The 62,037-nt window shown below is 39.7% G+C and overlaps 2 protein-coding genes across 3 annotated transcripts; both read right to left on the reverse strand.

Moving 5' to 3' along the window:
• Positions 1-15,299: 15,299 nt before the first annotated feature.
• cyld (cylindromatosis (turban tumor syndrome)) lies at positions 15,300-38,636 on the reverse strand. Of its 2 annotated transcripts, XM_030721200.1 has the most exons (17): positions 38,497-38,636; positions 36,850-37,392; positions 34,162-34,473; positions 30,848-30,953; positions 29,842-29,943; positions 28,590-28,706; positions 24,663-25,051; positions 23,960-24,125; positions 23,724-23,865; positions 22,877-22,999; positions 22,449-22,540; positions 22,065-22,131; positions 19,566-19,698; positions 18,771-18,879; positions 18,438-18,556; positions 17,889-18,105; positions 15,300-17,443 (listed from the first exon to the last, which is right to left on the reverse strand). In XM_030721200.1, exons 2-17 carry the CDS (start codon positions 37,339-37,341, stop codon positions 17,259-17,261), a joined length of 2,871 nt encoding a protein of 956 aa, XP_030577060.1. In that variant the 5' UTR covers positions 37,342-37,392; positions 38,497-38,636; the 3' UTR covers positions 15,300-17,258. The 2 variants fall into 2 exon arrangements, with proteins under 2 accessions (XP_030577060.1, XP_030577066.1); XM_030721206.1 differs by lacking the exon at positions 28,590-28,706.
• Positions 38,637-41,203: 2,567 nt separating this feature from the next.
• nod2 (nucleotide-binding oligomerization domain containing 2) lies at positions 41,204-49,717 on the reverse strand. The gene is made up of 11 exons (XM_030723036.1): positions 49,638-49,717; positions 48,778-49,338; positions 48,241-48,367; positions 44,155-45,934; positions 43,493-43,576; positions 43,317-43,400; positions 43,159-43,242; positions 42,997-43,080; positions 42,781-42,864; positions 42,584-42,667; positions 41,204-42,345 (listed from the first exon to the last, which is right to left on the reverse strand). Exons 2-11 carry the CDS (start codon positions 49,261-49,263, stop codon positions 42,273-42,275), a joined length of 2,970 nt encoding a protein of 989 aa, XP_030578896.1. The 5' UTR covers positions 49,264-49,338; positions 49,638-49,717; the 3' UTR covers positions 41,204-42,272.
• Between the last annotated feature and the right edge of the window lie 12,320 nt (positions 49,718-62,037).

A 62,037-nucleotide genomic window follows, 5' to 3' on the forward strand; every position in this document is an offset into this window, starting at 1 on the left:
CTTTAACAACTAGTCAAACTAGTTACCTTATGCAGTTACAAAAAAATTAACATTAGCAGCTAAGCAAACCAGTGATTAAAGAACAAAATGCTCCAATTATTTTGGGTCTTAATCATGCAAAATAGTGAATCATTTAAATTTTTTTAAAAAGCTGCTTTCTTCCCCACATATTTTTGTTATGTCAAAACTGAATACTTCAAGACAAATTCAGCCACATGAAGCTGTCCTTTTGTTCTTGGGGATGGGTTTTTTTCCCCCTTACCTTTTAGGAGCTATTTGAATAATTTAATAATCAAATATTAATAAAGTAACAACTACCATGACTTCTGCATGCTTTTCTAATTAGCCCCAACTTCAAGGCACATCTGAGGCCGCTATTCATTCTGCTGCTATTAGATCATAAACCAATGTGGACCAAATTAGGTTTTGACCTGATAATGAACTCTTACTCCAATCACAATTTCACAAAAAAAAATAAATTGAAAAAAATGAAACCCTCATGATGGTTCTAGAAGAATGATAAACCATCCCTAGAAACAAATGACAAATCAACAAATCTATTAAGCTTCTGTCAACTTTAATTGATCAGACATTAATTTTTGATGAACATATTCTTTAGTATCGTGTAGGACTGGTACTACCACTATTAGACCTCATGGTATCAAATGCAGTTCTGGAAACAATGGCATAATACTTTGCAAAGGGAGAAAAATGACATCATCCTGGACACCACAGGCTTCCTGTTTTTGTTTTTTCTTCTTACAAAAAACATAAAGGCAGTTTTTCTCTAGTGTTTAGTTTTGGATCACTCCTCAGGAAAAGAAAATCTATGCTGTAGGCAAACCGTGACACTCCAAAATCATTGAAAGCTTGAATCCTGTGCGGTGAATTTTTTTTTTTTTTTTTAATTAAGACAAAATTTAACTTGGCTATTAAAGCTGACATAACACAGATACATTAATGAATTATTGTTTAGCTATGATGGTATATTAAATAGAGAAAACAATGTTGCTGAGATCAAGTGTATTTTCTTGCTGCGTGTACGATGTGTCGTCCTAAATGAATCATCAATTGTCTCCTGTCTCTGTCATCATCTAAATTGTATTATAAAGTCAAAATGCAGCACAATACATCTTCAGCACAGCTATTGTGGCAAGTAATTGAACATATCAGTTCACAGAAGCTAATAAGAGCTAGTTTTGTAATGTAGGAGTTGTACATTGACAAACGGATTGCATTTACTTCTTTCTGCCCTGCTTATTATCAGTAACTTGTAATATAAATATGCAAATCTGCTGCTTGAACTTTACAATCCTCAGTTGAGGCTATTCATCTCCTTTAAAGTGTTCATTTACATGTCGAGAGCCCCCATGCATCAAGCCGTGTCATTTTGAAAGCAAATATTAATCAATTTTGCATTGTGGATTGCCCCGGAGCGGTGTGTAATACATGCAGTGTCTCAGCTGGGATGGATGCACACAAACGGTTCTCCATTCAAACTTCTGATAACTGTGAAGAGGCTGCACCATTAAGTGCTATCACTAAGCTTTATCATATTAGGTGCACACATGCTCTGCCATTCCCAAGTCGGGCCTTTTTTGAAATAGCTTTGTTTACAGATAAAACAGGTTTGAATATAATGCTAATTCCCTTTATCCCACCTGGATGCATCAAAACGCAGCTACTGTATTCAGCCTGTATTTCTTTGACAGACGTTTCTGAGCTAACATTAGAGATGTTTCCTTGCTCGTTTTGGACATGCAAAAGGAAATACTGCACTTGTTCCAAAGGTGCAGACACAACCCGTCTAATGGATAATTATAAAGAATCCTCAGAGCCAGCTGGCATGTTGGCTTATTGGCAATGGCACATGTGTTAACTGACACTGAATCATCCATATTGTCCGGCTAAGACTGGCATTGCCTACTTGGTTCATAACACCTCGTGAGCCACCTGCGATAATCTTTCAGGCTGAAGTTTGTCTGAGTCATGCAAACTGCTCTGTTTCAGCTGACACGGTCTGTTACTGTTGATGCCCTTCAGAACTTATTAATCTCATTCCACTGGGTCGCAGCAGGACTATTCAGTTTCATAGGAAGCCACATCAGTTTCACTTTAGTGTAATGTATTGGAATAATACTATGATTTCCTGTACTCACTCATAGTCCATGTAATTTGGTTGTCGGCATCATAATGCTGCACTAATGAGCTCTCGGTGTTGTGTCATGTTTTCATATGGCAGGCACTGCTTATATCATCTGCTGGTGATGGTGAGAGACTGTCTTTGGCCTTGTTACAGAGCTTTATAAGCCGTGATGGATTCGTGTCATGTTTATCCATCTGCTCACATGCCCTGAGCTCCTCTCTTCATGGTTGCCTTAGTAGGAAAGTACGAGTCTGTTTGGGGTTTTTCTGTTGTGTTTAAAAACTTCTAAAATGTGGTTATATTCAGTTTGTCAGCACACCACTAAATTTGTATATTTTACAGATACTGTTTTCCAGACAAATTATTTTAAATGTTTTGCGTGATCACTCTGTTTTTTTTTTTGTTTTTTGTTTTTTCCCTCCAGCAACAACACGAGATTGTGGTTTTTAGTGAAATGGATCAATTATTAAAAATATTACCATAAAGTTTAGTACACATGCTCCATATTCCCCAATTATCAATTACACTTCCGTTCAAAACAAAATATCTGAACATGTTAAATAGTGGATTGCCCCACTGTACAGTGAGAAGGGGAAGAAAGAAAGCTTGCACAGTAATCTACTGTACAGTATCGGTACTGTATATGTGCAAAATGGCATATCAGTGAAAGTCATGAGCACAGCTGCACGGCACCTTTGAGCAGTGCAGTACAATCAGATTTTCTGGTTTGTTTTCTGGCTTTGCTGAGCAGCTTTGTTCTACCATCACTGTAGCCTCAACGAGCCATCATACTGAGTAATACCACTTTTGGCAAGGCCGCTGGCTTTTTTGCAGGCCGTGTAACCAACCTTACCAGGCAATTTGACAGGCTGCAACAACAGTCCTGATAAAGCCAAGCTAGCAACTAAGTAAAAACTGAGCATACAGCAAATACAGCAGCCTGCCCCCATTTCCCTAAGGGCTCCTTCCTACTCAATAGCGTCAGACACAGCAGACAAACGATGATAAAGTGATCCTCTCATGACTTTGACAGGCCCGACAGACAGCAGCAGGGTTGGCCCACGCAATAACGCCAGTCAGCCAGGCTCAAAGAAGAGCAATGAGACACACGTTTCATCTGCAACTGAGCAGTCAAAGTGAACACCTACGCTCACAGTCATGTCCCTAATTATTACAAACTACTTGTTGATAAATGAAGAATATTGCTGCTGTCAGTCACACAGGTCTTTAATTTCGCTTTTAGAATTTCTAGATGACAGAAATCCTTTTTAGTGGGTTTGTCAGGAGCATACGGGTTATTTTAAATATAGCATACAAACATGTTATTTACTTTATATATATATACACTGATTCTATTCCCACTAAAACCTAGAAAAATATACTAATGTTACAAGAATGGATGTTTATTGGTTGAGGTTTGGTTGATGGTTTTAGTTCCCTAAGAAAAATAAATAAATGTTTGTATGGGTTAAATTCTAGAATAAGCAGCCTGAAGCTAAGCAGACATTTAAAGATAATTTAGCTGTGGAGTCATTGCCTCAGAATCCAGCATTAACACGAGAGGCAAAAAATTCAGTTCTTTCTTTACATGCACATGTTCACATTGCTGCTACGCCTCTCCTACACAATCTGGGTTGATTTGTTTTCATTACTGATCACCTCTACAAACAAATAGCCACATATGAACATGCAGACTCTGTAGGTAAGGAGGTTTTTTGGTTTCTGTTTGTCATCCACCTTTAGTCCAGATTCTGTTGACTAATCACCTTTGAGTAGACTTTGCAAGTAAACTGTCCATGTGGAGATCAGAAGAGGGAAATGCAAATCTCACTAACCATTGAGCATGATCATGAGTTTGCTTTTCATTATCTTTTTTTTTTTTTTTAGATATATCTAAATTTGAGTTCATAAGCACATAGTTATGAGCACAAGTCTTGAGCCTGACAACAGTGATTTAACCGGCTGCAACAGAAGCCCTCCAAATTTGCCTGTTAGCCAGACCTGGTGTTAGATGAGGCTTGAAGCACTGCACAGTGTCTTTGAACCTTCCCACCATGGTCCTAAAATAGCAAAAATGTATCTCATCATTGAATGTTTGTATCAGTAGTACTAACTTGTACTGGAGCTGAGTGGCAGCATAATCTTCCACTTTCCCTTTCTTCTTTTGACTTTGCTGAGCCATGAATGCATTTACAGCCGCTGCAAATGCAGCAGACCAACGCACTCTGTTCTTTGTCCAGTAAACTTCTGTCTCTGCTGATAGAGGCAAAGGACAAACAACAACACAAACACAAGCAAGCCTAGCCCACATTTCTGACTGTACCACAGATTTTTCACATCTGACAACAGATGCTCTTTGCAGGTATCTGTGCATATAGCCTAAGCACAGGACCATGCTGGTCACTTAGAGTGAGCAGATTAGCCTATGGGCTCTCTCATTGGCCACTGATCAGAATAAATGATTACACACCTCCTGGACTAGGTGCGTGTGGGCACCTACTAGAAATATCTATGGTACTGATGATTGCAATACAATGGACGGATAGCATTAAAGCGGATCTAAAAGTAAATGAATAAATAGTACATTTTCCTCTCTACATATATGCGTTTGATCAATGCCTTGCTTGGTCTTCCAGGTAATTTTAAACAACCTGAAAGGACCATAATTGCTTTAAAGAAGCAACAAGGCCACAAGGAGAATGGCTGAGCCAAAGGTCAAGCATGTAATATCAAGGAGACAGCACAGGCTGTCTGCTGTGCACAATAGCTTCCAGGAACAGACAGCCTCTTGCCATTTCAGCATAAGCCATCCATTTCTCTGTTAATTATAGTCATATTGCTGTATTGAAGTCCACTGTTCCTTAACATATTCTTTGTTTTGGGTCCTTTTTGTCTCAGGTAATGGAATGTCAACTCAATGTGATTCCCGTGTACTGCAGAGTGTTGATCAAAGTGACCTCTGCACCTCTCTGCTCCTGCAAATCAATACACACAGTCAACAGGAGCTGACAGAAGCAGGCGCAACATATAATAAATGACAATTCACCATCACAATGGCAAGAGCATATCTGACAACTGCTGCTCATGGCAGTCATTTTCATGTGATGCCAAGCTGTTATGTTCAAAGTGGGATTCATTTGCCAGGACTGTCTCACACAGATGCTGATATTACAAGGCTGACTTGTAAGCACCTCATCCCCCAGTCATATGTTCCCGCTGAAGCTGTCCCAGCCAAGTGCTGACAGAGGCAGCGGTATTACAGTTGTATCTTTTTATTGTTGTTGTCTTTCAAAGGGAGCTTATATTGAAAGCAATTTTCCTCTTAAGGGAGCAAATTGTTCACAGAAAATTGTAACTGCCATCGCTTGGAGATGATTGGCTGCATCTTTTGGTGTTGGCAGTCAAGAATGGAAGGATTTCATATGCGGGAGTGGAGAGGAAGGGGGAAAAAAAAAAGAGCAGCGCATATTAAAAGATGTGTTGTGAAAAATGAGTGTGAATTTTCGCACACTCCGGATGATGGAAAAGGCTGCTGTTTTGTCAGGTGGAGAGAAAACAGAAATCTGTGTGTATTTTGTTGTTCTGCAAAGAGGTAGAGGCAATGTGTTGTGCTGATGGGAGTTGCAGTTATCATAAACTACTCTGTGAACCTATCAGAAAAACTGGCCATTTCCCTTCATGTTTTGTAGCTTTGTAGGGATCAAGAGGATTTGTTTCTGCTGGCAGCTTGCCCGACATCTAAAACAGAAGCAAAGGGACTCCTTGGTTGTGCTGTGGCCTCGGCAGCTAAAACATATGTCAAATGTCTGGTACTTGAAAAGTCTAAAACAGTGAGAAGAATGAGATATGCATGGATCCCTGTATAAGCAACTTTTTTATTTTACCTACCTATATTGTGTTTGTCTAATAACCATGTCAGTTCACATATCATATAGTTTCTTCATAAGCACATAGTTCTGACCAAAAATCAGTGAATGACTATTTTTAGCAAAAATAAATTTGTATTTGTAGAAAAAAAAAAAGAAAAGAAAAGAACTGTAAGTTTGCCAAACTAAAAACAGTGTCAACAAGTACAAAATAATAAAATGCAAATATGGCTAAAAACAGTGGCAGGCTACAGTATGTCATTCCAGGGAATGCCATCTGGAATATACCATGAAGACAAACAGTGGTACCAATAACATGGCTACATCTGGAGCATGGAGAAAGCTGATCTGTACTATTGGGCAAGCAGTTAAGCCTATCCAGATATTCCCACAGTTTTCATTAAAAAAAAAAAAAAAAAAAAGGTATGCCCTGGGTAACAGGCATGTTCAAACAAACTGACCTGCTAAACTAAAAGCCACACTGAGCCCTGCTGATGTTGTGTTTACCGTTTCATTTATGTCTTTCAGCACAATGGTTTAAAAGTTACAATCAGATGGGATATTAAAAAAAAATACTCAGGGCACAGCTGATTCCAAAGTCTCATATTAAAGTGAGGGCAGATTGAACGCTAGCAGTCACTCACTGTCACTACTAAAGGTACAAAGTGGTATTACAAGTGCAGGGTTAGCTGGTGAATAACGCTAACTTCTATAGATAGCTCTACAAATCAATATATAGATGTTAAAATTCATTTTCATCCTGATGATAATTTGAGTTAATTTCTTTATATTTTGAACTATTATCAGAAATTGCACCTTTAATACTTCTATACACACACCTGTGTACTTGACCAGCTCTCCTGCAGACTTGCTGTGCTTAACTTTCCTCTTGCATGCTAAATTGCGGCTTTTATGCCAAGGGGATTAATTGGGGACCAAAGATATACAGTAAAATCAGTGCTAGATTGAATTAGAGACTTGCTGTTGCAGTACAGTTAAATTGCAGAATTTTTATTGCTTATTTTTTTCCCCACTTTGTCTTAAATACTCTATAGTTTGTAGCTCTTTTGATTTCTGCCACTGTAATTTAAACAAAAACATGAAATTTATACAGCTCCAGAGCTTGATATAAAGGATGAATTCAAAAATAGTTTTACTTCCTCTTAGTGTCAGTGATAATGACCATCAGATGAATACTTAAGCTGTTGCTTGCTGTATGCAGTTAAAAATTGGGAGAAATCACATAGTGGTCCTCATGTTTTCATTTAACTGTCAAAATACAGAAAAGCCTAAACACTGGTGTGGTTTTCAGCCTCCCTAAAACAAGATGTGAAGTACAAATCAAATATGCATGTCTGAAACAGTTTGAAAAAACTAAAAACAATAAACGGCATTCTAAAGGACAGCTGTGTGCTTCCTTCCTGTTTTCAGTGTGTGTTGCAACAATGATCAACCACTGCATCTGGTTGCAAATACTGGTTAACCATGTAACCAGCACTCTCTGACCTAAAGGTTCATGACACCATATACGCAGTTTAGAATCACAACTGTTGCATGAAGAAGCTCCAAGATCTACCAAAAGATTTAAAAAAAAACAACATCTAGGCACTAAAAGAACATCTTTCAGCTAAACTGAGCATTGAGCTCATCTATGAATGCTTGTCTTCTGAAATTTGCATACTACAATAAAGAACCCATCTATCCATCTCCTTCCACTTAACACATTCAGGGTTGCGGGAGGGCTGGAATCTAAACCCAGTTGTCATGGATCGAGGGGTGGGGTACACCCTGGTCAGGTCAGCAGTCTGTCACAGGGCTAAAACAGAGAGACAGACAACCATTCATGCTCATATTCACACCTACGGCCAATTTAATACCCAGAGAGAAACCACACAGGTGCAGGGAAAACATGCGAACATGCAAACTCTGCACAGAAGGGCCACAGCTGTCCTGGGGATTCGAAGGGGATTTGACGTTCTTGCTGTGAAGCAACAGTGCTTACTACCACACCACCATGCTACCCATAATATAGTATAAAATAGAATTTAATTTGGAGCATCAAACTGTAAGGCTGTTGTTTCCACTTTTGAATCAAAGTTGAGTGTTAATTTACAACAAAAAAAGAAAGTGTGACTTCATTTATAGCTGTAGTTCAGTCATTTGTGTCTATTCTCCTGTGAGCCGCCCCCCTACACCCCTTCTCTCCTCCAACAGGTTGCTGTAGCTACTGCTAATTACCCAGATACTGACATTTCTCTAACTATGGACATAATGAATTATGAAAGTGGCAGACCAAGACCAGACTCACTGTGCAAACACCTCCCACTGAACCTGTTTGTTTTGGGCGAGCTTGCCTCATCCATTAGTTGTTATTGTTTTTTCTAAACATGACATTGATTCAATTTACCACCAATCAATTTCAAATTGTTCTGACATTTCAGATATGACCTTAAAGCTAGGCAGTCCAAGAACTATGATTAGGATTAAACTTTTGTTAATGAGGTGATTTCTCTTCACACGGGGCTGTGTGACACGATGGAACAGGAATGGTCAGTAAAAATTAGATCAATTATTGTGAACGGAACCGCTTTAACTTGATTACCTTTGCACTCGCTAATTTGTGTAATTAATAACCTCCCCTCAGCTGCAGAGAGCAGTTTATTAATAACAATCTATATCTGTGCTCCTTAATGAAATGGCAGGGGCCAGGCCATCCGTTCTGCAGGTAATGTCATAATCAATGGTGCCCAACACACATGTTAATTACCGTAGTTATTAATTGTTACAGTTGGACTTGAATGCTACATGCTGTCAGCCCCTTTGTCCTGCTATGTATAGCAATCAGTGGATTGAAAATGGCAAATCTAATTAGCCATTCAGCGAGCAGGCTGGGAATCCAAATGAGACGGTATCAGCCCTGACAGCTGGCAACCGAGGCGCCGTTCACACTGGGCCGTGAACAAAACCAGCATTATCCACTGCCCCGGGAACAACAGGAAAAGGCATGTATCGCAAACTAATAAATACATTCACAGCAGCAGCCTGCCATATCACACAATGGTCTAATGAAATGCCTGCTTGATGCCTTTGTTTGGGTACAAGGAGTGTTTATGCGTTTATCTGTACAGAGTGCACCTCGTCCATCCTGCAGGCAGCAGAGTCATTTTTAGGCAGGACAGAGATTCTGTGCAAAGTTCTGGTAACAATTTTATGTAACTAATTAGGAAATGTGGTGTTTGGGAAAGTTTTAATGATTAAACAAATTATAGGAAACAATTTACAAAGTTGATAATTGCAAAAAGTAAAGTTTAAGTTTATGGATGGATGGATGGATGGATGGATGGCCACTTCAGATAACTATTTGTCTCTTTAAAATAAATTTGCCTAATCCGGTCATTGTTGCTAAGGTTATGAGGGGAAACCATTAAGGAGATTATAAAATGTTATAAAATGTTTTCTTAACATTCATATTCTTACACAATAAAGTGGATGACATGTAGTTCACAATGAAGCAATACGCCTTGTATGTGTCTATGGCCAGTCTCCATATGTACTTATATAATTACAGGTCATTAATATGTAATCATAGCTAGTAAGTAGTAGATGCTATCGCATTGATTAAGGTTAACATTAAGAACATCAAATGGTGGGAGGAGTTGACAAGTTAAAGGTTGCAGGTTAAATTTCCAAAATACACAAAAGAGCATAATTGTGCATGCTCTATGAAAACCATTTAACTTCAACTTTACATGAATCAACAAAAAAGTGTGTTTTCAGCACTGTGATAGAGCAATCCCATTTGAAATATTTTTTGTTGATAAGAATCTTACAAAACTCTAAACATTAAGGAACACGTAACATTTATTTTTAGAGAAAACAAGTCATCACTGTCATCACCAGCTGTTGGCTTTGCGTGCGTGCGTGCGTGCATGTGTGTGTGTTCCAGAAACTTGTGATTGCTAACCAACAGGATACAGTAGTGGTGGACAAGCAGAGAAAGAAGACTGTAGTGATAGATTTAACAATACCAAGTGATAGTAACGTCAGGAAGAAGGAACGCGAGAAGCTCAATAAATACCAAGAGCTGAGAGAAGAGCTGGGGAAGATGTGGAAAGCGAAGGTAACAGTGGTCCCTAGGGTAATCAAAATACTCGGGGCAGTTCCTGGAATCTGCTGGAGCCACTCTCCCAGTTTGGGGGGTCACTGCCCAGAGTCTTCTAATCTATCACTACGGACTTCTTCCTCTACTTGTCCATCACTACTAGTGGTTCTGACACTCACATATCCTCAGACTCTTTCCTTCCGCTTAGCATACAGTCTCAGGGTGCTGGATTTGGGGTGAACCCTCCATGCATTGTAAAGAGCTTTCTTGTCTTGATGTCAGTGGCTTCTATCTCCTCCTTTGACCAGCTTATTATCCCAACAGGGTATCTAATGACTGGCAGGGCATAGCCTACAGAAAGTGAGGCAAGTCCTGAAGAGTCAGCTGAATAGGAAGAACAAGGTGTGGGCAATCAACAGCTATGCCCTGCCAGTTGTCAGATACCCCGCTGGGATACTAAGCTAGCCAAAGAAAGAGACAGAAGCCACTGACATCAAGACAAGAAAGCTCCTTACAATGCATGGAGGGTTCACCCCAAATCTAGCACCCTGAGACCAAGCAGAAGGAAGGAGGCCAAGGACTATTGTCACGACCACTATCCTGGATGAAACAACAAAGATCCATGAGTACATCAGGAAGATGACCACAAAGGATCACGTGCTTATTGAGTACCTCAGGCAGCAAAAACCTGAGAAAGAAGAGGAGAAAGAATAGGAACCAACATGGAAGGACAGACTCCTGCATGGCATGTACCACTGGCAGATAGAAGAAGTGGCTGATATAGAAAAATCCTACCAATGGCTGGACAAAGCTGGAGTGAAAGACAGCACAGAGGCACTAATCATGGTAGCACAGGAACAAGCTCTAAGCACAAGATCAATAGCGGCTGGGGTCTACCACACAAGGCAAGACCCCAGGTGCAGGCTGTACAGAGATACCCCTGAGACAATCCAGCACATAACAGGAGGGCGCAAGATGCTAGCGGGCAGGGCATACATGGAACACCATAACCAAGTGACTGGATTAGTATACAGGAACATCTGTGCCGAGTGTGATCTGGAAGTCCCAAGGTCAAAATGGGATACTCCCCCAAGGGTGGTCAAGAATGATAGATCTAAGATCCTGTGGGACTTCCAGATACAGTCAGACAAACTTGTGATGGCTAAGCAACTACACATAGCAGTGGTGGACAAGCAGAGGAAGAAAGCCATAGCAATAGCAAGTGATAGCAACATCAAGAAGAAGGAACACTAGAAGCTTGATAAATGCCAAGGGCTGAGAGAAGAGCTAGAGAGGATGTGGAAGGTGAAGGTAACAGTGGTCCCCGTGTTAGTCGGGACACTCGGGGTAGTCCTTGCAATCTGCTGGAGCCTCTCCCAGTTGGGGGCGTCACTGCTCAGAGTCTTCTCTGCTTGTCCACCACTACTATCTCTTCGAGAGTGGCTCCAGCAAATTCTAGGAACGACATCCGAGATCTCTGTCCAGAAGAGCACAGTCCTAGGAACAGGACCCTCAAGCTCCCAGGCCTCTGGCAGAGGACCCGAGCTTGGAGGACAAAGACCGCCCGCAGGGCAAGATTTTATATATGCCTCTAAATAAAGCTTTAAAAATAAATTCACCAGTGAATTTGCTTCTTTTCACTCTTTTGCAAGAAGTCATACACATACAGTGTGTACACATTCATTGTTTACACTTACACACACACACACACACACACACACACACACACACACACACACACACACATCCATATTTAAAGCAGGCAGCAGCTTGTGTCTCCATCCAGAGAGCACCTGTAAATAATGCAGTGTTAAAGGTGGCAGCCAGGAGCGAATTAGAGGGTGAACAGGTGGAGGGCTCCCCACCCCCACAGCCTCCACCCGCACACCCTTCCTTGCACTAACTCCACCATAACACAAAGCCATGCCAAGTCTCACTCTCAGCTTCACCAGCCGTATTCTTAACACCACACGTGCTGAGCTCCAGTGCGGTGGGCCCAGGGGGGCCACCGGCCTTTCCTCCCGCCATACTCAAAGCAGTGATGGGCAATAAAAACACTTCACACCTTAAGTGAAAGATACGACTTTAAATATTTTACACACATTCTGCATATGCAATTTATCCACACCTGGCTCTTAGGACCAACAACATCTGGTAGCTGTTGCTTTAGAGGCAATTAATTCTTCATCCAAGCGACCAGGTCCTTTCTGAAAATGAGAGAGAACAACTTGCGTGTTACTTAGATGAAAATAAATGTTAAGATTACAATACAGAACAGAACAGCAGTTTAGAAGTAGCAATGATATACATTTTACAGCAAAGACATCAAAAGGTGAAATGTAGTATTTGGCTTTACCTTTAGTTTTATCCTTTTAAGAAAGACGACTGTTGTATGTAATGTACTGTACTTATGAATGCTGTCACTGAAAGTGATTATTGAAAAGGTCAAATCCAAATTTCTTTAAGCCCAGTGGGATTTTTAAACAAAATGCTGATAAAACATAGAAGGCTGCAATTGATGATAAAAAAAAAAAAAAAAAAAAGACCGCAGAAATGCTAATTCTGTGTCCTGACAACAATCAAGCCAGAGGCACTTGTATCCCTCTGCTGATGAATTGACTCGATAGATCTCCTAAATGTCTGAGTGTAATTTTAGAGGGGGCACGTGTCCATGGAAAAGAAAAAAAAAACCTGGGTAATGGTGAAAAATAACTGTCTTCTAAGGCCTGAAGAAAAGTTGGGGGAAAAAAAAAAACTAAAGGAAAGATTTTAAGATAGCTTAAAGTGACTGAGTAACTGCTGAGTTAATACTTCTGGCAATAAACATTTAGGTTGATTACACTACTTTGACTTAATCAGAAACTGACCTTTGAAGACACTAAATAAAACCGGTTACCGTGATAGAGTTAAAACAACACTGAAGTGGTATATTGAGTTAGGACTGATTGGCTTAAAACCATTCATGCTCCACTCTTTTTCATCTTTAGTGCCGGAAATCACTGCTTTCCTGTTGTCTGAATGGCCGCAAACATTTACCTTCCTTCTGCACTGATAGGATTCCTTTGTTTATAGCTGTTTTTTCCCATGGGAATGAAAGTAGATTTGAACTTCAGTGCTAAGTGAGAACTCTTCTGCACTTCCATGCACTCTATAACAACAGGGCACACCAGATTACCTTATGAGATGGTGTTTAACATGTCCATTCTGCCACCAAGGCCTGCATCCATGGCATGGATGTGAGAACCACAGCAATGAAATCTTGGCAAGGTTATAAAAGAACAAAAACAGTCTTCTGTCACTGAGAAAGAACAGACTAGTGAGACTGTTCTAATCCAGCACCAAAATAAGAGTTTCTGTTTTGAGAGAATTTTAAAGCTTAAGGTCAAGTGGGTAAAGAACAACTTGTGGTGTATGGAAATTGTTGAAACTCTCCACAGGATGTGGTAAGTCATAATTTAGCTTCTTCCTAACCCTTCTATTTGTTTGGGTTTGGCTGCTGTTTTGGTGAAATAAAGAGTTTAAGCCCAAAGCAGGTGAGGTTAAACTACTGTAATCCTGTTTGCTGTTAGTTTGTGTGGAGGGTGGGGTTAAGGTGTGAGGTGGACACTGGCTCTACTGACTGTTTATCATAAACACAGCCTAGCCCAGAGAGGTCCATCTGCTTTGATTTTATTTAGTGATTCCCCCCAGGGGCCCTGAGCTGGAGCGAGAATAACAATACTTGAGCCCATCTGTTCCCGTAGAACCAGCCCCGGCTAAATTACCACACGCTACGAGCGGCTGGCATATGCTGTGGCATAAAGCTACAAGAGGGCATTGTGCGCCAGCTGTTCTGTTGACAAATACTTATCTGGCACTTCTGAAGTCAGCTTGCTAAGCTGGTTTCAAGTTTGACTAAAAACTAAACAGGGTAAGGTGTGGAATGGGGCTCCTGTGAAGGGGGGGAGATGCATGTATAATGCATGTTGATTTATCCCGGGGTATCGTTTTGTCAGAGGTCGTCTGGGGAATTGGGTCACTGATGTAGACTTAATTTGAACATACAGGGCAGCTAGAAGACTGCAACCAACCAAGCGGTCAAAACAGACTACAACTAATCTTTCACATTCTCCTGTAACAATAACAGGCTGTAATCATACTGTTAAATGTTTACATGTCAGTGGATGATCACTGTTTCAAAGGCTTAAATTGGGCTTGATCACAGTAATCCTATCGGTAAAGAAACAGATCTTTCTATGGGGGATAATACACACTTTAAACAGTGAAAAATACACAGGGTTTTGTAGGGATTCACACCTATAGCTCTAAAAAATTCACAGGAATAACAAAATAATACTGGACAAGAAAATACAAAACTGTTCCTTAATGGTACATGAGATGTCAGCTACAGGTACTATAATCAGTCTTCACATGTTTTTGCTTTGCTAATCTGACATCAGTGTATTTTTTCACTATCTATAGAAAGTACTGTCATCAGCTTATACCTGGCACCATTCTTATTTCATATGCAGTCCAGAAATAAAAGTCTATAATTAAGCTAGCTGGCAGCTTCTCAAAGTTGCTTTAAATACACTCATAAAAAGACTGAATATCTAGTTGGAAGCAGTGTTTTGGAACTATTTTAGCATCATCTGATTTTCCTTTACTACTGTAGCACCCAGTGCAAAAATGACATGAAAGATCATTTTAAAAATACCCATTTCTTTCCGATTTATTAGGCAAAGCAAATTTAATATGTTAAAAAAAACAAAAAAACAACCATACTTTTGTACTAACTGCATGGAATTAAAGGTTTTACAGTAACCTGCACTCCCAGGTTGGCACGCTGTAATCAAACAACTTGCAGCGCATCAACATTAACCTCAGTTACTGTTAATGTTGACATAAAATATTTGTAACTGAGCAACTCTAGATTCACATATAAAAATAGGTTTACTTAAGTTTTATTTGTAACTTTTTTAAATCACCTATGTCCCGTTTTATTGCCTCTTCAGTGTGTCAAGGTAAAAACGTGTGAAAAAAGTTTTGACAGTTTTAACACTGTGCCGAGATCCCATGGCTGAGATGCCAACCTGAAAACACAAATTCCCTCTGACACGCCATTCCAAAGCATCTGCAGAAAGAAAAAAAAAAAAAATCCTTGATGCTCTCAAGGACACCGGCATAAAATATACAAGACTTGACATTTCACCCTTCAAAATGGGCTTTATTTTTAACATTTACAGGAACATCACTGACATTAATTTTCCACCCGTTACATATGTCTACACTGTACAGATGAAAGAGGGGGGGCAAAAAAAAAAAATCTAAATCTCTGCTCTGAGACTTCTCTCATAGAGAACAAGGCTCCAATCAGTGATAAGCTCCAGCAGTGCAGAAAAAGTTCGCACAGGTGTCAGAATACCTGCAACAGTGGAAATGACCACAGACCAAAAATGGAAGTTGTCAGGTGAGAGGTACTTTGAAATCTGGATAAAAAAACAACTACTTTATAGTTAGACTGGTATGCCTTGGGGAATTTGGAATATAATGGAATCGACGATCATTTTTCCATTCTTTTTTTTCTTTAAATGCGTCAAGGTTACCAGCTTTGTGCCTCTTCATTTCCCATCATCTGTTATCTGTTCAATGCATCATTGTGAACATTCAGTAGTTGCTACTGTTACTGGATCTAGTGAAAGAGGACAAGGAGTACCTAAAGTTTTTTTTTTTTTTAACCCTGTGTCATCTTCTTAGAAAGGGAGAAGAGTTTATAATATGATTTAAGTACAATAAATAATAATATTTTGATCACAACTGTTTAGTTATCTTGTGCCTGGATGGAAGTCACACTTTCATTAAAGGCAGCGAGAATCAATACTTGCTTCACTTTGCTCGTAGGAAATCCAATCTGCCATGATGGGCAGAGAAAAGGCTTTGTAAACATAAAATATAATTTAGATTTACTCATCAACACAATGAGCGACAGACTTAAAGACACTGCATATGAAATTCTTCACATCACACACGCTTACCTTAAAGAAAACAGTCAGACTTTTCCAGTATTTCACCTCATTGACCCTATGAATGCATGGAGTGCTCCACCAACCAGCTTTACAACAGCAGCCATTGTACAAGTCTCCCTTCATGAATGTATCTGGCATCTACCCTGCATTAGCAATGCAGACCATTCTTTACAGCTACAGCAGAGGAGCAAATTTGTATTCTGTAACACAAAACTCATGTCTCCCGACCAACAAATTAGCACTCACTGTGACTTCAAATGGGAGGCAGAAGAAAATAAAATGCAAAACCTAAATGTTTCCTGATAGGTCCACTTTGGGGATGAAGCAAAAGGTGCAGCATTAGTTACACAAATATGCAGAAAACATGAGACTTTTACAATGGCTACATCTACTTCTGCAAAACATATACTGTAAAGACACAAACACAGTTTGATGGGGAATTATGCAAACCTGTTGACAAAGAGCAAAGAGTCTGGTCTTGATGCGGCTGCACTGAAGATTGACGTCTATATTGTTGATGTTACTACCATGACTATGCTATTAAGATATTTTACACAGAAGCGTACGTATGGGATGAGGATTTGCACTCTGCATTGCTTCCTTAATGTGCATTATGGAAGGCTCCCATCATTTTCAGTGATTAAGAATAGCAGGACTCCTCTTTTCTTAAGGTAAATGAGGTGAGAAAGGTCTTCCCACTAGTTCATTGTGTTTTTGTTGCGCATGTTTTGTCAGTCACTGCGACACAACATGCCCTCCCGCCCATCATCTCTTTCCTCCCATAACAGGGAGTGAATCCTCATAATGCCTACATTTGCTTCGTCATCCACTACCAATGCTCAGCTGTGAGACACAGGGAAGCTACATAGGACTACATGAAGAACACAACACTTCAACTAATGCACAGTGCAAATAGGCTTCTCCCCCATTCTTCCCTCTCCAACTTCCAGAAATGAGCAGGCATTGTGGAGAGTAAGGGAGGTGGGGGTAAGGGTTAATTCTGGACAGCGCCCCTGCTGGCAGGCAGCCGCTCTTTTAGTTTAATTTTTGGTCTTTCTGGAAATCTTCCGCCCTGGGAAAGGGGAAGGTGGAGTGACTAAGGAGCAGGGGTGGGAGAGTAGGGGTCTTGAGAGAGGATTCTACTTGTACAGACTCATGGTCGGGCTCTGGTACATGCACATATACGCATCACACAGCAGGCGTCGCGCCTGGCCCTGGATGCTTTTGGGATCAAGGGTGTGCAGCTCCTCTGGGGTCATTTTCAGGTAGGCTTCCACCTCCGGACAGGGAGAAACTTGTGGGATGTTGAAACCATTCTGCCCTCCTGAAAAGTCACAAGCAAAGTCATTAGAGACAGCCCAACGGACACAGCAAGCTAGGTATTTTACTCATGACCAGTTCTTTGTGTTTGAAAAGCTAGATGATTTCAAATAAAGGCAATCATTGTTGGCTTATATGACTTTTACAACTCTGCCCTTAAAAAAGCTGAAATTATGAAGCTGATGCAAAGAATCGATAATAGACTAATGAAATTAAGAAAAATGACCAAAAAAGGGGGGGGGGGGGACACGCAGTAGCTTATGCACTAGCTCTCAGCTTCATTTTGACTGTCAAGCAACTGTTTGCTTAAATGTAGAAATAGTTTTAAACTAGGTTTGACATCAAAGAAAGAAGAGTTCCAGTACTTTTCAATATGCAGTAACTTTATAACTTCAGTTAAAATAGCAGTTTTGTTACAAACACAACATCAAAAAGACCGTGACACGCACCGTCACGGTCGGCCATGCTGTCGAAGAAGAGCCAGGCTGAATCCGCGGTGCCGTACTTGACAAAGGCCACGTAGTGACTGGTTTCAATGCACAGCACGGCGAACAGCTCCATCCTCTGGCGGGGAAAACTGCCCTGACGGCCCATACTTTCTTGTAGCTCCTTGGGGACGGACAGTTTGCCATGTCGATGGGCTTTTCTCCTTGGGTGGAGGTGAACCTAATTCAGTACAAGCACATATACCATTTGTTACCATGGCCTGTCAGACACAAACAAAAGATGCTTAACATGTTACTGTAGACATATTTCATAGTTATACGAGACATACATATTAGAGATGAGAGGAATTAAAAGCCCTCCAGGAATCCTACTGCCATACAATATTATTTTAAAAAAAGCACAGACTTTGGGGCCATGTGTTAAACTCAACTCCTACACTGAGCCGCTAGGATTCCTTTGGATTTGGCGCCACCAAATGGATGATCCTGACACAGACTTTAAAACCTGTTTTTGGTTGAAGTAATGCTGCAATAATGCCTCGTGTTGTTCACCTGTGTATTGCACTTTTCACAGAACTGTTTAATTTTGCCAGCAGTGATGTCCCCATCCTCATAACAGTCTCGGCACTCGTAGAGAGCCAGGCCTCCGCAGATACGACATTCCCTTGGAGCTGGAAAACAAAACGCAAACCTCTATCACTGCTGACACACTGTACCAAAGTGAAATTCTTTAGGCTGGAAAGCAAGAAAAATTGGTTCCTTCATCTCAACTGAGCTGAAGTGACAACAGAGTGGAAATTCATTACCAGAAGCCACACACAGCTTTGAATCACCACTGACCAGCACATCGCACACACAGACTGAAAATAAATATTAGCTACTCACTGTCCTCCAGAAGATCTGTGATGTCCAGCTCCAAGGAGGGGAAAATCTTATTGAACATTTTGAAGTCTTTGCCAAAGCGGGGCATCTGGATAATTAGGCAGGAGGGCGCCTGACAGAGAAAGAGAACCTATAGGTTAGTCATCTATAAAGCGCCGAGGTCGAGTCAAAACAGGAACTGAGACTATCCTGCTACAGACAAATAGGAATTATGTCTTTTGAACAAAACAGATGACAATTTTGTTTAAAGGAAGGAGAATAAGGATATGAAATGCATAATATACAGTGCAAACTGCCTCATACTTAGGATCTGAAAAATTTATGTTGTGTTTCTTATTTAAAAAAATGAAGAACACGCATATTCTATAGCATCCACTGGAGTAAAACTGAAAAAGGTTTCAGATGAAGTAAACTAAGCACTGCAAAAAAAATTTTTTTTTTCCTCTTCTTGTCAACTGAATGAGGAAATGTCAGTGTAATATTTCTCTTAGAACAATACAAATCCTTTTTAATTTATTTGAATCTTATTAAACTATTATATTTGTACAACTGAAAACCTTTGATGTAAAAATTATTAGTTCTTTAAACTTGCAAAATGAGAAAAAAAGGTTGGCCAGTGTGTAGATTTTGGTAGATCTTTGAACCAAAATGTGTGTTTATACCAAAGATTTATAAGATGTGGTTATCTATAACTCAACCCAACTGGCACCTACCAGACCAGTCAAGGCACACAATATTATCAAACCTTCTTCTTAAGAAAACATTTTTAAAATAAAGATGAAAATAATTCAAATGAACCTCTGCAAACTTTAGGTCGCTGTTGATGAACGACCATTCCAGGAGCTGCTGGATGGTGGGAACTCCGACCTTGTCCTTCTTATCCATGAAGATCTGGTAAAAATAGCAGTCTTGGACCTTTTGACCTGCTGACCTAGAAAACAACAGCAAAGTCTTTGTTCATTTATCTTCCTTCCTCAGGGTGAAACTAAATATGTACAGATCTTAGAAACTCTTTTAGTAGCAGGTGGGGGTTTTTTTCTGTAAAATTAACACCACAGAGCACAATTTGTATTTATGTTAACTGACAAAAAACCAATTCATCTATCAATATCTGAAATATATGCAGCAATTCATCAAATAAATAAAAGCAGCCTCTCTCTCAATTTGTGAAATATGAGCAGATAGTAAAAGAACAACTCAAATTTTCAGCATTTTTAAATAAAGTAGTTTAACATTAGACATTTAACAAATCCACAAATCAAAAATATTACAGGATCTTTGTTTTATTACAGCTACATGTCTCTGATAAACAATAAAAATCAGATTTAAGATTTTTTAAGTGGAGTAATCATTCCAAGAAAGGTAGCTCTTTCAGTCACCTTATAATGACACAGCTTTACGACTCAGAGTCTGTCGTATAACAGTTTGTCAGAAATGATGACATCCAACTCTCACAGCTCATCTCACGTTCAAAGATTTGTAAATGAGATCACATCATTAGTTTTCAGTCTGACAAAAAAACTCACATTTTAAATCACTTTGCCCACGCTGTAAGTCATACAGTTTCCAGTGCTCACACTGCGGTACATGTGAAACTCTGTTTAAATCTACACTTCACAGATTTAGACATCTGGTTTAGTGTTTGTTTTAAGACTATATTTGCATAGTCTGGTTATGCTGATAATCAGGGGCACGCTCATTATGCCACGTCATAACGCTAACCCTCAATATGGTTTCTGTATGAAAAGTAATGCAATTCAGTTTTATTTATATAGCGCCAAATCACAACAACAGTAACCTCAAAGCATTTTACACTGGAAGGTAAAGCCCCTACAATAATACAGAAAAACCCTTAACAATCAGATGACCCTGTATGAGCAAGCACTTGGCAACAGTGGGAAGGAAAAACTCCCCTTTAACAGGAAGAAAGCCCCAGCAGAACCAGGAGCAGGGAGGGGCAGCTGTCTGCCATAACCGGTGGGGGTGATGGGAGTTGAACTGTTCTAGGCATTTCTTTTATTAACCTCACCAACTAAACCTTTACAACAAGAAACCTGTTGGCCTATAGAGCTCTGCTGTCAAATGTTTTACTTGTACAATATGTGATATATATTAATATTTGGTAGTGCAAATTTGTGGTTTCTTTGAATCATTACACTTTAATCTATCCCACTATGTGTCCCACTGGTCTCATCAGTCATCATATACACTCACTGGCCACTTCATTAGGTGTACCTGTTCGACTGCTCGTTAATGCAAATATCTAATCTACCACACACAGCAGCAACTCAGTGCACTGAAGCATGTATAAACTGCAATTAGGTAATTAGACACAGACGAGACGACCTGCTGAAGTTCAAACCAAGGATCAGAATGGAGAAGAAAGGTAAGTTAAGTGACTTTGAACACGTCACGGTTGTTGGTGCCAGATGGGCTGGTCGGATTATTTCAGAAACTTCTGATCTACTGGGATTTTCCCACACAGCCATCTCTGGGGTTTATAGAGAACAGTCCGAAAAAGAGAAAATATCCAGTGAGCGTCAATTCTCTGGGTGAAAATACCTTGTTGATGTCAGAGGATAATGGCCAAAGTGAGGTATGCAGAAGAGTATACCTTGGCATCTACTGCTGTAGATGGGCTGCAGGTGGCACTCCTATCACTAAAAGCAGGAACCTGATGCTACAGTTCACATGGGCTCACCAAAACTAGTCAACAGAAGACTGGATAAATGTGGCCAACTGTGCATCGTTTAAATAACACAGCCTTGTTGTTGACCACGTCCATCCCTTTATGACCACAGTGTACCCATCTTCTGAAGGCTGCGTCCAGCAGGATAATCCACCATGTCACAAAGCTCAAATCAGATCTCAACCTAATAAAGCACCTTTGGGATGGAAGATTCACATCATGGACGTGCAGCCAACAAATCCGCAGTGACTATGTGATGCTATCATGTCAATATGGACCAAAATCTCTGGGGAATGTTTTCAGAACCTTGTTGTATCTACCCACAAACAATTACAGCAGGTCTGAAGGCAAAATGGGATCCAACCCAGTGATAGTAAGGTGTAACTCATTAAGTGGCCAGTGAGTGTATGTTTTAATTGTTTTAATTGCCTGGATCAGTTTCAGTTTGGGCATTTTCTTTTGGTTTTGTTAAAAAAAAAAATCTTGAAGAAAATTAAATTAAATAAACCTATACATATCTGATTTATCACCTCAGCCCCTGACAGAGTAAATACAGAAATTTATTTTACAGATTTTCAAATTTCTTTAAAATGTTAAATGACCTTTACCTTAGCTTGAGCAACGGATCCACCCTCAGTATGTGATGGAAAAGGATATTGAGGAACTCCTCAGGATCTGCAGTGCAAAATGTACTAAAATGAGTTTGGAGGTAATATTTCTGTGCAAATGCCACCATAAACTGTTCAAACTATGAATGAACATTTTGTTTTTGACCTTGACTTGCAGAGGTATCATATTTTACAGTTTTTAAAGAATTGGTATGATCTTTTTTTTATCATTATAGAAGTAATTTTTAAATTAGTCACAAAGTTACATCTTTAAGCAGACAAAAAAGCAATACTAGTACATGTAAGTAAGACAACCACCAATATCAATTCCCAAACACACATTAATGGGTACAAGGAAAACAACATGAAATCTCACTGTCATACCTTTTTCTTCAGAGGTAAAACCAGAGGCAGCTTCTACTTTCTCCAAGATCCTTCTCAGCTTCATCACTTTAGTGGCACAAACATACCCATGTCTAGAAGACGTAGACAAAGTTAGTTACAAGCTACCTAAACAGCCACATACAGTTCAGTAACTACAACTATAGTTAAACTTTTCAGGAGCAGTTTGCACTTCATGTAAATTCCAGTTTTGATGGATGACAAAAAAAAAAACTGCTTTCTGTGCCGTATTTTTTGTTTAAATGTAAAAGCTCTTATTTAAAGTTGTTCAGCATTTTAACTTAAAACAGAAGTCTTTATTCTTTTGTCAAAAACAGCAGAAACAAGAAGAACTGGTGATAACAACACAATTCTGATCTACAATACTGCAAGAGACAAACACCTGCAGCTAAGTATCTGTCAAGACTTACATGCGGAGAGGATTGACTATCTCTGTACGCAACAGCTCTTGAGTCTCTCTGTAATACTCTACATCAGTCTTTGATCGTGGCCTCAGCAGAACAGTGTCCAGTACAGAACTGAAGGAAAACAAACTGCAGAGCAAAACATAAAACAAAGGTGTTAAAATTAAAAATAATCTGTCTATTATCTCATTGCCATACGATGATTAGCCAGTATTGCTTGTCTGTGTTTATCTGATATTTAAAAACCAGATGACTCAAAAGTATCAGAGCTGGAAATATGGCCAGCCTGCTGGCAGTTTATCAGCAAACAAGAAGACATTTTTTTCATAGTAGAGAGAGATGTTAATATGTTGTTTCACAAACCAGAAAAGAATTATTCACTAAAAGCTACTGGTGCTAGTTGCAAACCCTCATAGGATTAATATAATGCAGTTTTTTCAGTTGCATTAATGTCTATTTTGTTAATTATTAAAACAATAAATATAAGAGATAAGAAGTGAGAAGCCAATGACATCTTACTGTTCAAAGCCCTTAGACTGAATTTAAAGCTAGAGTTCATAAATCCAAAAACAGTACAAAAACAGTTAAAGGGATTTCTACCAGTCTGGACTGAGTGCTTCACTCAAAACACATTTATCAGTGTTGAAAGAAACTGTTACACCACTATCCCCCAGTCAGCTCACAGCTGGAGCACATCCTGTTCAAAAAAAAAACAAAAAAAAAAACCCTTCTGGTTTAAGAAACGGGCTGGTGAGACTCTGCGATCGATAATTAAAATACACGTCAATAAAAATAATTTCATATTTTGTAGCTGATAATGTATTTACTATTACACCTAGTAAAGAGTACTAACCAGAAGAGGGTTGAATCCAGGTAGCATGAGTTGTAGTGACCTTGAATGCCTTTCTTCTTTCCCACCATGACATCCAGGCCATCATTTTCCGTACGTGGAGGTGTGTTCTCATGTACAACCTCACTCAGGTAACCCCCAAATGCTGCAAAAACACACATGGTACAAATGTAAACACAAAATTTGTGAGAACATTAGCTAAACTGATCATTTTAATCATGTACCTCCTAGTGACTCACCAATGGAGTTGCAGCGTTCAATAGGGTTGGAGGAGTGGTGAAGGGACGGGAAGCGGGAGTCAGGTCGGCAGCACTTGAGCTTCACAAACAGGGCTTTTTTAGGTGGACAGGTGAAGTAACGTGTGCCTTTAAATGTGCCATCAGTGCAGCCAGGGCACTCTTCTTCCTGGAAGAACAAGGTCATGGATTAAATTACCGCAAGGTATTTTTCATTAATTCTGTTTTTCCAAATGCCTAGATACTCAGGACTGTCTGATCATGTACTTGTTGACAACAGTGTGGTTGCTCAGCATCTGACATATTGAATTTTATACACCTGCCAACAGACTTTCCACAGAGAAATGCACTGAGTACACGTACTCAGCACTGTGACTTCCTTGACTACAATAAACCTTTGTACAAATTAAAGAAAGCCAGTAGGAAGCATTTATCGTGGCATGTTACACAACTGGATTTAGCAATAAATTAATTTCTATGTGCTGAATAATTTCCTATTCAGCTCAACAGGCAGGATGATCAAGGAAACATGTAGAGGTCAGTCAGTATGCATTAACAGCAGTATTGGGAGTGTCTACTAGTGTTATTTACCAAGGCAATGTTTGTTTGTGTTTATAATACATCAACCAATATACTGTTTGTCCAGTCAGAATTACATACTCTCTCTAATTCCTGCCCCTAAATTTACATTGTTGTGTTTTCTCACCAGCTCCAGACCAGCCAGAGGCTCCAGCAGGCCAGGAGGCAGACCCACCCAACGGATGACCCCACACAGAGGAGGGTTCTCCTTCACCTCCACCAGCGAGCCCACTTCCAAACCTGGTTGTCCTCGAGGAGGTGTTGAAGGCCGCGGCGAAGAAGGGGCAGCAGATGAAGGGGACTCTGATTGCTCGCCCATCACTGACTGAACAGACAGTGACAGGGGCCCATGGGTCATGCTGTCAGTAGGCCCGGGCTTGCGGTTGAGACTGAAGGGCAGCGAGTGAAATTTGTTGTCGCTGGACAACGAGGCAGAGGGAGGGGCCCTGGAGGGTGGGGAGGACTGGTTGAAGTCAGGGGGTGTGTCAGTAAGTGACTTAGCAGGGTCCTCCCCAACTGCAGGAAAGAAAACAAAACCCAAAACTTAGCATCTTCTTACATTATCTAGGCTGCTTTTATGAATGTAGTAAGGTCTTTGAGGACTACTGAAAATTTTTGTTTTATTTATCTCATTTATTTATCTCATCTGGTTGAAACAATGTAACAGTGTGAGAATTTTAACCACTGGACATCAGCGGGTTCAGATGGTGATGAGTTGCGATTTGTTAAACACCATTTTAACAAGTACAGCATCTTTGGGCATTTTCACACACGTGGTATTAAAGCCATCACATGTCAGGGATACATTAACAACATCTGGAAAATGTAGAAGTCAACCCATTAGGGTTTTTTCATCACCATGACTGATTTTTACTGTTATTTACTGATCAATAATTCATACATTTGCAGTAAAAAAGGAAATCTTTTTCTAAAAACTTAAGTGCAGGGAACTTAGAGAGGCACGCATGCCGAAGTAGTGCTATACATTCATTTATTTTATTGAAATGAAGTATACCATAAAACACTGAACAGTAAATTCAAAGTCATGCATTTATGGAAGGGGATTTTTCAGATAAATTCCTTGTGTCAATGTGTAATAGCTCAATGGAAAATGTGTAAAAGTCAGTGGAATTTACACAACTACTCTAAAAATAATGTTTCATGCAAATTCTTGAACAAATGACTTAAAAGCTGAAACCTGGAACTTTACACACCAGCTTTTACAGAAGTGAGAAGTCACTGAATTTATGTTCCATTACCCTTTACAATGTTTAAAGTGCATATTCCTGTCAGAGAACTATGATTCTTTCTCTGTTCTTGAAATTCAATATCAAAAACTATGTACTATAAAGAGCATATTACAATATAAAGCCTCTCACTTGTTAGTCATTTTAGTTATTAAAATGCTATAGTTCAGCAGTTACAGATTTTATTGCCGTTGTCACCTAGGGTGCACGCTACACAACAGCCTCACACACTCCGTAATAATGTGACTTTATAAACCACTCTCACAGTTTCGCTGCTTCAGAAACAAGTACTGTGAATTCCTGAACTAACCTTCAAACTTGTGTATCCCCGACTGAACTTTTTGTGCAACGAAAGAACCACAGCAATGCGTAACCTTGTCTGCTGACTTTGATACAAATGAAAACACCAGGGCCATAAAAAAAAATAAAAAATCCAAAATATGCAGTGAACCAGAGGAAGATGAAAATGATTACACATTCACAGGATGAGTAAGCAGTTCTGAAAATGGCAAGTCAGCCATTTATGGCTGTCCTAATTTCAAACAGCATGTGAAAAATACACAAATAGAATGCATTATTGAAATAATATGGAAGGTTCTTAAATGTTTCTTTGCAGTGACACATGGCAAAATTACAAAACAACTGTAGAGAATTAGTTTTGATTATGGTTAGTCCAAATTTCAAGGTTTAAACATGGCACATTAGCCATATATTAAGGTACATATTCACTTTTTCCATGCATGTCTCTTTAGCTCATTTATATTTTCTGTTACTTTATGATTCTGTCACTGGATGTAAAGAGAATAAATATTCTTAAAAAGTTTCTTCACAACTGTTGGTGACAACTGGTGATGAAACGAGCAGTGGAACAAGAACAAAAAGTACCGACTTGTTTTTTCCCTACACCAACAGTAACACAGTAACAAGACAATGTGCTGACTAAATCCACCAATCCTCGCCCCACAAACCAAGTCTTTTACTAATGCTCTTGGCCTGCAAATTGTATCACATCAAAGTCTGAATCTTCTAACTGCATCAGAAGCAAAAAAAGAAAAACAACAGTGAGATAAAGAGTCATTTGCGGCACTAAGCATCAATAAAAGCCTTTAGTAACACTGAATACCCCATGCAGGTGGAATGCCACAAAGAAACACAGAAATGGTGATGAGGGACAAGACTAGTGGAAAGGTACTCACAGCAAGCTACAGTAACAAACTACTGCTGGTGTTTCTCTGTATACTTTTACTTAAATCTGGTTGCAATTAACTACTTTTTTTTGCTATCAGAACCTTGAAGTGAACTGAACTGACTTAGTCATCCTTATTTTGCAAAATCAGTCACAAAACATTTCCAAACGTTTATGACTCATAATTTGAAGACACTTGTGCAAATCCACTCTGGCACTGTTTTCTAAAGGTTTCTAAAGTTTATCTTCTCTTTGTAATTTTTTAAGTCTTTCTTACACACAAAACCAGGAGACAGAGCAGGGGAATTTCATGCAGGATCTGGCCAGCAAGGAATCAAACTGAGCACCCAGTGCTCACAGGTTGGGTGTCCACTAATCTCTTAATGTATTTTGTGAGCTTATTGTCAAATGCATCTAAAGTAACTGTTTAAGACAGCTGGTTTTAAAGTTTCATATATGAACATTTTAATATGAGCCAAATTTTTAAAACATAAAAGATGAGTAATTCCTTCTTTCCCTCAAAACATTTTCACAAAATAAAAATCTAGGTCTTCCAAGCTAATGAAAACTATTTTTATTCATGGATATGATCAGCTGTGTTGGTGGCATTTCTTATATTAGCCAGCAGGGTGAAGGCAGCAGACTACCTCTGTTTGAACACTGCAGCTCAATTTAGGGATAAAAGGAATCAATCCATATGTAACAATATGCTGGGGAGTAATCTGGATTAATAGTCTTGTGCATAGTGCCTGGCTAAGAATAGTGACTGCTAACACAAAATAAAATTTATAAAAAAAAAAAAAAAAAAAAAAAAAAAAACTTACCCTAACTATTATTTTTAAAGCAGTATGACAAATAACGGCACACTGCACTACATTTATTACTTTATCATTATGATAATGTTTCTTACAACTGAATACAAACACTGAGAATTTTAGATTCATGAGTAAAGATTAAAAAGCTCATATGATAATTAGAAAACACAATTTATGTGCTTCTTAAGAACAAACGTGTTTCTAGAAAAGTTGGGACAATTTGTAGAATTTAAGTAAAAGTCAGAGCGCAATTATCTGCAAATCATTTAAATCTATACTATATTAAAGATAATATTAAAATCAACATATCAACACAATGAACTAAATCGCAGGTCTCAACCTGTTTTCAAAATTAGTTCCTTCAGATCCCAAACATTTAGGAGTGATATTAAAAGCAACAGCAGTAACCGTGCTGCTTTATCAAGTTTTTTTAAACGTGTCCAAGCTCCAAATAAACATAATTGTTGTACTATTTTCAGTTAATATGGGGTTTAAATGATTAGAAAACAATTGCTTTTTGTTTATTTACATTGTACAACAAATTCTACAACTTGTCACATCCTATTCTATGCTACCCATACCCTACTGCATGTATTTGATGGACTCACAGTACCAGAGTGTGGATGTCTTTTAGTACAGAAGTACTGTGGGAATGGAAAACCTTATTTTGTCATTGTAAGTGCATTAAAGCTATACAGCACCTGTTAAGGTTGCTTTTATGAAGCAGATTCAAATGTAGCTTGTAAACAGTAGCTTGCCTTTAAGATGGTTGACATTCCATGAGTACTCTTTTTCTTTTCTTTTACCTTCATCAATGTACCATGTGCTTTTGGATTTGGGCTGGGCTGGGGGGTCAAGAGAGCTGCCATTTAAAGTATAGTAAAATTCAGACTTGCTTCTACTGCCACACTGATGACCTAATCCTGTAAATAAAGCAAGTACATGAAAAGAGAAAGTACAGAGAGATGAGCATAATGTGCATGAGCGCACTGTACCAGTGTGCGTGCCTGCTTCTGTCTCAACAATGAGCAAAGGAAACCTAAAAAAAACCCATCGTGAACAGCAACAAAAACTTAAAGAGCCACTAGAAAAAAAAAACGGGTCACTGCATCCACATCAAAGCAACGTATCTGCAAGAGGAATTTCTTACAATTATTTTCTTTTATGTGGGACTTTCAACCAAAACCGATGTATCACTTCATTTTACTTATCTAAAATACTACACGCTTCAACAATAATTATCTGTAGCAAAGAAAAGCCAGCTGTAACTAATCTATACAGTTTATGTAAAGTCTAAATGTTTTGGACAAGGAAAATACTGATGATTTTTTTTTTTTTTTATACTTTAGAAATGCTATCAGGCATTTTGAAGGAATGCTTCTTTAACGTGAACCTACTCTGATATTCCCAGAAAAGTGAAAGTAGCCACAGTGACGTCATCCATTGGTTTGTGAAGTCCTGTTTGAAATGAGCATTGTTGCTGTTACCATCTCGGTGTTTTGAAACCAGACGTGACCAGTGAAAGGTGGATCTAACTGCGAAACCACACGTTAACATCTTTGAACCAGTAATTGCCATTGTGCATTAATAAAATTAGAAAAATGCATTTATCTAACTAATATTTTTGGCACTGATTAGCAAATGCAGCAATATTTAAACATCTAGTTGACTCGCTGCATGTATCCCAAATTTATACTGTCACACCATTTGAAGCTCAAGCTTTCAACTGCCTTAAACACTCAGTTTCAGACAGCTTTTTCTATTCTTTCATCTCTTCTCTAGTCTAATATGGTCATCTCAGGCAAAAGGTGCTGGCTGAGCAAGCCTTCTGTTTGAAAGAGGCAGCTGTTTAAAAGAAAGATGGATTGAAGGGAGAAGGAGCTTAGTGTAAGATTAAAAGAAAAAAAGATTATTCAAACTTTAAATCATGCAAAGCTACTCTAGGAGAGTCCAAGAATAAAAGGAGCTGGAAACAAGCATAAGTCCACTTTAGAAATTTTCAGCACACCAAACTGTGGGTATGTCAGTTAGCTGTGTATCGTAACAGTGGTGCAGTACCTTTGCTCTTTGGTTTGCTTTGGCCAGAGGACGACTTGTCACTGTTGGGGCCTCTGGGGGCAAAACTGTGCTTTTGGAGCCTTTGGTCCTGCATGGAATATTCTGTACATACCAAAAATACATCCACATTAGAGGAAACTCACATTGTTGACCAGTGCAACTTGTTAACCACACTAAAATACAATATGTGAATGTGAATACTTCATTCCAGATTACTTAGCTATAGGAAGCATCATTTTTATGTATGACACTAGGTTATTATGCCAGGCTATTAAGAAGAAGAAAGAAACAGCCTTTATTGTCCCACAGAGGGGAAATTTGTAATACAAATGTAATGTAATACATTTGTAATGTAATACAAATTACTTTGTAGCTAGTGCATAACTTGGCCTATATGGTGTGCTGCTTAAAGAACGTTCCACGTTCCACGCTATTCTAATTAACTGCAAGTAAGTAACCACAAGTTCTCTTGCCCCTCACATTATAAGCAGGCTAGAAGTTACAAAGGACAATTTTCACTGTCTAGTATCAAAACAAGAGAAATTAAGAACCAATAAAAAACACATTTTGTTTAGGAAACTAATTTAAAGTACTTCTACTTAGAGACAACATATTCCTGTTTAGAGAGCACTAAAGGAATTGTTTAAAAGAAAGGGGACAAATTTGATAATTTAACAATGTCAATCTTAATTTCCTGGATACAAGTTTGAATATTCAGAGAGGTAAACAGAAGCACACATAAGCAAATCAATATGCCACTGTGTGGAACAAAGAGCCAGAGCATCTCACTTGACTTTCAAAAACAAGTGAGCCATCAACACAAAAGGCTCTCTGTTCCTGCTGCAAGCAAAACACAAACTCGGAATGCTCGGAAGCAGCTTAGTACTGGTCCAAGTGAGAGACAGCTGAATGTTAGCCGAAAAGGGAAAAAAAAAATAAAAACAACACACTAATGCTGGATAAGACAAACAGAGTAAAAACCAGGAACAAATACTTGATAACTCACCTGGCATTACGTCACAGATGGGGACGAGTCGAGTGTGTTCCAAACTGGCAAAATTACACAGCAGCTTCCCATCAAACACACCATCCCAGTCCCCGATAGGATTGTCCTGAAAGAGTTGGAGACATGACAACCTTGTAACCCTCAACACTTGAACACTGAATAAGTTGGTGCCACACGTGCTGTTTCTCCTCGTATCTTTTTGATGATCAACAAGGTCTGCTGTATCTCACTCTATCTAAAGATTATGCTTAAACTGGACCCTCTGTGTTGTGATAATCCATACTGCTCATCTCATCTTCTCCACGTTAACCACAGATCTTCCACCTTAGGTCCTCCCCCTGAAAGCTCCACTTTCTCTGCAAGTACAACCACGCTATTCTTCTTCTTCTTCAGTTTGCAATCCAGTATTATGCTTCAGAGGGACAACCTAAGATAAGCTTGAGGCCAGTGCCACTAGCTAGAGAAGGCAGGGCGAGGCTGGACGCAGAGTAAGGCAGAGCAGTGGGCTCTCCTCAGCTGCCTGCTGGCCCCTTGCCATGCTGTTGGGTCATACAGCACTAAGTCTTTACCTCACTCCCCGCGTGACTGTCTTGCCTTTGTGTGGGAGGCTCAGATGCACTGAGTGGGCTGCTGCTGCTGCTGCAGCTGCTGGTGGTGGTGCTGATAACGATCAGCAGTCAAACGCCTCAGTTATGTATTTCAATCTCTGTATCACTACAGTACCATTCCCGCCTGACAACAGTAGTCATAGATACCAGCTACTACAATCCAAGGCAACAAGACACGTCAGAAAAATAAAATCACCAACACAAGCAAGTTGTGACAGGAAACCTGAGGTATTAACTGCTATAAGCTAAAATCTATGAGATCCACTCGTTTTAATACAATTACCTACCTAGTTGTATACAAATGCCACGTGAAACAGAAAACACTTTTCAGGGATAAAAATTATGATAAATGGCATAACACAGGTGTCAAAATAACAGTGAAAGAGAGCATATATTTTTATTTTACTTTTCTCTGTTTTTGCACCAGAAAGCAATGGGTTTCAAATCCTAAAGTATGAATGCTGTCATGGGGGTGGATGTCTGAACTGTTAATTTCATCCAAGCCAGAAGTCTAAATCACAGTGTGTTTTACAGACTTCTTGCTGACAGACGTTACCTGTGGTCTGCCCATAGAAGCCATGCTGGCATGTTTCTTTGAGTTATAAGAGCTGACCTAATGTGAAGAAAATGAGACACTTTTGAAATAAAAGCCCTAGCCTGTTGTTACGAGCCATTCAGTCCCTGTATAACAGCAGCGAGAGCTTGGTCCATATTGCCAGCAATAAGTTGGACTCAATTCTGGTAGGTGTTGGATTTTGCCAGGGCTCCCCTTTGTCACATTCTGTTCATAATTTTTATGGACAGAATTTCTAGGCATGGCCAAGTGGCAGAAGGCTTCCGCCTTGGTGGCCTCAGAATCTTATCGCTGCTTTATGTGGATGATGTGGTCCTTTTGGTTTCATCGGGTGGTGGCCTCCAGCTCACACGGGAGTGATTTACAGCTGTGTGTGAAGCTGCGGGTATGATAATTAGCATCTCTAAGTCTGAGGCCATGGTCTTCAGCTGGAAATAGGTCAGGGACAAGTTTAAAAAAAAAAAAAAAAGAGGGCCAATGATGTATTAAAACACTACCAACCAACAGATACCCCAGCCTGTACCAGATAGCATAAATTTTTTTTTGTTTGTTTGTTTGTTTTTCCAGTTTCTTGCCTGTTCATGCTGCATGGCTGGGGTACCTGTCAAAATTTTTTTTTCTCTGAGGCCCTAAAAAGAGAGAGAGAAAAAAAAAAGGAGTTTAAGTATCTCAGCATCTTGTTCACGAGTGAGGGGAGAGGAGGAAAGTGGGACACTGACAGATGGACTGGGGCTGTGGCTGTAGTGATGCAGTCTCTACACCAGTCTGACGTGGTGAAGAGAGCGTAAAAGCGAATCTGTAGATTTACTGGTTGATCTACGTCCCTACTCTCACCTATGGTCACAAGCTTTGGGTAGCGACTGAAAGAATGAAATTGTGGATACAAGCGGAAGAAATTAGTTTTCTGTGAGGGGTGGCTGGCCTCTCCCTTAGAGATAGGGTGAAGAGTGCAGTCATACAAGAGGGTCTCAAAGTAGAGCCGCTACTCCTCCACATCAAAAGGAGCCAGTTGAGGTGGTTCGGGCACCTGAGTAGAATCAGGGTTTTCAAATTATGCCGGCGGCAGGTGCATTTTCCACCAACTCCACCACTCTGCGCCGTCTACTTTTTAATTTTCCTAAAAAAAATGTTTTTGCGCCATACACCGTCTCCATTTCCAGCGCCATGTGGAGGCACGTGGCAATATTTACGTGCTTTCAATCTGAGCCATTTGATTGGTTCACGACTGCCATGTGACTATTCATATTGTCTGCTGCCATCATGGCTTTGGTCTCGGTCATAAGCTACTTTGGCATGCCCCCCTGCTACTCCAAAACAATTTGAAAGCCTTGAGGATGCCGCCTGGTCACTTCTTGGGTGAGGTGTTCCGGGCATGTCCTAATAGGAAGAGGCCCAGTAGCAAACCCAGGACATGCTGAAGAGATTTTAGCTCTCATCTGGCCTGGGAATGCCTCAGTGTTCCCCCCAATAAGCTGGAGGAGGGGCTGGGGAGAGGGAGGTCTGGTTCCTGTGCTTAAGCTGCTGCCCCCACGACCCAGCCCCAGCTACGCGAAAGAAAATGGATGGATGGATGGACTGTTTCATCCACTTGAGACTGAATTGAGGCAGAGATAGCCCAACCACAGACAACAGATGGTCTGAATATCAGCAACCGGGAATGAACTGTAGTCAAATGAAATGCTCCATATTTTGGAAAATCAATATAATCATCTTCTTCTTTTGTTAAAAGCTCACTGATAAAAACAAAATTATAAAATATTAAAACAAGAAAAAGGGAATCAGATCAAATATTCAAGGGGGTGAAAACTTTATATAGGCACTGGATGCTTGGGCACTAAGGGAGAAAAAGGCCTTATATCTCCACTTACTGTTACATGACTGGCAGCAGTGGGTGTTCATATTAGTTTTATCGTTTATTTATTAAAAGAAAATGTTTTTTGTTTTTGTTTGTTTTTTATAAATTAAAAAAAAATGTTTTTCTGTTTGATTTTAGAACACTGTGTTGAATGTTTATAACTGACTCAGACTGGAAGGTGAACAAACTGATCATTTAATCTACCTGGCAGTTCAGAGGACTGCATCTGTTCCTGCATCAGTTTAAATGTACAGTTGGGGGTACAACAAATGCTTACCATGTCAACTCCCACATAGTAACCGAGGCTCTCATTGCCTGGCAGCAGATCACAAAAAATGATGGTGCCTCTCTCTGGTCCCTCCCTGGTCTGCACCAGGACCCTGGAGTTGATCTCCAGTGGAGGAAAATCTTGATCCTCTTCCACCAGACACACGTTGTCTATCTCTAGCTCATCTAAACGTTCATCATCATCATCCTCCCACAGTTCAAGCTTGTCCAAGGCTACAAACACACCACATTCATCCTCACAGCGGAAAAGCTGGCGACCCTGGTAGGTGCCTTCCGTGAAGCCTTGACCCCGACCTTCCTCCTGGGACAGGAAAGTAGAGGAAAGACAACGAGTCAAATTTAGAGAGTAGGTCAGAAGAGGAGCAACAGAGATGAACAACTTATTGTCATAAGGACAGCAGACAGCAAGGCTGCTTGCTCAGCATTCTTGAGTAAAGGGGAGTCAACTTCCCAGTGCTGTGAAAGCTTCTGATCGATTACTGCAGCAGAAATATGACTTGACTTACTGTGATGATAGATGCAAAAATTTCTAGTACAGACATCAGATGAGCTCACTAGTCACACTAAAACATATTGCGCATCTTTTGACACATGCAGGTTCTTTGGATGAAAAACTGCTGAGTCACTGTTACTGCTGGCAAAGCAAACATACTGAAATCCATGCAGTTATGAGTATAAATCAGAATTTTATCACAAGAGTATGTGCTAACTGAGGCAGTTATACTGAGCCACAGTTTGAATACTTTAGCTCCATCAGCCCACTCAAGAAGATAACAGCTGGATTCTGGAGAATAACAACAACATTGTGCTGCAATAGGCAAGCCTTTGTATTTTATTTAATTGCTGTACTGTATGTACAGTCCAGAATGAATGGCATGACGTAAAGAACTCAGATTTAAAAATGTTGAAAGTATCTGCTTACATTCATGTCAGTTTAAACACTGCATCTTTGTTCCTGTGTTCCAGTAAAATAACAGTTAAAGACAAACTATTTAAAAGTTTAAGTACTGGCAATGAATTTCACATTTGTTAAATGTAACCTAATATTTTTCAAGCCAAATATCTAAAAATCAATCAACCAGTGCATGTATTTTAATCCTGTATTTTTACTCAAAGCCATGATATGCATGATTCACAAGGTTTGATCTTTATGGTGCATTTGTTTTTGTTTGTTTGTTTGTTTCAGTACTTTATTCACCTACACTGTCATCATCCCACTGTTGTTAAACCAACTGCCCCAAAGGCAATAAATTGTGAATTGAAGTTGTAGCTGCCAGGATGTGACACTGTCATTGTAAAAGTAATACAAATGTGAATATTCAGGTTTTCATTCAGCCTCTGCAGCAATGCTGTCTGCTCTCAACAGTCACCAATATGAAATACAGTGATCCCGACGAGACCCCCCAATAGGTGAAAATCCGCAAAATAGCAGCATTATATTTATTATATATTTATTTCATTATTTATATATATATTTTAAGGCTTTACAAACCCTTCCCCCACTCCTGTAAACCTCCCCCGCTCTCTTACTACCACTTGAATGATGAAGATGATAAATTATGTAGCTGTGCAGTACTAATGCCGATGAAGGTGGAGCAGTATCTTCATCCTCGGTCATTACATCTATTTCTGCTAAAGGCGTAGGTGTAACTTATCTCTTTTTCAGAGTGATGAACATAGTTATGGGGTGTTACAGAAATACCTATATACCACAAAATCCTGAAATATAGTGAAAACTCCGCGAAACATAACTTTTTTTAAAAATCCGCGATACAGTGAAGCCACAATAAGTGAACCGCGCTATAGCAAGGGACGACTGTCGTCTGCAGAAAAGATTTTTATTGTTAAATATGCTACTTTTATTATAGCTTATTTCCAAACCAATAACAACTGAAAAAAGTCACCAGTGGTTTTGTGTTAGGAGAGGATGGGGGGGGTATTTTTTCCCTCTGTTGAGTATGTAGGTAAAGTCTACTGAGCCTAAAAAATTAGACTGACAGTTCAGCAAATACACATTCTTCTTTCTGTCTTATTTAATTGAAACAACTACAAAAACACTTGAGCATTTTCACTGAGGGTCACAGGGTGCAAGAGGAAATGGTGGCACTTCTTTGACTTATTAAGTGAGTTATTGTGAGGAATACATCATTTATTTCATAAAGAAATTTGCAATAGTTTCCAGTTAGCCATCATTTTAAAAAAGTTACATGAGTCAAGCAAAAATTACCTGGCTTCCAACAGCGCTCAAGAACCAGTTCCTGTTTTTTTTCTCTTTACTTTTCAGTTCTTTACACAGACATACATGTAATAACTGGTTTTCAAGGTTTGTTTTAAGGTCATGCTAAAAAAAATAACGCTGTGGTTTTAGTCATAATTTTACATTCGTTTCCACATCTGCACTCTGTTTTCACTGTGTGATTCCAGACAAAGTCATCTTCTTATTTGTCTCACATTAATTAGATATCTGAATGAAGTAGAAAAAAAGCACTTTCTATTTAGCCTCAAATTTTATAATTTAAATTGTTTGTCACTATTAACATTTTGGCAGTACTTCAAATTTTATTTTAACTATAGCGATGATCACATGTTTAATGAACAGAGCAAAACCAAATTAAGAATCTACCGAGATAGCATCTTTAAACAAAAATGAGAGGAAAAAAACTGAAAACGCTCTCACCAGAAGCTCCACTCCAAACCAGATTCCAGACAGTGCTCTATCAGGAAGCAGTGAGCCTTTGAAGCGGACCACACCAGGCAGAGGTTCATCCCCTGAGCGCAGCTGGACACGCACCTTGGAACCACAGTCAATATCACGGACACGCTCTAGCCGTGACTTGTTGCAGAGCAGCGCATACCGTTCCTCACAGTTGGTAATGGGGAAGAGCAACTCAGCCAGCTTCTCATCCAGCTCCAAAACGTCCCGCTCATCCAGGCTCAGAACGACGTTGGTCTGGTCCAGAATACGGAGACTTTTCTTCCCCTTGCATGGGGGCAGTGTTCTTCCTAGGCTGTTGCGCTCCTGACAGGCCTGGCCAAGACTGCCACGGGGGATCCTCAGGGTCTTCTGGGGAGGCTTTTCCACTGTACACTCCTTCACAACCATGTAGAAGCGCCAGTCCTCCCTGAAGCCCCCACTGGGCTTCTCCTGGCTCCACAGGGCTGAGCTCATGGCTGCATGCTAGGCAGAAGGTCCAACATCAAGGCAAGCTTGACCTGTGGTCTGAAAGGGAACAAAAAAAAAAAAAAACAGAACAAGTGAGAGGTGACCTAATGCAATAATAGAAGTGAAAGTGATAAGCTGATTTTTTTTTTTTTTAGATTAATCCTATTATCTTACAACTCACATATTTCTGTAACTGTAAACAATTGTGTTTCAACAGCTGTCGAAACAATAACTTGTGCTTTTATACCACAGCAAGTTAAATAGTAACAATATTTCTACTCTGGCCTCTTCAAAGTCAAATCAAAAATCAACTAACAAGCACAACTGCTTCTGTCTAAAAGTACACTTGGGCAAAAAACACATGGAAACAGTAATTAGATGTAAACTGATGGCTGATGAGCATACCGAAATTAACCACGACTAGACTTTGGTGAAAGAGTCTTAACTGGACTGAGACTACAGAAAAAAAAAATGTGAATAATGATCTAAAATCTCTGATCCCGTTCGCTTGTTGTGGTTTCTTGTGGGAGATTTGAGAGGTCTCGTGTGTTCTCCCTCATCTACCTGCAGCAAACCTATTATATATTTTTTCATTATTATTTTGCGTAACATTACTCATTTCTATTTCTTTAAATTTTCTAAAAATAGACAGTGAGCAGACAGCTGGCTTATTCAGACACTTACACCAGGCGTGTGGATTTCCCCTGATCTCACCTCAGATATGTCAAGCGCAAACAATACTTCTACATCCGTCGATTGTTTCAAGCATGACAGCAGCGACTGAACTTACTCGGTCAATACGCTGTTTTTTAATAACTGGAGAAACGTCAGAATATACATTTTAATAAGATTTTTTATGGCTAACGCTGTGCACAGCTAAGACCCAGCATAGGCTGACAAATGAAAGTAATTTCAGGCTGACACGCGCTGACCTGCTGCGACATTGATTTAGTGGGGTCTTTCAGGTGAAAACCACAAAGCGATACTATGACTTGCTTTAATCAACATTTTCCTTGACAACAGCAGCAGCAGCAGCAGCGTGTCACCGGGCAGAAGCTGTCAGTCAAAGGCCCTTTAAGAGAGGGAAGTGGCTAACGTACAGTGAGCTAAAATGCACCAGATAGTCATTTGCGTCTAATGCCAACAACACGGACACCTTACCTTTAATATACGTCACCTCTGTTAGTGGCTACAGACCGCCATTTCAAAGTCCATTCCAGTTAGATAAATCTTTCTGAAAAACAGGTTAGACTGCTCCGGTAATAACCTCTGATTAGCTAAATGGACAGCTAATGCTAGTGTCCTAACCAGCTAAGTATCACGCTAAAGTTAGCCTAGCGAGCCGGTCAACAGCAAGCAGGCTGGCAGAGGACTGCCACCTTCGTAAGTATGCTAACAACATTTAAATAAATATATTCTCCATGAGAAAAATGTGAAATAATACAGTGTATCGCTACATCTATGAGATATATTATTTACAGGAGACGACCTCACTAAACTTAATGTATGACGTCGCCGTGCTCGCTAACAGACATTGGTTAGGCGTTTCTTTCTAAAACGCTGATTGGTTGTTTGTTTTGTCAATAACCAAGTCCCACTCTGTGGGGTTTTCCCATGGACGGTAGAAAGTTAGGTTGAAGTGTGACTTCCAGGGCAGATGATGCTGTCCTCATCAGCTGCAGGCGGTACTGGAGCGTTTATTTAAATAATAAATGCTATTTACATTAGAATAATACAATTTAAAATGTATATAGAACAAAATTTGGCCTGAGAATAAGAAAACTGGTAATATTATTAGCAACATGTACTTAATTATAAAATTGTTGGAGACTAAGGACAGTTTTGCCATTTTCCCAGTGTATCCAAACTATATTATAATTAATAGTCTAACCTAAGTGTCAACTAGTTGTCTGAGACAATGTAGTCTATTCAAGCGGTTTTATGAAACTTCTTGTACTTCTTTTGGTTGCTCCCTTTAGTTGTCACCACAGCGCATCATCTGCCTCCATCTCACCCTGTCCCTAGCATCCTCATCTGTCACACCAGCCCTCTGTATGTCCTACTCATGAATCTTCTCTGTGGTCTTCCTCTTTTCCTCCTGCCTGGCAGTTCCATCCTCATCATCCTTTGTCCAATATATCCATTATCTCCGCACATGTCCAAACCATCATAGCCTTTCCTCTTGTCTCAACCTGAGCTGTCCCTCTGATGTACTCATTTCTAATCTTATCCATCCTGGTCAAGGATGCTGTCTTTTTGTTAGTGCCACCAATGAAAATCTTAGCATCTTCAGCTCTGCCACCTGTCTTTTTCTTAGTGCCATAGTCTCCAAACCATACATCATAGTACATCTCACTACCATCTTGTAAATGTTCCTTTTCACTCTTGCTGCTACCTTCCATCACAAATCACCCCTCACACTCATCTGGACCCACTCCACCCAGCCTGCACTGTCTTCTTACTTCTTCTTGTGCACTGTCTGTTGCTTTAGATGGTTGACCCCAGGTATTTAAACTCATCTACCTTCAATGCCTCTGTTCTTTGCACTTTCACTGTTACATCTTTCTTCCTGTCATTCACACATATGTATTCTGTCGTGCTTCTGCTGACTGTCATTCCTCTTTTCTCCTGAGCATACCGCTGCCTCTCCAGGCTCTCTTCCACCTTCTCCCTTCTCTCACTACAGATCAGACTCCTCCTTGACCTCAACCTGTCAACCTATCACAGAATGACAAGAAGGGGCTCAGAGCTGATCCCTGATGTAAGCCCACACCCAGTTTAAATACATCAGTCTCTCCTACCGGACACCTCACCACTGTCTCGCTGTCCTCATACATGTCCTGCACCAGCTTCACATACTTCTCTGCCACTCCTGACCTCCTCGTACAGTACCACAGTTCCTCTCCTGGCACCCTACCATATGATTTCTCTCATTGAGTTTGATAAATATGTTTCTTAAATCAGTGTCTTCCTTCATCATCTTCTGTATGAGAGACGAGGGCTGATGTGTTGCCGCAGTTTCAAGTCTCTGCATTACTGTCTGGGGAATCTGTTTATGAAACAATAACCAAAATAAAATGCAACTGTTAGCTCATACCTTTAAAATTTTTCTAGTCATGTCATCTTAGGCTCAAGAGTATGTGTCAGTTGCAGTTTAAGGTCCATTTATGGCATCTTTTGTATTCATTGCTTTTTGGGGCCCAACTGCTTCTGAAATGAGCCTGCACCCTTGGTTGTAATATGTCTCAAATATAGAAATACCTTCTTTGTTTGGACTGTGAGAATATTCACTTAAATGTCCCATACATTTAAGCTCAGTACAGTAATAAAAATGCATCTACAGAAAAGTTTTTGTTTTGTTTTGTTTTCTGTTTTTTACTCCAAAAGAACGCATTTGCTTCTAACTTTCTCCAGAAGCTTCAAATGTAAGCTTTTTCAGTTCTGGTTTTTGTGAGCCATTTAAATAAATATATTCTCCATGAGAAAAATGTGAAATAATACAGTGTATCGCTACATCTATGAGATATATTATTTACAGGAGACGACCTCACTAAACTTAATGAAGCTTCAAATGTAAGCTTTTTCAGTTCTGGTTTTTGTGAGCCTTAAGCAAATGCAACTGAGTATGTGCATCTTGCTCTAGCTTGCTTCTGATTGGTGGATTTTACAACTCTTCCATAATGGTAACCACAGACTGTACAGTCTTACAGTCACCACAGTACAGTATATAAAAATATATGTTAAAAAATAATTTCAAATTAAAATACTCAATAAAGATGCCAGTAAATGAAAAATTTTAATAAACAAAAATAAAAATACCAACTCAATCAATCAATCAACTTATTTGTATAGCACATTAAAACAACAGCCGCTGACCAAAGTGCTTCACAGGGCATAAAACAAATAAAATAATATAAAACATAAGAACATAAAACAAAAATAAAAACATAATAAAACCATAAACAATGAAGGACTGTAATAGTAGTGCCAATAGTAATGCCAAGAAGATCTATCTACAAGTCTGAAATGCACATGCAAATAAATAAGTTTTATTAAGTTTTTTAAAAGTAGTAGGGGAATGAACTTCTCTTATGTGGAGAGGGAGGTCATTCCAGAGTTTAGGGGCAACCACGGCAAAGGCTCTATCCCCTCTACTCTTCAAATTAGATTTATATCTGGTCAAAAGCTTTTGATCGGAGGACCTCAGTTCTCTAATCGGGATGTAGGGCCTCAACAATTCAGTTAAATATACAGGTGCTAATCCGTTTAAACTCTTAAAAACCAGAAATAGCATTTTAAACTGGATTCGAAAAGAAATAGGAAGCCAATGTAGAGAGGCTAAAATGGGCGAAATGTGATCACGCCGTTTAGTGCCTGTCAACAGCCGTGCTGCTGCATTTTGAACTAGTTGTAGACGATTGGAAAGACGCTGTTCACATCCCACATAAAGCGAGTTGCAATAGTCCAGACGACTGGTGATGAAGGCATGAATTGCTCTCTCCAGGTCCGGTGGCGGGAGATATCCCTTTATTTTACTTAAAAGTCTTAAATGAAAGAAACATGTCTTGACTACCAAGCTAATCTGTTTATCAAATTTCAGAGCAGTATCAAAAATGACGCCAAGGTTTCTAGAAGATGGGCGCACAAAGGAGGATAAAAGGCCTAAGGCACTCCATTATCACTGTGAGTAGTAGCAGTTGTGGTGGTGATGTTAATAGTGGTATTTGTTATCGTATAAAGCAATGACAGTGCCACTTGCACCTATAAAAATCTAATACAAATGTATTTTCCAAACTTAGATAAACCCAGAACAAAATTATAAACTTAAAAATAAAAATTCACACTTTTTACATCTCACATTTAAATAGAAACTGTTTCCTGTAATAAATAAAACACATTTTGTTGTAGAATACAGTCTTTAACCAGCAAAATATAAATCAGAAAATCAGTCTTGATTCACGTTGCTTCATTTCTTCTACTTCTTCCAGACTGAGGGCATTGTTTCTCAACCTGCAGTGCAAAAATAAGAGACAAAAATCAGCAAATTGAATGTAAATGAAAAGAAAGAAAAAGAATCTTCAAGCTTAAACAAAATGGATACATTATCAACAACAACATTTTTCTTGGCACTGAAACTAGCAATTCAGCACCGCCCAAATTCTGACTGCAAACAGTCCACAAGTGCACGCAATAAAGAATGTGGGAATCTTTGCATTCATGAGCTTCAGGCTTGGTGTGCATTACATACCATATTGACGTTACATGTCTATTGTGTTTGAGGGCTTCAATCAGACATTCCACGCCCATTTTGGTTATGCAATTCTCTGTCAACCTTTTAAAGGAAATAAGAGGGTGGGGCAAATTAAGCACTAGTGTACAATGAGTGTTCAACTGTGAAGTCAGCCAGCTTGTTGGAGACAAGTATAACTTGTCTCCAACACTTACCAAAGTTCCTCCAGTGATGTGTTGTCCCTGATGATATTAGCCAGGGCACATGCTCCTGCACTCCCAACACCATTGCCCACCAAGCTGCCGTTAGCAAAATGTGTTGAGATGCACTTCCAAAAACAACTGATAAAGCATCCTAACAAATCACGTAAAAATATTTTTCACAATATGAAAGTTAAACAAACATGTTCCAGTATTTAAAGCAAATCTTACCTTAGCCACACCAGAGAGCTATTGCTCTCCAGACCATTAGCAAGGGCCTCAGCTCCTTCATCACCTATCTTATTGCCCCAAAGTCTGGAAATACAAAGGAGCACTAGTAAATGGAAATTCAACAACAATGAAATATACAGCATTTTACAAGAAAACATTTACCCCAAGTACTTCAAGGAATGGTTGGCTTTCAGTCCCTCTGCCAGCTGCTTTGCTCCTTCTGCTGTTATATTATTGTTGCCTAGCCTGGAAGAGAAAAAGGGTGCAGTTTAACAGGTGTGTCACATTTAACGCATGTGACAAATACTGCCCTTGCTGACCTTAAAGAAAGGAAATCCTGCTTGGTCTTCAGTAAATGTGAAAAATTCTGCATGCAAGCATCAGTTAGTTTGTTGTTGAAGAGCCTAGAGAGAAACAAAGATTATGCAAGATAACTGGAAAAATGTAATTTCTAACTTCTCACAGCAGCAATATTATTCACCTTAATAATACATACGCAATTTTCTGGAAGCTGTCGCACTGGATGCTTTTAGCAATCAGTTTGTGGACACCCTCATCTGTAATGTTATTATTTCTGAGGCTGAGGGAGGAACAAGACAGGATATTTAAGGATAAACAATTTCAGGATAAAAGTTCTTCCTGTCTTAAGGTCTTTACACACCAAGTGTATTGTGATAAAGACAATTCAAAAGTCATAATTTTTTGGATCTGAATTTGACATTAGCATATATACACACTGAAAGCGTTGCAATTTTGCAAAAAATCTGTCCTCAAAAAAGGCACTGCAAAAAAAAAAAAAAATTAAGTGGGCATCAAGTGATGATGAGCTGGTCCTAATGTTTCTAAACAAGAAAAGGAAGAAACGGAGAGTTGGGACCACATCTGAGGAAGTAGAGAAATAATTTCATAGAGCCAATTGACCCAGAGCAGCGTCTAGCTGTGTGTCAAAATCGTCCTATGAAATTCCAGCTGTGTGAACAGCTGCATTAAGAATAGATGAGTCCAAAAAAATGTTTTAACGCACAAAATAATTGCACGAATTTTTACGCGTCCGGTGTGTAAAGGCCTTTACAGTTAGGGTGAGTTTATTCACTCTAATGAATTAGTGATTAACCAAGGAAATTTAACAAAAGAAATATGTATCATTTTTTCACTTACTAAAGGGAACTGCAAATGTGCATGCAGGGAAGAAGCTGTTCCACTCCAACATCACCCACAGAGTTGTTGTCCAGCTGGAGGCCTACAGGGTTTCTTAAATGCTGGAGCACATAAGCGAGTGCAGTGCACTCTACAGGACCGATATTACAGTATGTCAATTTCAGATGGTCCACCTCCAACTTACTCATAGCATCTTTAGCTATCCGGCTCTCCTGCATCTCATAGAGACATTTTATAAGCCACACAAAGTCTGGCATTGCATGCATGCTCTTCTTCTCCCCTTGAACAGGTTGGGGGATGGACCTAAAGTGTTTCTGCATGCCTTTGGAAAGGCATCTTGCCACTTGTCTGGCCTTTTTCTCCACCACAGCACTGGGGCAGCAGTGGAGCCACAGTTTTTGATGGCGCTGGGACAATAGTCCAGACACAAACATGGCTGTGATTTGCAGATTTGGTGTCTCTGCTGCTTTAGTTTCCTTCTCTAAAGCTTGCTGTTGTTGGTCACTGGAAGGCAAGCAGGCTCTGAAGCACACACTGCTCAGACCTGCCTCCCTCATGTTTTCTAGCTCAAAGAGCTTTGGAATAACTGAACGGTTAGTGTTACTTGACAAAACAATAAAAAGAGCAGCAAAGAAACATTGCATTGTCATATGGAGGAATTCATAGCACTTAGAGTGGGTGGAGGACATATCTTTGCTTTTTGTCAGAAAAACCATGCAGATATCCTTTTCAGTTACACCACATGCCTCTAGGTCTGTACCTGAAAAGATATAACAGGTGGTTGTAATCCCCTCAAAAGCAAGCTGCCCAAGAAGAAGCACTGTTTTTAAGTGCTCTTGTAGCCAACCTGAACCCATGGTGCTCCTCAGAGGGCTTTGGTGCTGGAGAAAGTGCTGTAAGATCATCAGGTAAACGTCTGTAATTGTTTTGGGGCTGCCTTCTCCACAGCCCAGCAGCTCCTTATGGCACTGTGAGACAATCCAGCAAAGAACTGGACTATGACATAGTCCAAGTAAAGCTGTGTTTGCCTGGAGGGACTCTAAAACCTTAGCAGCTACAGTTGGGTCCCTGTGGTGCTTCTTCACAAAACAGTCAATCCCATTTGGGGAAAAGCCTTTCAGGACAACCTCTTTGCGGAGGTGCTTCTTTAACAATGGGCTCACTGCCTCTGAACGGCTAGTGACCACTTTCTGCACCCCCTTCATGAGGGAACCCTGGATTAAGTTGAACAATAGTATATGAACAGGTGCACGCTGGGTGGGGCAGCAGATTCTTTGTTCATCTGAAAAGCTCTGCTTGAGCTCATCCAGGCCATCGAAGGTGAACAGGATGAGATGCGGGTGGTCCAAGATGAACTGGAAAATTTCTGCTTGCTCCCGGTCTGGCCAGCAGCAGTGCTGAAACAGCAACTCCTGGACAGACAGTTCATTGTGCTCTGAATTCAACCTGCGACAGCTGAATGGAAACAGAAGGAGAAAGTCCCGAAGGGCTGCTCCTTGAGCCCAGAGCAAGTGCAGCCTCTGGAGAAGGGTGCTTTTTCCACTGCCTGCCTCCCCAGATACAATCACTGTGTCAGCCTCCTTATTGACTATGCCTGCCAAACCTACTATGTCTTCCAGTCCCAAAGGTCCTTGGGCATTAACGGAGTCTTCAGCTAGTTCTAGCTGACCATCAATGTAAATGTCCTCAAGAGGCATGTGGCTAGTTCCGCCATAAGTACTGAGAAAGCAGGCCTGGGCAGACACAGAGCTGCTCAGCTTCTTCTGGTACTTTAAGACTTCTGTGAAAGAAAAAGTTAACAAAAGATAGAATTAGCGAAATAGTCCACAAAATGATCACTGTATACATCCTGTATATCTTCTGTAAAATGGAGAACACACAACTGGTCTTGTCATATTTTCAGTGACAATTTTTTTTTAAACCATATTTTATTTTTGGTACTCAAAGCAAAAACATAAACTTTCTGTATTTCAGGCTAACTAAACATGAGCATCTACTACTATCTACTACAGCAGGGGTGGGCAACTCCAGGCCTCGGGAGCTGGTGTCCTGCAGGTTTTAGATGTGTTCCTGATCCAACACACCTGAATCACATATAGAAATGATTAGCAGGACTCTGGAGAACTTGACTGCATACTGAGGAGGTAATTCAGCCATTTGAGTCAGGTGTGTTGGATCAGGGACACATCTAAAACCTGCAGGACACTGGGCCTCGAGGCCTGGAGTTGCCCACCCCTATACTACAGCTTACTTTGCTCATGGAAGCAGTATACTCTATATTGCCAAAAGTATTTGCTCATCTGCCTTCACATATAAATGAACTTGACTGACATCCCATTCTTAATCCATAGGGTTTAATATGATGTTGGCCCACCCTTTGCAGCTATAACTGTCATGTCCTGGGTCCTTGTAACCCAGCATTTTTGGTTTTGCTTTGTTTTGTATTGTACTTTTCTGAGTGATGAATTAGGATTTTAGGTTTTCATGGTTTTTTGTTTAGTCATTGGTGTTAGGTTTCTGTATCCCTCTGGTGTCACGTCTGCGTTATGTTTTTGCTTTCCATGTTGTCCTGCTCTGTTGTTGTGTCTATGTATATTTTGTTCTCATGTTTTAGTCTCTTGTCTCATGTATTGTGTTTAGTTTGGCATCCTAGTGTTTTCCCTCTGTGTTTAGGTTTCTGTTCTGGTCATGTTTAGGTTCTGTCTGTGTGTCAAGTCTGCGTCTTTGTTCCCTTGTCTCACTTCCTGTCTTATTTTGGTAGCATCTGGTTTCTTGCGCAGTGTATTTAGTTTTGCTTACCCTTGTCTCGTCAAGGTCATTGTGTTCACCTGTGATCCAATCTGTTGTCACTCCCCTGATTATCAAATGTGTATTTATTGTGTTCTGGTTAATTCTTTGTCAGATTGTCGTTGATGCTTACGTATGTGTGCTCTATGTCAAGTTAAGTTAAGTCAAATTTAGTTATGTTAAGTTTTGTTTTGTTTAGTTTAAGAGTTAAGTTTGTGCTGCTGGCCTCCCAGCTCTTTTGGTTTCCTCCAGTTTTAAATAAAGTCTAAGTCCAAGCAAAGCCTCAGCCTTGGGTGTCCTGCTTTGGGGTCCTCCATCCTGTCTGCCACAGTGGTACATGACAATAACAGCTTCAACTCTTCTGGGAAGGCTTTTCATAAGGTTTAGGAGTGTGTTTATGGTATTGTCGGGTTGTGCAGGCCAGTCAAGTTTTTCCACACTAAACTCACTCATCCATGTATTTATGGTCCTTGCTTTGTGCACTGGTGCGCAGTTATGTTGGAACAGGAAGGAGCCATCTCCAAACTGTTCCCACAAAGTTGGGAGCATGAAATTATCCAAAATGTCTTGGTGTGCTGAAGCACTTAAAGTTCCGTTTATGGGAACTAAGAGGCCGAGCCCAACTCCTGAAAAACAACCCCTAACCATAATCCCCACCCTTCACCAAACTTTTCCATCCGACTTTTCCAGCCTTAACCATCAGGTTGCCAGATGGAGAAGCATGATTTGTCACTCCAGAGAACACATCACCACTGCTCTAGAGTCTGGTGGCAGCGTGTTTTACACCACTGCATCTGACACTGCATTACGCTTGGTGATGTAAGGCTTGAATGCAGCTGTTCGGCCATGGAAACCCATTCCATGAAGCTCTTCACGCACTGTTCTTCAGCTAAACTGAAGGCCGCATGAAGTTTGGAGTTCTGTAGCCATCGACTGCAGGAAGTGGGAGACTTCTGTGCACTAGGCCCCCCACTCTGTCATTTTACCTGGCCTACAACGTCATGGCTGAGTTGCTGTTGTTCTCAGTCACTTCCACTTTGTTATAATACCACTAACAGGAAATTTCACAACTGGGCTTGTTCCACAGGTGGCATACCATCCCAGTACCATGCTAGAATTGACTGAGTTTCTGAGAGCGACCCATTCTTTCACAAATGTTTGCAGAAGCAGTCTGAAGCTTGGTTTTATACACCTGTGGCCATGGAAGTGATTGGAACACCTGAATTAAGTGATTCGGATGGGTGAGTGAATACTTTGGCAATATTGTGTAGATTTCAGCAGTTCTTGATAGTTACAGACCTTTGGGAGGAGTCAGATTACTCTGGTTAAACGCGGATCCAGGTTCTTGTTTTTGGTGAATGTACTGCAGGAGAACCGTTGCCACTGAATCTCCTTTGGATCTGACCTGGTCAAGCAGACGCCTTGCCTGATTGATAACATGGACGACAACAACAAAAAGCTTATTTTTGATAGTTATTTGCATTTTTGCAGAGTTGGATAAAAACTAACTTGCATGTCCGTATTCTAAGCATGCATATTAATTTAGCACAAAGACTTGCAGCATGTGGTAAAAAGCTTGCCTGGATCTATGCAAAGGCAGGAAAATCTATTTACCAGTTCTAACATGATAAATTTTATAATATTTATATAATTACTTGGGAATATCATAACAGTATCAGGTCTATTTAAATTTATAGTATTGATTGATTACAATCAACATCCTAATTATTAGGAATACACAAACAAGGACAAGCTTCTTTCAGAAAAGGTAAAGCGCAATAACATAAAGTTTTCAAGCCACATTTTAACAATGTAAGATGCAGGTGCTTACAGTACCTGTTGAGTGGGAGTGTATATAGGTAACCGCACTTCCTCACAATCAGATGAAGAAAAGTGACCCAAATCCAGCAGAGTTTCCAGAGCACCATCAATGCAGCCCTGAAGCTTGTAGACAAGGCTTGGCCTTTGAGTCAGAAGGGTATGATGAGAGGTGCTCTGATATTCATCTTTGTCTTCGAGATTTGAGCAGGATTCAGAAAAGGAGAGGACCGCTGCCTGCTCTTCAGGCAAGACCAGTTTGAGAGCAGCCAGAAAGAGCTCACATGTGTCCTCACCCTTTGTATAAACCAAGTCAAGCAGCTGTCTGGCATTGGCATATAGCGCTCTTCCCAGTACCTGTATGTTCTGGTAGTCCTCCCATGTCAGTCCTCCCTGGGCGAGCAGTATATCCAGAATCCTTTCCAGATGTTCAGTTGACCCACTGCTGCACAGTGCATGCAGTATCGTCGTCCGTTGTTTAAGCACTAGTTCCTTGGCAAGCATACTTTGTCCATGTCAGCGCCCATGCTCAGGGACAGTCGGTTTGTGGCTACTTCTGCTTCTTATCTTTGTGAAAACCTGCCACACCAAATGGCCACATGTCATCATGCTATTATGGGCCAACTACGGCTTCCTTCTCTCTTTTCTAACTCTGCTTTGAATAACACAGCAGTTTGTGTAATTCGTGTAATTGTTTGCTCTTTTTGTTAAGCAGGAGCAAAAAAAAAAAGTCAGTAAGAAAAGAGGCTACGGCCAGTTTTACATACATATCAAATATCTTATGCTAAAACATGTACAAATACACAATAACAAACTAGCAGACTTCAACTGCAAAAGCATGTAACACAGAGTAAAGCTACTGGAAAATGATCACTTACGTTTAATAGGAACATGGATTTTTTTCCTTCGTTCTGCCATCCAGGCAGAGACAGCGCAGCGTTTTAGACTCCCCTCTTCCTTATTCAGCAGCTGAAAGTGAAACTTGTTCTGCTTCCAAGTCCCTCCTGCAAGATGGAAACTAAATACTGACATGCAGCACAGCAAAAACACTCAGGTCACTTCCCTGGTGTTTTCCAAGCAGAACAAATAATGGTGGCTTGATATTTAAAAGTGGTTAGATGTAGTTTGCCACACGCAAATGCCTACAATTCACTGAGACTTCCACATCCTCTTGCCAGGGTGTGTAACTACTGCATACTAAAGACCACAAAGAGGAATTGCAGGCTTTTAAAAACCAGAAGCTTGGGGTAGAACAGAGGGGGTAATTTTACAGGTTTTTCTTTTTTCTTTGTCTTTTTAAGAAACTGGGGGAAACTACAGGTCATAGTTAAAATTTCCATCCTGATTGCAGTTTGGTGTTGCAACCACTCGATGGAACTATTGCATAAGAAAACAACCTGGTTGCTCAAGCCTGCCGGATTTTCTGCCTTTAACACGGTTTCCTTTAATATCGCTGAAGCTGTCTTCTTCCCATCAATCCACTGACAACTCTAATTGTGCTTTTGCGCACAAGCTATGGATTAATCAGAAATCTTGTGAAAAATGGAGCCAATTCATAGAGGGATTTTAGGGAATCATTTTGCTATGGTAGCAGTATTACAGTGTTAGAATATTAGTAAAAGCCACTGAGAACCTGCAGTCTAGGCAGCATGCTGTGCATCTGATCTAAACCTCAAAAAAGCCAACCCTAAAACAGCTCATAACACTCTTTAGTCACTCTGCATTCTTTGAAGTTGAGATAAAATAGGTGCAAGAATGACTTTTCAGGCAGTCATATATTTATCATTTTCATTATAACAGCTTCCTCCTGAGTATCATGATTAGTTTACTCTGTGTCTTCACCGTGCCCTGTTCGGGAAAATCCTCAAACACTCAAGGGCAAGAGTAATCAAAGACAAACTGGAGTAAAACTTTCAAAAGGGAGTTCTTATGCTTTTTCTTGTTTTTCTTGTCTGAGAAACAGGCAACTCCACCAAGGGGAGTGTAATGCAGAGTGCTCTGTCAGGCATCTTACTTGAAGCTTTACGGTGGAGTTCTGTTATCCAAATCACAGTAGGGGGTCGAGAGAAGTTTCAACACATAAGAAAAAGGATAAGAAATTGTGAAAAAAGAATAAAAAATAAAATACATACACAGTCCCAAAAGACATAGCTGTATATTTCTGTCCTGTTACAAGAGACTTCCAAACACTTTGTCTGATTCCATGGAAAAGATGTGACTCCAGTTTCATTCATTTGGAATATATGATGTTTTTCATTATTAATAACTAGAGTTTTTTTTATCCGTTAAATAGTAGTAGTAGTTATGTTATTCAAAATCACTTTAGAGAAGGCAGTATTATGGGATAGTAGTTATTTTTTTTCATGAGAGACCTCCAGCTACGTCAAAATAAAATTGGACCAGAGGAGCTAATCCTCAGCTTGGAGTTTATTGGACATGAACATTAAGTCTTGATCCACCCAGCACGAAATAACCTCATCCACTAAATCAGCTTTAAACTGTATGTCTGAGTAACAGTGCAGTTCAATGCTGGATCCTTTCCACTCTCACAACAGAGATGGAATTTTTTTGGCTGCAGCCATTTTATCATTGTGCATTCTTTCTGTGCAGATATCAAAAGCACATGTGGTGAGCTCAGTGTTAAGCCAGGTGCACTGATGGGATGTTTGTGTACTGATTGCTTTACCAGAGATTCAGAACTCCCAGAGATGAACCAGCATGTCTCATTTCAGTGTAATCTTGTAAGTATTTAAAGTTTTGTTTTCAGGGCTTTTTAGCTTTGTTTTTTTGTTTTTGTTTTTATGTATTATGAAATTTGAAAGGAGGCTGTACTACAAAAAGGGTAATAACACAGTATCATCAACATAGTACAAAAGGGTACATAATTGGCAGTCAGTCAATCAGAAGTCACATTAAAAGCACACACAGATGCAAGTTGAAATGTGTGTGTGTGTGTATATATATATATCAACTAACAGTTTATGTATTTGTATTGGACAGTGCTTCTTTAGCGGAGTAGTAAAATTGTAGTGGAATTTTGTAATAAAGACTGTGGAAAACAGTCATATATCTTTCATATACGCATAACTAAAGCTACTCTTAGGGTTTCATATTATTTTCAGGGATCAGTTCTCATAACCCCTAAACATAATTCTCTAAGAAATAGAAATAAGTCGGGATATTCGAGATAAGATGAAGTCCCCAAACCAGTGATGCAAGAAAAATCCTTCTTCCTAGTGTATTTGTTTACACAAGCACTAAGAGTAAGCTTTTTAATGGGCTGCAAACTTAAAAGAGGACAGAGATATTATTTATGATATTGCAAACTGAGCATATTGTATATTGACAACCTTCAATCTTGCTTTCCTTTGAGACAGAAAGACTGAGAAATAAAAGTGGATTACTTCATTCAGCTTATGAAGTTGGAGGAAAACTACTGTAGCACTGGATTTAACCCAATAAAAAAAATCTTTTACCATTGAAGGATTTATCTACAATTAGAAATAACCCCTTCAAGCCAGAAAGAGAAGTATTCAACTGAGGAAATGGATGGCACCTCTTTTGCTGACTGGTTAAGAGGAGCATGTGTTCATGACCATGTGTGTATGGGTGTGTGTGTCAATCAGGATTTAATTGACAGGAAGATTAAAGCTCTCATCTGAGGGCTCCCTTTTTTTTTTTGCAGGAGCAGCCAAGTTGAAGGAGTCTGGTCTCCGGCATCTGCCCGAGGTTTAGGGTGCTGCGCTCAAGGTTAGCGCAAGCACCCTGCTGAGTGTACGCTGTCTGAGATGGGTCCTACTTGTTGGACATTCATTATCAAACTCTGTTTGCTCCTTTCATCTGCAGCTCTCTGCAGCACTCAACGTAAACTACAGAGGCACCTTGCAGCTTGACACCTCTCCATTCAGTCTGTACCTTAAACAGCATGCTGCCACATCAAAGAGCTGCTGCTGCCTTTGATGTTGCAAAAAGAAAGAGCTCCAATGATCTACTAAAAACCAATGCAACTTTCTGGAGCCTTGTTTTATTCATTTGCTATCTCTAGAAGTCTGGAGTCAGCCTCTGGAAGTCCAGACGGTAGATGTGGAAAAAGTGGACTGTGCTATTTGCAGAATGAAGTGAAAAGAAACTTCTTCTATATTACTAGGATGGGGGTTGTGTTTTTGGAGTATCCTATATTGAGTGTCTTATTTCATAAGTTAAAGCTCACTATGATTAAGATAAACAAAGATAGGTATAAAGTGTGTGTAAAATGGCAAAACAAAAGCAAACTTTGCTGTCTGTGGTATCCCATCAATCCATGCAATGAAACCAGAATGATCAGGCTGCATATCAGTCCAACCATGGGATGAAGTTACAGCAGGTACGAGGGGGTTTTATGCTTATTATGGATTGTTATAGATGTAAAACAATACATTTTTAACTTTTGACACACACACACACACCCACACACACACACATGCACAAATTCTTTAACTCTTTTATTTGCAAAAATGAACATTGTTCTTTACTTGTACCACTCATTTGACTAATAAATATTTATGGTAATAAACAGTATGCACTGTTGACTCTTGTGTTTCATTGCAGCTACCATATTATTACAGGGCAACAACTGGAGGTATACTGTATATAAAATGCAAAATACTGGACCAGTAGAGGAATAACTTTCACCCCCAGGCTTTGGCCACCACAGTGTCAGAGCTAAACAAAGTCAATGCCAGCTTGGTGATTAAAGGCTGAATTTAATCCTGCTAATTATGGGTTCATCAGCTATAACAAATGAATTGTCTAAAATGAAAAGCAATATTTAGTGAAAATGAGTACTGGGTCAGTCACACTGAACTTTAACACTTTGTCAGCTTGTTTCCTAATTGAATGAACTTGACAATAATTGAAGTGTTTTATTTTTGCCCTTCTTTTCACACATAAAAGACTGCCATGGCAATTAGCTTTAATTCTCCATTTTCCCTTTTTCTTTTCATGCTCTTGAGGAGGCTGGGACCGGCATATTCCGATCATTTGCATTATCCAAAGCAAATCTGCTTTGAAGTTCTGAGATTCTGTAAGAAAAAGGATCCACTTATCCCACATGAAAAAATGTTCAAAGCTCATAAATTCACTGGAACAGATGTACATTATCATTGGATTTGCCTTTTCCCCCCTCTTTGCTCCTTTATTGGTAATAGACTACCTCATGTCCCTCTCATCCTTTAGCGTTTAGCATCTTGCCTTTACAGAAGCTAGCACCCTGCTGTGCCAATCCACACTTCAAAGCTTTTTGCCTATCTGCTGGAAACAAAGCACAGAGGACATATTATGGCAGCCTCTCATTTCCCCATATTTAAGTCAATATCATTGCTTTTTGCCAGTGGAAACGCCAAGACGGGGTTTATTTCTATCCAAAAAAGACCATTCCCTGTAACCCATGTCTCCCAACAACCCAAATATAACACAGTACACATGCACAGCAGCTGTTTATCCTATTATAGTCCCAGCTAATGTGGATTTTTTTCCATGACAATCATCAGGCTCTTCATAGCTTTAAATATGTAATAACTACACATGTGGTTATTATCTCAATAGTGACATTAAACTAAATTTGAAAAAAAAAAAAAAATCAAGGTTTGGGAAAGTCATTTTGTCTTGATTTACTATTAGGAAGCAAAATCTACTGTGCTGAGCTCTTCACCTTTAATTACACTCAATGACTGTCACTTCCATAATATCCTCTTCCAGCGCCACAATACCTGCACAATGATGTGCAGTACTGAGAGAGAGCAGCCCTTTATTTTCTTCTCTAAGCTGCTTTTCTTGGTAATTGTTCCCTGTAATTGTTGTTAGTAGAGTTTATCTATAACTGACACTGTGCTCCCACTTTCCATGGTGTAAGCTAAAAACTGACCTTCCATCCATCAATACCTTTATATCCTTTGCATTTATTTATTTTGACTAGGCTTTATACTCATATCAGGACTCCCATTTGCCTAGTCAACTTATAGCAAGTCCGACTTTACGCCGTACAAGGACAGAGATGAACGAATTGGAACTATAGTATTTAATAAAAAGATTAACTGATAAAATTATGGTTGCACAGTGTAATAAAACCTTTCAGGTGGATGAAAATCTAATAGAGCTGATTGGTGGACCTTCCTATCTCTTGTAAATTACCTTCATTTACACAACAGTCAGTATTTAAATCACCTATATGTGTCTAATCCTTTGTTGGATAACTGGTTTTAAAAGATGGATAGATGGATAGATGGAGTAGGATAAAATATAAAGTAGCATTAGGTAGAAATACTCAAGTGCCACTTAAGCAATCTGCACTTAAGCAATGCTTCAGTAAATTCATAAGCTCAGCAGTAACCTATAGAGCAGTGGCCCTCAAAAAGGACAACTAGAAGTCCATTGAAGCTTTTCAATTGGTAAGAATGGATCAATTAATAATGGATAAATTCTAATATCTTAGGGCACGGCAAGTTTATTTATATAGCACGTTTCAAACACTACTGTCATTCAAGGTGCTGTAAAAAATCTAATTAAAACCAAAAATAAAAGCCTGGAAAGAGAAAAATAAAAGAGAAAAAACAACAACGATGGTGGTACAGCTACTGTACCTGATTAGTTAAAACCAGTACTGAATAAAACAGTTTTGAGCTTCTTTTTCTTAAACAAAATAGCTAATGTTAAAGATGACATCAGTGAGTAGTTGGTTCCAGCAGCACTTTATGAAACATTACATAACTCCTGCTACTACTGTTGTCAGGCAACAAAAAGCTGCCAAACTGTTGGCGAGAGCTGGAATCTGGAATGCCTCTCACAATGGAAAAATTCTTAAATCGGCTATCGTCAAGTGACACAACACCCGTATCAGCCAAACTAAGAATAAATAACTATATCTGTTTCGAGTTTGGCTTTACTGAGAGCAGTGATGGGAGGATGCGGTGAGTGATATCGTTTTTAGCAAATGGCGGCACGAAGCCAGCCAAGTTAAACTGCCACATGATAGCAGTCCCCAGTCCATGCGAGTGAATCCAGTGACTTTTTTAGCAGCAGGGCGATGAATGCACCCACCAGAAGAAGCAAACGGTTAACTTTGCAAGAGTTTTAGAAAAGCAAAGAGGGCACCACAACAAAATGAAAAAAAAATGATCTCCATTTTCAGTTTCAGAAGTAATCTCCTATATTAAGCTTATAAACCCATAGCATATGGGCATTAATGCACACTAGATAAGTGTAAACAGTTTGTATTTTAAAAAGAACAAACAATTAAAAAAAAAAACTGCAACTAAAGAACAATGGTGGCAAATATAAGACCAGATATTTCTTTATACTACGAGCAAGACATAAAGGTGAAAAAAAAATGGGAGCAATATCCTTTGCTAAAAGAAGCCAAATAAGAAAGATGAGATCACAAAAAGGTTTGTGAGCTGGAATGTTTTGGTGAACATGGGAATCATGTTGCATGTCATTTAGTGTGCATAACCCAGTAAAAGTTACATGTTTTAAAATGAAAACATATTTGTGCGTGTGTGTGTGTGTGTGTGTACCCTCCAGCCCACCCGCTCAGTGACTCAGCAGTGTGTAAAGTCATCAATTTCTAAATTGAGGACACAGCTACGTGTGGAAAATGATATCCACATCTGATTGTCAACTATAACTCCAAGAGCTGAGCAATGGTGTGCTGACAGGCACACATCTCACTGCAGGGTTTTAACAACCTCGATGTGTTCTGTTATATTTGTTGTATATATGGCGAGACGGAGGTGTCAGGAGGCTCCTTTGAAAAATGTTCCTCCTTTAAACAAGAAAAATTATGAACCATTGCTACACAGAGGTTAAATGCATTTTGTATAGTGTGTTTGCAAAAATTAAAAATTATAAGTTTTCCTTCTTTCATTCAAATTACATTCATGTTAAAGGAATGAGGCATTCTTCTTATCATTTAGGTTATCAACAGTACATCAGAGCTTTTATCATCAATAGTAGCTTCTTCTTCTTCTTTTTTTAATACCGTCTAACTGAGCAACATTATTTTCACTAAAAACCTGACATGCATTTTTGGGTACCACATAACAAGTAGAGGTATGACAGTATTTTATGGGTGCAAGTGAACCTGCAGCAGCCCAGACAGAGAATACTGATGTCCGCTGTGCTTCCAGCAAAACGAAATGACAAAAATAGTGGATGTTCAGATCTGTAGAGGTTAACAAAGTTGAAATGAAAGGTAGTAGATCACCTTTCTTAAGAACTCCAAAGCAAACTTTATTTGGAACTTATAAAACATGTTCTACATCCTTAACACTTTTACCTGCCACACTTATGACGTGTCCTGAACCAAAGAGATTGAGCAGCAGAGAAAGGCTCACAGATGAGAGGAAGGACGCTGTCTCCAGTGCTGTCATTTCAAAAGGCATGAATGCATTATCCAACCGTTACTCCGCACTGGAGGAGAAAATCTCCATGAACAACAAGGCTATTACCAACATATGTGAAGAGTTGAAAGGAGCGGAGATCAAAGTCAGTAAAAAAAAAAAAAAAAATGTCAGGAAAAAAGAATAAGCAGCCTCATGCCAGGCTACAGAGAAGAGATGATGCAGTAGGATACAGTAAGAAGTGGCCCCTTCAGCTATATGGCATCTGAGACTTACAACGTAGACGTACGGAGAAGTTTTTGAACATTTCTTCTCTTTATTTATTTTTTTTTTATGATTACTGCAAAAAGGACAAAAAGAATTTCAGGGTTTCACATAACAAAGCATCCATCTATGAACCTGCGTGACATTCACATGTTTAGACTTCACTGCAGTTGGCTAAGTTGGTGGTTTGAGAGCTTTAATAAAGTGCCTGAAAGATTCAGCCAAAAAGGGTCAGCTGATGGTTCTGAGCGGTGTTTTCTTTTTGCTGATTGCTCTGCTGTTTCAGTTTTCATTAGTTATTGCCAATACAGCAAGACAGCTTTACAGAGAGCAAGTATGGCATTTATTAGCCTCGCCAGGATCTTACGAAAGATCTCTGTTTGTGCTGAGCGATGCTCACTTGTGCAATCTTTTAATCACTTCACATATTTTTATCTATCCACAAATTCAATGCAATACAAAAGCTTGTGCTTAATAGACCACAATAAATACAGCAGCTCTGCAGGAGTTATGATGCCGTTTACACTTCAAAATTACTTTCAGAGCGCAATGAGTTGGAGAGAGTTTCTTTATGTGTTAGTTTGTATGCACCTAATGGTACACCTCAGGCCAGGGCTATACTTTCCCTTCCATCTCTGAAATTTATAAATCACTAGAATGAGTACAAGTAAGCCTGTCTTGTCTCTGGTGGTGACTTTAAAAAGTGCATCTGATATAAATGGATGACCATGTGGAGATGTCTCAAAATCAAACGGTTGGAAGTTAAAAGTTTTAGTTTGATCTGCTGACAGCTGCAGACATCCAAGTTCAAATTCTGACAGTAAAAATATCAGTTTATCTATATCTCATATTTTACTTTAAGCATTTAAGTGATCATGCTATTATAACTGTAACCACTTACTTACTACTTACCTCTGATTGGATGTCTGATGCTTTTAATAGCCGATGTGTAAAGCAGCAGTAAAAGTAACCTGGTAAGCTGCATTAAAACAGAAACCATTTGTAATGATGACACAAGTTCTGCGGGTTACACCGGCTCACTCACACAAATAGCCGCGTTCGTGAGAGGAGGCCGTATCACATTGCCAAGAGCCAGACTCTCTGCAGTTGCCACGACCAGAGATAAGCTGCTAAGCTGCAGATGAAAGTGTGTGTTCATGTCGAGAGCGTGGCGTGGCGAGCAGCTGGCTGTGGTCAGCCTGATTTGGGAGCCCTCTGTGACACGACCGGCTAAGATACAGTGGAGCGGAGGATTTACTGTACACATACATTTCCTCCACACCCCTTTTTCATCAGTCCAGCTTACTTCTTGGAGAATTAAAAAAAAAAGTTGATTCACCACAAAGAAGAGCAAACTGCATGAGATATTTAATCAGTTTAGCATGGATTTTATATATATATATATATATATATATATATATATATATATATATATATATATATATATATATATATATATATATATATATATATATATATATATATATATATATATATATATATATATATATATATATATATATTCCCTTGTGGCCTGCACAGTTGCACACTGGACAGCCCTGTGGAGCAAAATCCTGGATTTGGACAGTCGCTTGTCTGTGTTCTACCAACTACTGTGTGTATCTTTTGATCTTTTGACTTTAAGAGGACAAATAAAAATGTTCAGGAAAAAAAACTTTAAAAAAAAAACAAACTAAAGGTTATCTGTGCTCTCAGAAATAAACTGTACCTTTGTCAATGAAGCAGCAACCTCTAAGATACTCCTGTGAATATTTAACTGTGCTCTTTTCATTTGCGCCTTACGCAGAAGAGTCTCGAACATCTCGTTACAATTAACTTAATGTAAAGGCAGATTTGACTGACTCTTAAAAAAAGGTACAAATCTTGTCGCTGTGAGGCAACAGTGCTAACACCTGTACCACCAAGCTTCTGACATACACAATAGATATAGAATTAAACTTGTATTAAATGCTGCTCAGTTCATTTTAATAAGGAAATAGTATAACCTTAAAAAAATAAGAGTATCATTAATACCGTTACCTATTTTGTTTTTGTTTATACTCAGTATTGCCCCCTTAATGTTCAGAAGAAGCCATGCTAATATGTAAGATTTACTTTCTATGAACATGGATAATGGACTGGTAATTATATGGCACTTTTCTTTTCTAATTGAGCACTCAACACACATTTTACTGCAAGCTTCATTCACCCAATCACACTCACATTTATGCAAGCGCCTTTTTCTATACCAAAGTGCTTTTTCTTTTCTTTCCTTTTCTTTTTTCTCAGTCTAACACACACTCACACTCTGATAAATGAATCAGAGGTGACCCATGGATACTTTTACATGCAGTTACTGTGAGGTCTAATAAGTTGTGCTAGGATTTACATTCATGTAGATTGTATCTGTAAGGATGGACATTGACTTTTACTGTACCACTATTTCTGAGTTTTAAATGTATTCTTACCATTTTAACAGTGTTGTAAGAACGATTGAAATCATTCTGGAACAAGCGCTTCAACTGGCAGCAGAAAAGTCTGATAGCTCTGATCTCTTTATTTTATTTTTCTTGTATTTTTATCAATTTCATTTTTGATTTTTAATCAACTACTGATGGATACTTCCCTGGGGTTTACTCAAGAGAAGAGCTTTTTTTTTTAATGAAACTGAGCAAATCTGGAAAGTCCCACCCTATTCCAGCTGAGCTAAGGAGGTGTTTTCGTAGTTGCCGAGCTGTTGCAAAGGTGAAGACTTGGAAGTGGAGATATAAGCTTTTTCTGCCAACAGTCATCATGGGAAATGTCAACTCACTGCCCAACAAAAGTGATAAGCCAGAGATTTTGATGAAGACTCAGAATGTATAGCATGAGTGCAGTCTCGTGTGTTTTACTGAAACATGGCTGAATCGAAACATCTCAGACTCTAATGGGGTTCTGCCTGATTTCACCCACATAAGGTCAGACAGAGATGCTAAAGCTAGTGGCAAGAAAAAAGGTGGGGGTCTGTCTTTATTAATGAACCAGAGATGGTGCAACCCTGTACATATCACTGTCGAGGAGAAGATGTGTTGTACTGATACTGAATTGTTGGCAGTTAATATGCAACCACGTTATGTACAAAGCAAATTCAGTCATGTTCTCCATGAAACTGTTGCTAGGATACAGACTAAACATCCGGAGGCGTTCTTCATAATTTCAGGAGACTTCAATCACGTTTCTGTCTCCTCCCATCTGACTGGATTCACACAATTTGTTGACTGTCCTACCAGAGAAAATAAAACCCTTGATCTGCTGTACACCGATGTCAAAGAAGCTTACAGAGCTACTGTCTTACCACCACTTGTCAGATCAGACCACAACTTGTTTTTTTCTGCGCACGTTACAATCCCTGTGTGCCGAGACAACCTGCAACTAAACTCACAGTCAGTAAAGCTGATGCTACTGAGGCTCTAAGTGAGCCGAAGAAGAGACTGAAAACGGCAAAAGTGGAATACAAAAAGAAGATAGAAAGGAATCTACAGCACAGCAACATTCATGCGGTGCGGAGAGAACTCAACACCATCTCTGGATACAACAAAAAGAAACGACAGCCACTTATGGGTGATGTAGAAAGAGCTGATGAACTCAATCAGTTCTTCACTAGGTTTAACTCTGCAGTCACACCCACTTCCACTTCTTCTTCTTCTCCTCAACATTTGGGCATCTTCACTGCTACTCGGTCTTTTCCACAACTGTGCTTCTCCACCACAGCTACCCCATCTCCTTGCATCTCTAATGTGGCAGCTACTTCCCCCCTCACACATGTTCCTCCACCCTTGTCTGTCACAGAGACGGGTGAGAAATGGAGCTTGGAAGACTATGCTGTGGGAAGGCTGCTGGCCCTGATGGTGTGTGTCTAAGGCTGCTTAAAGATTGTGCTGCCCAACTGTGTCGGCCTCTCCACAGGATCTTTAACCTGAGTCTACAGCTGGGGTGGGTGCTCGCGCTGTGAAAGACACCCTGTATTGTACCAGTACCAAAAATAAAGTGTCCAGCAGAACTAAATGACTACAAACCAGTGGCCCTTATGTTGCACATCTTGAAAACCTTGGGAATGGCTGATTCTACACCTGCTGAGACTTGAGGTCAAAGACAAACTCAGTCCCCTGCAGTCTGCATATAAATAACACATCGGAGTAAATGATGCTGTTCATGCTTCACAGAGCCCTCGCGAATCTGGCGCTTATGTGAGAGCTAGTTCTTTGATTTTTTTTCAAGCGTTTTCAATCCAATCCAACCAAATATACTCAAAGACAAGCTCACAGAGAGTGGGTGTAGATTCTTCCTTTGTTTCCTGGATCATAGACTACTTGACAGAAAGGTCACCGTTTGTCAGGTTGGGGAACTGAGTTTCTGGGGCATTAATTAATGAGCAGCAGAGGGGCTCGACAGGGGACTGTCCTGGCTCCTTTTCACATTGTATACAGCAGACTTCAATTATAATTCTGAGCCACGTCACAGCCAGAAATACTCAGATGGCACTGCCACTGTGGCGTGTATCAGGAATGGACAGGAATCTGAATACAGGGATCTTTTTAATGCCTTCAGCGACTGGTGTCACAAAAACCACATCATACCGAACACCTCTATTATTGGCCCT

Source organism: Archocentrus centrarchus, chromosome 3 (assembly GCF_007364275.1).
Source record: "Archocentrus centrarchus isolate MPI-CPG fArcCen1 chromosome 3, fArcCen1, whole genome shotgun sequence".
Taxonomy (NCBI): domain Eukaryota; kingdom Metazoa; phylum Chordata; class Actinopteri; order Cichliformes; family Cichlidae; genus Archocentrus; species Archocentrus centrarchus.

Bases quoted from the DNA above. Each gene is read 5' to 3' on its own strand.
- cyld (XM_030721200.1), bottom strand. From the start codon at position 37,341: ATGAGCTCAGCCCTGTGGAGCCAGGAGAAGCCCAGTGGGGGCTTCAGG. The intron at 18,106-18,437 runs GTGAACAACACG...GTACTGAATTAG, and splicing joins GTGAAAAGTGCAATACACAG to GTTCACCTCCACCCAAGGAG. The intron at 17,444-17,888 runs GTGCGTGTCACG...GTGACTTTTCAG, and splicing joins CAGCATGGCCGACCGTGACG to GAGGGCAGAATGGTTTCAAC.
- nod2 (XM_030723036.1), bottom strand. From the start codon at position 49,263: ATGCTTGCCAAGGAACTAGTGCTTAAACAACGGACGACGATACTGCAT. The intron at 43,243-43,316 runs GTCAGCAAGGGC...TTTCTCTTCCAG, and splicing joins CAGGATTTCCTTTCTTTAAG to GCTAGGCAACAATAATATAA. The intron at 43,081-43,158 runs GTAAATGTTTTC...TTGTATTTCCAG, and splicing joins CATTCCTTGAAGTACTTGGG to ACTTTGGGGCAATAAGATAG.